Raw genomic sequence first — 72,089 nt, 5'->3', positions numbered from 1 at the left:
AGTGCTAACTTTACTGCGACACCTTGGTCTTTGTTTCGCGAATCGCCCTGTGTTCTCAAGTATCTGGAACAACCTGCTGAACACTTTTGGGGCATATAGCAGTAGTGGAGGCTCTTTTGGAGAAGATTCGCGCGTGTCGATTAACGCCGTTAGCTAAATCATAGCAATCCAGCAAGTCTGCGTCGAGTAATGGGACTCCATTTCAGTATTTAGGTTGTTCAGACTCCACGGAATCACAGGACTTGTTCCGATATCAGAACAACCTCTAATCGATACACAAGGAGTGGTTCATGTACAAAACGGTTGGTAGTAGCCATATGTAACAACATCATCACAGAGGACTATTTACAGAAACAAACCAAATCATTTGTGCAAGAAGACATCATACAACATTGAGTAATGACCTTTCTGAAAACAAGAAGATTTCTACATTACATATATTAGTTTCCGGATATTTACTTATGGACTTTACCTTTAATTTTGACCAATACTATCTTTGGAACATCTGATCAATTTTAAGCACTATTTATAAACGGAAGGGAATTCTGAAATAAAAAACTATGTAATGGTGGACACGATTACTTTTTCCGTATTTTCTCCATGAGTGTATCATGGCAGCAGATTGGTCAAGAGCCAGATTCCAGCCGGCCCCTGTGGCCGAGTGGTTCTAGGCGCTTCTGTCTGGACTCGCGATGCTGCTACGGTCACAGGTTCGAATCTTGCCTCGGGCGTGGCTGTGTGTGATGTCCTCAGGTTAGTCAGGTTTAAGTAGTTCTAAGTCTAGGGGACTGACGATCTCAGATGTTAAGTCCCATAGTGCTTAGAGCCATTTGAACCATCTGAACTAGATTACAAATCCAAAAGTCCACAGCTTAATGTTCAGTCTTCCACACACTGCCTCACAATTGCTAAGGAACAAAGACATTGTCGGACAAGAATGATCACAGTCAATAGTGCATGACATGTAATACGATATATCAACAATAGAGATGGAGTGGTTTATTTATAAAGAAACACATTTGACACAAGCTAGAGTACCAGCATGAAGGTCGACATCGGACTCCCACTAAGGAATATGCCCTCCTCGCGCACTTATACACGTGTTACACTCGTTATTCGTGGAGTCAAACTGTTGTGGAGTCCTTAGAACTACTTAAACCTAACTAATCTAAGGACATCACACACATCCATGCCCGGGGCAGGATTCGAACCTGCGACGATAGCAGCAATGCAGTTGCAGAGTGAAGCGCCTAGAACCACTTCTCCACAATGGCCGGCGGTATGTCTTGTCATAGACAAGTTAATGACGCTTGCAATTAATTAAGGAATGAAAACCGACACTTGATACATGAAAGTTACCTGATCAGTCTACTCTTATTTTAATAGTGCAACGGTAAATAGCAGACATAGTGATAGGAATTTAAATGTAACAGAGTCTGTAAAGTGAACAGGAACAGGGAATAAGTTTTAGTAAGTGAACCTATCCTCTCTTGTGTTTAGATTATTCTCCCGCCTGATTCTTCGTTCCTAGTATCCATCGTTTCCCGCCCTGGGCGTTTATCCTCGCTTTTCTAATTGATTTGTTTATTTCTGGTATTTGTCTGATTGTTGCCGTTCGGTCCTCCTGGATGTCTTTCCGTATTTCCTTTTTCGTTATTTTGTCTAGTTTGCATATTCTTTTTTATTTCTGTCTGAAATACCTCTAGTTTTTAACATTATCGATTTGTGGTCGATTACCTGTATGGTACTCTGACTTAATTTGCTTCAACTTTTCTTCATTTGCTCGTATTTGCTTGTGTCCTTGTGAGCTTGGTATGTGCATTTTTCTAGTCCGCTATACATTTCTTTAGTGCTTTGTTTTGCATTCATATTTGCTTGTCATAGTTGCTTCGGAAGGTCTTGTTTAAATTTGTCTGTGTTCCGTTTTTCTATTTCCGGTTTTCTTGCTTTTCCTCCCTTTCTTCGTTTCTTTGGAATTATTATTTTTGTCTTCACCATCGTTAGATTACTTGGATGTTCTTTATTATGTTTTGTTTGTCCGTTAGAATATAATTTGTATCGTTTTTCGTCTTGCCATTTGGCGAGCGCCAAGTCCACCTTAGGTTTTGATTTTTCCTGAAGAAGGTGTTAGCTATTTTCAGTTTGTGTTCTTGAGCAAATTGTACCGTTCTTTCTCCTCTCATGTTCTTTGTTCCAAAGCTGTGTAGTCCGACTGGGTCTTCTTCATCGTTACTGTGGGGACCGACTTTACTGTTGAAACCTTAAATTATTAGGTTTATTGGTGAACGATATCACTCTGTCATCTAGTTTTTTTCATAGAAATCTTCAAATCTTTTGTCGGTACTCATTTCTGTTGGGGCGTACATTTGTATGTTTGGTATTTGATGACTTACTTCACAGAGTCCGGGTATGTCGAATTTTATTTCCTTTAGAGCATTTTCGAGCTCTTCTTCTCTCTCCATGGTTCTCAGCGTTTGTACGTTCAGTATTCATACTATGATTTCGTTATTATTGTTCCTTGTTAGTCTGGTGCTCTTGACCGTAGTTTCTTCTATGTTGTCCGTTGTGATTATATTAGATTCTTACCCGGTGGTGTGTGTGTGTGTGTGTGTGTGTGTGTGTGAGTGAGTGTTTGTTTTTTTTAAATCTTCTGGGCTCCGTATCATCGTGTTCCTTTCTTGTTTTCTTCTTTGTATAGTGCAATTCTACAACATCTCTTGCTCCCCTTCTTGTGGATCGAAAGAAGCGAAATCGGCGTATTAATATATCCTCAGGCCATAAATCTGAATTTTTGTTTCCTAATGTGTGTAGTTTCTCGCATTCTAAAGGTTCCATTATTTCGTTCATTACCAGATATTTCATCGCTATTTCGTTTGTAGCGCTTTTATTCAGATTGCCGATGTATAACCATGCTCTTTTGTCTGCTGCGTGCATGTCCTGGTCTTTTTTCGTCTCTTTTGTGGTGTTCCTGTGGTTCATATCACTTCTTTCTCGTCTTCTTTTCCATGTGACTGTTTCCCATGCCTGTTCCACCTGTTCATTTCCAATGTTTTGGGTTTCTTCATGTTGGTACCCCCTCCCTCTGCTTCTTGTTGTTGTTGTTGATGTCCTTTTCTTCTCTACTGGAGATTCCATTTCCTCTCTATTTTCCTCTGATACTGTTTTTCTACCATCCCCCTTTTGTCTTTCGGTTCCTTGCTGTTGTGAGCGCTTTTACTTCTATGGTTTTCTTCACTTTTTCAGTTATTACACTTCCTAGTTTGTTTGTGAGAAAGTCAATTATGTCATCTACTTTTTGGGCCATCTTTTCGTCTTCCGCCGATTTCTCCTTTTTCGTTTTCGTTGCTTGATTCTTGTTAGTAGGTGCATCTGATTGTAAATCTGTTTCATTTTCAACCACCATGGATTCCTTTTTCCCGGTTTTAGTTTCGTGGTTTCTGTCGGTATGAGCAGCAGCCTGTAGTGCCGTTCCATATCGTTCATTCCTCTCTAGGACATAATCAAATCAGGAACGGAATTCTACAAAGCAATGTCCTCAAGTTCTCTACCAAACCAAGTCACAGAGCGCAACCCTGTCGATTCAGACCCAAACACCATTGAAACCATACCCTCTATAATACACAGCAAGATTAGAACAACCATCACTGAATTGAAAAATGGAAAGTCACATGGAAAAGGCAACATATACAATGAGCTCTTAGAAGAAGCCCAACATCTCCTAAAGCCAATCATCACCGAAGTGCTCAACAAAATCATACAAACCGAAGACATTGCCGATCGGTGTAAAAATAAGTTCGACTGTACTTTTGCGCAAAAGAAGGTACGAAAAATGACATGAACAATTATAAACCCGTAAGCCTCTTGTCTAACCTATTTAAGCACTAGACGAGAACCAACCCTCAGAACAATCAGGATTCCGCAAATGATTTAGCACAGTGGACCATATTCAAACAATTAAGCAGATAACAGAAATATCGGAAGATCGCCACCTCAAAATATACCTTGCTTTTGTGGATTACAGCAAAGCATTCGATACCACCAAACGCCCAGACATACTCCAAGCTCTAAGAAATCAAGGAATAGCAGCAAAATATATGCAATTACTGAGAAACAATCTAAAGCTAAAACCGAAGGAACAGGTAAACCTTTCAGATTGGAAAGAGGAGTTAGACAAGGGAAGTCCATCTCCCAAAAATATTTGCCTGCGTCCTTGAGGACATATTCAGGTAACTAAAATCGAATAAGAAAGACGGAGTATGCCTCAACGGCAACAGACTAACAAATTTGAGTTTCGCAAACGACATTGTTCAAATGGTTCAAATGGCTCTGAGCACTATGCGACTTAACTTCTGAGGTCATCAGTCCCCTAGAACTTAGAACTAATTACACCTAACTAACCTAAGGACATCACACGCATCCATGCCCGAGGCAGGATTCGAACCTGCGACCGTAGTGGTCGCTCGGTTCCAGACTGTAGCGCCTAGAACCGCACGGCCACTCCGGCCGGAAACGTAATTGTTCTCTACGCAAAAACTGCAATCAACTCTCCAGGAGCTTAACACACAAAGCAAGATGGCAGGACTCACAATGAACAAATATAAAACGCAAGTAATGACAAATGCATTAGAAACCCGAATATATCTTGAAAGTAAGGAACTAATGTATGCATCACAGTACATATAACTAGGCCAAACAATTTTCTTTAACAACAAAATGCAAAAGGAAATAAAAGGAAGAGTTTCCTTAGCTTGGAAGGCTTTCTGCGCCTTAAAGTTCATATTGCTTGACGGAACACTGAATAAGAGGCTCAAAATGGAGGCACTCGAAAGTTGCGTTATTCAATTGTTATTATATGGATGTCAGACATGGGCTCTCAAAGCCAAAGGAAAATGTAGAGGAACATTCTTGGCATCTCTCTCAAAGACAGAAGATCGAACACCTTGATACACCAGATGGTGTCAATAATAGACATAGCAAAATAGGCTACGAAGACCAAATGGAAATGGGTGGCCACGTGGCGAGGCTACAAGACGACAGCTGGACGGCATGAACTACCACATGGGTCCCCTACATCGGCAAGAGACTCCCAAGAAGACCAAGACGCAAATGGTCGGACTTATTTAGAAAACAAGCAGGAAGGCAGTGGACCAGCATGGCCAGAAACAGAAAGGAGTGGAAAGAACTAGAACTACAACTAAGTGAATAAGTGTAATTCAATGTGGCCGGCCGGTGTGGCCGAGCGGTTCTACGCGCTTCAGTCCGGAACCGCGCTGCTGCTACGGTCGCATGTTCGAATCCTGCCTCAGGCACGGATGTGTGTGATGACCTTAGTTTAGTTAGGTTAAAGTAGTTCTATGTCTAGGGGACTGATGACCTCAGATGTTAAGTCTCATAGTGCTTAGAGCCATTTGAACCATTTTAATTCAATGTGTAGTGTGCATTAAGTGCGGTATCCTCTTACGCAGAGTAGCTCATCGCGTGAGTCTTTGAAAGCAACTACTCCCACTTGTAGGAGCCCTTTGCCTTTAATGGGACAACACAGGCTGCAATCATACATTCATTCATTCAAGTCAACTTATACTCAGTGTACAATAGGGTTGCGAACCCCGATTTGTAATTAAAACAGTCAAAACGTAAGTACTAAGCTTATAACTTTTATTCATTTGTGTGGCCATAGTGTCCGTAGTTGCTTTTTAATTCTTGAGGATATTTTGGTTCCTGCATTGCAACTAAGTAAAAGGGTGATTTTTTTCACCAGATGCGTCTCGTTTTATTGAGGTAAAGCATCATCAGTAGTCAGTAATTAAGTTATTTTAATTTTGATTTGCTTTTAGATCGAAAAACTGTTCGTTAAGAATAGGATGACTTGTGCGTACGGTGATTTTTCTGCTTATTTCTCGCTTACATCGGGAATGTGCTAGCAAACGGAATTTCCCGATGAAAGCGAGAAATCAGTCGAAAATAGCCATAAGTACAAATCAACCTATTCTTAACGAACTGTTTTTCGATCTAATAGCAAATAAAAACATAAATAACTTAATTACATACCACTGATGATGATACTTCACCTCAATAAAGCGAAACGCGTCTGGTGAAAAAGTCACGCATTTTCGTAATTGCAACGACGGAACGTAAATACCCTCAAGAATTATACACTTTTGTCGAATCGAGTACGGCGTCTTCACAAGTTGCATCAGCACCACCCTGAGATATATGTTCAGTGAAAAGTGCATGCACAGATCGGGAAACGTAACGTTTAGAATAGCGAATGAGATCTCTGATGTCATGGACTACGTGATAATTGTAGCTTGAATCAATAGGTACAGTTAAAGGCTATGTATTGCATTGTGCTAACGTCAAATCGCCGCAAAGTATCAGTCTTGTTAATGAAATTGAGCAACTAATTAATGTGCAGGGCAATCGCTATAACAGAGAATGTTTAGATACCACTTCTTGTAATTAACTTGAGAAATCAAATGAAAAGAATAAGACATACACTCTGAGTCCAAAAACAACATTCATACTCATCATCTGCATAATGTTCCCATGCGCAACTAAGAGCACTGAATAAACTAAGCTGATGATAACAGTGACCGACTTGACGGTGCCACTCTTCACATCACTGGCTAAAGTGGATTCTGTTCAGAAATGGTTCAAATGGCTCTGAGCACTATGGGACTCAATTTCTGAGGTCATTAGTCCCCTAGAACTTAGAACTAGTTACATCTAACTAACCTAAGGACATCACAAACATCCATGCCCGAGGCAGGATTCGAACCTGCGACCGTAGCGGTCTTGCGGTTCCAGACTGCAGCGCCATTAACCGCTCGGCCACTTCGGCCGGCTCGGATTCTGTGCCAAACCTCACAGACACTGACCTCAAAAAGACAGAAAAATTTCGTAACGGCACGTGGAACGTCAGTCTACTCACGCTGTTCGTAACGATGACTTAGTGAAAATTTAACGCGAAACAGTGAAAATTTAACAATGACAAGTAAACACCTCACGAATAATAACGAATCAATTTTACAGATATGCATTGGCTACGAGTTAGCTGAATTACATAAACCATATATCAAAGCAGCAAACGAGCATTCAACACCAAACACATTCACTCCCTCGCTGCAATCCACGCCATAATAAAGTACACCAAACGTATATTTGAGCGTGCTTTATGTGCCTCTTTGGTTCGGACACCAGGAAGCGTGTGATCACGCCTTCTACAAACCACTAAGAGAAAACTCCCAAAGATAGCCACTGTCTCTAGTCGATACTGGGTACAGCATCATATTTGTAGTACTGCTGTGATAAATAGTTCGAGAAGTAATTAATATACAGAAAACGTAAAACTGATAACAGTGAGTGACGACGTAACAGCCAACTTTCAAGATATGCAAATAATTTGATTGCATGAAAAGTGTCCAGATCCTGCTTTGATTGCTGGTCCGCATTTGAATCTACCGTAAAAAAGTCACAAATAAAATGGGTTTACTCTTTCGTAAAAAGGTGCAGGTATTCCTGACAAATTCTGTTTTACATATTCTGCAAGATTCCCAGTCATCAGACGACTTTATAAACCATTAACTTGCTTGACGTGTTGTATGCCGTCCTATTAACATTGCATCTGACTGTACAATAATTCCAGATAACCTACTCCCGAGGTGCAGATATCGGTGCTATCATTCCCATAAACGTGTGTCTAGTGATAGTGTCGTCTCAATCTGTTGCTACCGCTCTTGCATATAACTGACTCAATGAAACCAGTATAATAATGAGGATCTTTAAGTTATTTTTGAAATCTCACTGCGTCAAATACAACCAGAGTTCGTGAAAAAGCTCCACACTTCGTTCTAAAGCCCACTCAGAGTACATGAGTACATGCATTATTCACATTTTTCACTTGATTTAGCAGTTGCTCCTTTTGCTTCCGTTAGATGGCCACAGAGAAAAACAGTTCCATATTGCATAGAGATATTCATATACTGTACAGTAATGTTACTATGACAAACTGTCAAAGCTTGTATAACCATCTGTTGCAGCATCGACCACTGCAAGACGTACGGGAGAGACAATGAGCTCCTGGGTTGCACCGACTGTGCCGCGGAACCATGGCAACTCCGATGCTGTGGCCATCTGCGCTAGGTTTGCCGAATAAGGATCGTGAACAGCCAGATCCAGATGATCCCATTGATTTTTGGTCGGGTCTAAATTCGTGAGGTTCGTCTCAAGGGAAGAACGATAAGCTCATCCCAGTGCACTTCGAACCACCCACGTACACTACGAGTTGTGTGACATTGCATTGTCCTGCTTGTAGATGCGGCTGTCCCGAGGAAAATCAATCTGTACGTACGAGTGGACATGGTCCCTAAGGATACATGTATTCTTGTGTCGGTCCATCGTGCCTTCCAGAACGACGGGGTCTAACAGGAAATGCTACTAAATAATTCATAGACCTAACAGCAGCCTGTGATACAGTTTGGAAACAGGGACTCACGTACAAATTAATCTGTGCCGTCCCCTGCAAGAAGACAACCAACCTCATTGACGATATGTTGTCAAATAGAACCTTCCAAGTAATAATGGGGAATCAGAGAAGTAAACAGATGAAACTCGATAATGGACTCCCACAAGGCTCTGTCCTTGCGCCCCTTCTTTTCAGCCTTTACATCTCTGACATGCCTGCAACCAGATCGCGCAAATTTGGTTATGCTAACGACTGGGCTGTGGCATCAGCTCAAAGAAATATACACTCCTGGAAATGGAAAAAAGAACTCATTGACACCGGTGTGTCAGACCCACCATACTTGCTCCGGACACTGCGAGAGGGCTGTACAAGCAATGATCACACGCACGGCACAGCGGACACACCAGGAACCGCGGTGTTGGCAGTCGAATAGCGCTAGCTGCGCAGCATTTGTGCACCGCCGCCGTCAGTGTCAGCCAGTTTGCTGTGGCATACGGAGCTCCATCGTAGTCTTTAACACTGGTAGCATCTCGCGACAGCGTGGACGTGAACCGTATGTGCAGTTGACGGACTTTGAACGAGGGCGTATAGTGGGCATGCGGGAGGCCGGGTGGACGTACCGCCGAATTGCTCAACACGTGGGGCGTGAGGTCTCCACAGTACATCGATGTTGTCGCCAGTGGTCGGCGGAAGGTGCACGTGCCCGTCGACCTGGGACCGGACCGCAGCGACGCACGGATGCACGCCAAGACCGTAGGATCCTACGCAGTGCCGTAGGGGACCGCACCGCCACTTCCCAGCAAATTAGGGACACTGTTGCTCCTGGGGTATCGGCGAGGACCATTCGCAACCGTCTCCATGAAGCTGGGCTACGGTCCCGCACACCGTTAGGCCGTCTTCCGCTCACGCCCCAACATCGTGCAGCCCGCCTCCAGTGGTGTCGCGACAGGCGTGAATGGAGGGACGAATGGAGACGTGTCGTCTTCAGCGATGAGAGTCGCTTCTGCCTTGGTGCCAATGATGGTCGTATGCGTGTTTGGCGCCGTGCAGGTGAGCGCCACAATCAGGACTGCATACGACCGAGGCACACAGGGCCAACACCCGGCATCATGGTGTGGGGAGCGATCTCCTACACTGGCCGTACACCACTGGTGATCGTCGAGGGGACACTGAATAGTGCACGGTACATCCAAACCGTCATCGAACCCATCGTTCTACCATTCCTAGACCGGCAAGGGAACTTGCTGTTCCAACAGGACAATGCACGTCCGCATGTATCCCGTGTCACCCAACGTGCTCTAGAAGGTGTAAGTCAACTACCCTGGCCAGCAGGTTCTCCGGATCTGTCCCCCATTGAGCATGTTTGGGACTGGATGAAGCGTCGTCTCACGCGGTCTGCACGTCCAGCACGAACGCTGGTTCAACTGAGGCGCCAGGTGGAAATGGCATGGCAAGCCGTTCCACAGGACTACATCCAGCATCTCTACGATCGTCTCCATGGGAGAATAGCAGCCTGCATTGCTGCGAAAGGTGGATATACACTGTACTAGTGCCGACATTTTGCATGCTCTGTTGCCTGTGTCTATGTGCCTGTGGTTCTGTCAGTGTGATCATGTGATGTATCTGACCCCAGGAATGTGTCAATAAAGTTTCCCCTTCCTGGGACAATGAATTCACGGTGTTCTTATTTCAATTTCCAGGAGTGTAGAAACTGCCGAAGATATCCTTATGAGTGACCTAAGAATTCACAGCGGGTACTTTAGAAAATGGAGGCTACAACCTAGTGCTACAAAGACGGAAGTATCTGCCTTCCATTTGAACAACAAAATGGCCAACAGAGAACTACATGTATATCTAGACGGGAAAATACTAAATCGAAACAAACACCTAAAGTACCTGGGGGTTACCCTAGATAGGACACTAACATTCAAAGAGCACCTGACGAAAACTGCAGCGAAACTTAAAACACGCAACAACATATTGCAGAAGCTCTGTGGCACCACTTGGGGCTCCACAGCATCTACCTTAAGAACATCCACACTTGGGTTGGTGTATTCAATGGCAGAATACTGTGCCCCAGTGTGGCTCAACAGCAAACACACACACATGGTAGATAGCCAACTTAGTGCAACATTGCGTATTATATCAGGCACAATCAGGCCAACTCCTACAGTGTGGCTGCCCGTTGTCAGTAACATAGCCCCTCCTAACCTGCGCCGAGAACACGCTCTGGTTAGAGAATTTCAAAAAATCATGACCAACTCTCAATTATAAATCCATGAAGATACTCACGACATCCAAGGAAACCGACTCCGGTCTTGGTATCCTCCAGTAAAGACCGCACAGGCGCTGCACCAAACCAACTTTAAAATAAATGACCGATGGAAAGAGGAATGGGAGAGCAGAACAGCAGTAAACTGCCACAGTATGCCATGCATCTTTAGTAAACCAAAAGGATTTGATTGCCCTCGAAAAATTTGGTCAACTCTTAATCGCTTCAGAACCAACTGTGGGAGATGCGCCGACTCCTTACACAGATGGGGTAGACTTCCTTTGACCGCTTGCAACTGTGGCGCTGAGAGACAGACGGTCAAACACATCGTGCAGGAATGCCTACTAAGGGCATATGAGGGTGACGCACAGGATTTCCTATTGACGACCCAAGAGGCAATCGACTATATATTATCTAAGCTGGACGTTTGCTTGTGATTTCTCGTCTGTGAGTGTAAATTTACAATTGGTGGTGTCCTTACATACAAACTGTTATTTATTGTTCTGTTTACACATATGTGATTTTTCTTTTTTTAAATCGTGTTGTTTCTGTAATTTTTACTGTGATTCTGGAGGTCATAAAGCTCTCTCCTCTGCCTTGGAGACTTCCCATAATTGTGGCAGGGTCTTTACTTTCAGACCTTCCACTCCGTAAGCGTCACCCGCCTATCTGTCCGATGGAGCATAGGACGTGATTCGCCTGGAAAGGCCACATGTCACCACTCAAGTTGACGTTTAGTTGCGGTATTAGCGTGCAATTTCCAGCCTGCATCGTCGATGAACAGCAGTCGGTGTCGGTGCAAGAACCAGGCACCTACTGCGGATTCTCTTAGGCAGCAACGTGTGCTGAATGGTAGCTGAGAAGACGCTTTAGGTAGCCTCTTGGTAGCCTCTTTGTTCGTCTGGGCGGTCATCTGATCAACAGTTTCACCCTTGGCGCGAAAGCCAATAATCATGCTCTTTTGGACCTCAGATAAATCGCTTACAACAACGACTGTACAGTTTTCCGAGTCACCACGACACGCTTTTATACTCTCTCCACTGCTAGTGCTGCCATCTGTGAATGGTTACTGAACGACGACGTCGAACATAAGCGGTGGTCATATCAACGTGACTGGATCACATAGAATAAATACTTCCCTCCCCTTTTTCGTGAACCACGACTCATACATATTCTTTTAATGTGTGGTGCCACAGACTAAACTAACTACATACCATTCCTTCAGGCGCCAAAATCTTCGCCTACTCCGTAGCTAACATCTGCTCCCCGCATCAACTGTGAACTCGGGTCCATTCAGAAATAATAACGATAATCGTAGCGGTATCGACATCTGTACCCTTACAAGCATTCAACACATTCGTCACACGCCTATCTAATACTCACTTCTTCATTACAATACATCTCAGTTTCCTTTATGTATGCCCTTAGAAATGACATCTTGTGCATCTTCATAGCTAGCAATCCATATGCTAACCAATTCTCGGATTTCATATGCTATGTAATTGTGGAAGATCCTTAAGGCCGAGAAACTTCAAGAGAAGTAGCGTTGTATTCGAATTTAACCTGTCACGTGAGACTTAAAGAGCAGGTTCATATTCTGATCAGACCTCTTCAGTAAGCCGTTTTAATGGTATTAGTTTAATACTTGGTGTCAATATTTGTTTTTACCGTTATTTATATTTGCAATTACTTGAAAATTCACAAAAAAAGCAAATGTGTGTGAAATCTTATGGGACTTAACTGCTAAGGTCATCAGTCCCTGAGCTTACACACTACTTAACCTAAATTATCCTATGTACAAACACACACACCCATGCCCGAGGGAGGATTCGAACTTCCGCCGGGACCAGCCGCACAGTCCAGGACTGCAGCGCCCTAGACCGCTCGGCTAGTCGTGCAAGGTAAAATTCACAGACAGGTTTGAATATGAGATGAGATTGAGACTGAAGTTATAACACTACTGGCTACTGTTAAAATAGTAATATGTCGATAGTGTTAATCCTGTGAACGAATTTTTATTTTGTGACTGTGATGGTGTGTAATGGTAAGGTATCGAACTTATTTTGGGTCCCTAAAGGTTTCTATTGAAAGAAAGAAGTATAAATGTAAACGGGAATAGAACCATGTTCTATTAGTAATCTAGTAAACTGAAATTACGTGAAAAGAAACAGTCACCAGCCTAATTATCATGGTTCGTAAAGAAAGTTAACCTTTGGGATTGACTTTACTTGATCCTGAACTCGTGTTCGCCTCATAACATGCAAGAGAGTAGCACATTTTAGCAACTAATGTACGGTACCAGGGATCTGACTTTAACTACACAAGACGAGCATCAATACGTTTAGGCGACAACTGGTTCTTAGTAACAGTTACTATCTCTACATTACAGTAGGATGTGTTGTTGTTGTGGTCTTCAGTCCTGAGACTGGTTTGATGCAGCTCTCCATGCTACTCTATCGTGTGCAAGCTTCTTCATCTCCCAGTACTTACTGCAACCTACATCCTTCTGAATCTGCTTAGTGTATTCATCTCTTGGTCTCCCTCTACGATTTTTACCCTCCACGCTGCCCTCCAATGCTAAATTTGTGTTTCCTTGATGCCTTAAAACATGTCCTACCAACCGATCCCTTCTTCTAGTCAAGTTGTGTCACAAACTTCTCTTCTCCCCAATCCTATTCAATACCTCCTCATTAGTTACGTGATCTACCCACCTTATCTTCAGCATTCTTCTGTAGCACCACATTTCGAAAGCTTCTATTCTCTTCTTGTCCAAACTAGTAATGATAAATGTAGGTAAATGATCACTAACCATGGAGCACTACTGACTTGGACAAGAGGCTCGCTCTTTTATCTGTTTAATTACAGAAAATTGAAATAGTTATGAAGTAATCGTTTCTTTTGTACTAATTATTATATGTATCCTCAAGGAACATTAACTTCCTTGTATTATTTAGCTCAAGTGGCACATGTGATACCTGGATCTTGTACAGTTTAAATATTTGTTGCCACTTGTTTATTCTTGATTTTTATTATTGTGTTATAACATTTGAATCTATCTCAACTATTAGCATGGGGACCATGAAACAAATCTACCGATAGGCTCAGAATGAGGCTGGACACTTCAATCACAACACAGTGCGTGAAACGGTGTTAAATAGAGAACACATGAAACAGTAAACACTATTATTTCAGTAAGAAAATGTCTTTGAACTAAGTACTTTAAATCTTCTCTTGGTAATTATACTTCGATGAAATTTTAATTGTTCATTTATGAAAACTACGTGGAGTATTTCACAACTTATACTCGCTGGATAAACATGTACTTTACAACTCCACGGAGTTTATAAGCTTTTGTTAAGGAAGACGATTGCATTTCAATTCACTAAAATCCGACACTCATATTCGTCGTAGTACTTGGGACAGGATCCTGTCTTGATAAATGTTTAATTATAAAATACGGTTGCTCAACACAAAGTTTACAGAAGACAAACTTGTTATTGAAAACGAAACCAGATCATCCGATAAATTGAGTTGAAGGTGGTGGCAACGTTGATCTCATGTGCTATTCAAGAAAGACCGCGAAAGCATCCATCCTTCTTCCTGTGACACAGGCTCCTAGAATTCTCTTCTTGGCATCGGACTTTCACTGTACAGAGTCAACGAAAGTATGCCCTGAATAATAATCCGTGTTACTTCAGCGTCCGAGGCTTTATCATATAATCTTGCAGTTCATCTCACTTCTTTCAGTTCACAAGATGCGTACGCTTTATCCGCTAGCCACCAACTGACTCATGATGCACAGGAGGCTCGCAGTTCGACCGCCAGATCCTTCTTTTCTATTCCCACCTAGCCAGTTCCGTTGAGGAGGGATTTCCCTCCAAGTTTCGCATTATTACAAGCCTACTTTTCCTTCACATGAACCAGTATTATTATATAAGTTTGGATTTTTACATCCTTTTATAAAACATTACTTTTGAAATTACGTCCATACATTAATTACAATTAAATAAATTATCATAAACAATGAATAAAACTTTGATATGGATGTTACAAAAAAGAGCATGGTTATACAGAAGTCACATTAAGTACAAAAACAGACAAAGAAATTAGATAAGACTATTATTGGTAATATCGATAATAGTGTTATACATACTCCGTGTTTCAGTGATTTTTTTTCTTTTAGGGATACATCACTGAAACGTCAGTCAGGGATACATCAGTGAAACATCCGTAACACCTGAAACAGCGTTGGCCAAACAAAAAAAAAAAGAAAATGAAAACACTATTCGAAACACATCGTAACAACATTCACTATTCATAAACGACGATACAAAGACAAAGAACATCATTTCACGTCATTCACACAAGAACAACGTTAGCTACATTTTCATAACATTTCACTTTGTAGAAGAAATTGTGTTGTACCACGACTACTGAATATTAGTGGTTATAATGACACATTTATAATAGAATACTTAATACATAAATACAAGGGATAAAATATGATACAAACTTTTACATAAACAATGTATAAATTTTGTTTACAGTGGTTTAAAAAATGGCTCTGAGCACTATGGGACTTAATTTCTGAGGTCATCAGTGCCCTAGAACTTAGAACTACTTAATCCTAACTAACCTAAGGACATCACACACATCCATGCCCGAGGCAGGATTCGAACCTGCGACCGTAGCGGTCTCGCGGTTCCAGACGGTAGCGTCTAGAACCGCACGGCCACTCCGGCCGGCTACAGTGGTTAAGTAGATACTTCAAGCAGTCCATTTAATTTGCTTTCAAGGCATTATGGGTAGCTACATTTCAAATTTTTATCCTTTACAAACAAACTACTGAAGATTTTACTTTACGTTTGTCTTCATGGAAAGCAGTTAGAAAAAATTAATTACTTTCACAAGATAGGTATTTTTGGCTATGTTAATTTTTTGTGCAGTTCAGCAAAATACTTCAATACTATTTACAACAAGCATAGACTTTCTCACTGCGTCATCGTCATTTCAGGCACTCCATTCCGACATCTTTATTTTACAAACCTTGTTTACCACTTGGCTGCTCACTGAGATTTTAGGCAGTGCATCTGATACACCGTTTCTTGCTTTATCCAGTTATCAAGTAACTATACTGCCAATTTTGCACATTGGCAGCCATTTTATTAAGCTACCGCTCATTTGGCAGCGCAGCCTTCTAGTATATCCTTTCACTGTTTTTTCTTAACGTCCGTTTCATTCTATATCGCTATAAATCGGAAATTCACAGACATATGTTAGCAAAACTGCAAGAGCATTTCTTAATAACATTATAACATCCGTAACAAAACACATTTCGTACGAAATAAAGATATCATAATAGAATGTATATTATTCATGACATGTTTTCTGACAGTGCTCGTTTTTATTCTGTTCTGCGGACCTAAGATTTCAAGCCCACTATGTTACGAGCACCTAAGGGCTTCTTTGATTTTGGGTACGACAGAGAGTATGTGTTAGTGCGAGGAGTTCCTTGCACTTCAAACGTTCAGTGTACCTGGTCATAGATTGGAAATAAACTTGCTTGATTTTAAAACGAACCTGCCCCACGCCCTCTAATTATGGTGGCAATATATGCTACTGAACACAGAATAATTTCATTTTTCTGATCTTACAACAGTCTCAAAGAGATCGAATTTTACCCCAAGGGGTGTAGTATATTTACCCTTTTACTGTATCTGGCGGTTTATTTGGTTTTGAGATTTCAGATTCTCTCGTGACTTGAATCCGTGTTCGATAGTACATGTCACCGTTCGGTGGTTTTTTCTTCCTTGGTTATGTGCTTCCTTCAGGGTTTTGTTTTGCCATTGCTTCATCTGGAGGTTGAAAATAACATTTCTTTCCGTCTTCGTCGATTTCTATTAGTTCAATATTATCTTCATCCGAACTATTTTCTGTATCTGATAATTCTGGATCACTGTTCGGTTCTAATAGAAACGTTTTTCTTAGACAGATGTTAATTTCCTCGTCCGGTCTTTTATCAGGTCATAAACACTCAGGACCAACGGTTTCCTCCTAATGTTGGTTCTTTTTCTGTCCCAGCACGCTCTTCGTCTGAACAGTCTTTTACATCGGCTCTGATAACGTCTATCTTTACATGGTATTATGTGTAGTCTTAGTAGATGTAAATGTCGTGTGACTAGGGCCTCCCGTCGGGTAGACCGTTCGCCTGGGGCAAGTATTTTGATTTGAGCCACTTCGGCGAATTGCGCGTCGATGGGGATGAAATGATGATGATTAGGACAACACAAAACCCAGTCCCTGAGGGGAGAAAATGTCCGACCCCGCCGCGAACCGATCCAGGGGCCTTAGGATTGACATTTTATCGCGCTGACCAGTCAGCTACCGCGGGCGGACTTGTAGTCTTAGTGAACTTTAGTAACTCATAAATAGTCGTCTGTATCTACTTCTTCCAACCTTCTGATAACAGTCTGTTCTGCTGGCGATTAGTTAGACAGGAATCCTTCGTGAGCAACACTGAAGATTTCATTATATTTCCATCCTCCTCATTGAGACCAAATTTCTTTTCTTATTATTAATCTGAATATTGTCAGCTAGACTGAAATGTGGTTTCGCAGGACAGAGCGGATCACGATTTGGAAAGGGGCCCAAATCAGTTGCTGCTAGTTGCACAAACATACAAACTTTATTTGCTAGAAACACTTAATCTCACATGCCCTTAAGAGAATTCACAAACAATAAGCCAGAAGGCCAGAACACAAGTTATTAAAATTGCGTTAAGGAATAAACACAGCTGAAGGCCTCAGTAACAAAATAGAGGACCTGAGGGCTTAAGGCCTGGATAACAAGTACTCCAGTGGATAACAAGTACTCCAGTAAGGATATTTTAAAAGGTTCTAGACAAAGACCGTTAAAATTTTAACTTAAGTAGACTGAAGGCCTAATCTTAAAATATTTTACATAAGGTTCGGCTGAAGGCCATATACTGAACATAGAACAACTAAAGGCTTAAGGCTTGGATAACAATTTAAGACAGAGAGGAAAACTTTGTAATTTCAAATGATTTTCTTTCTTTGGCAGCTGAAGGCCATATCTTAAAATACTTCACATAAATTTCGGCTGAAAGCCATATGCTGAACATAGAACAACTGAAGGCTTACGGCCTGCATAATAAATTAAGATAGAGAGAAAATTTTCTAATTATGATGTTTTTTAATTCAGACGGCTGAAGGCCGTATCTTAAAGTACTTCACGTAAGGTACGGCTGATGGCCACATACTGAAGATTAAATAAACTAGATTAATACACAGCTGAAGGCCTCACGCAGTATTTGAGACAAAGGAATATCACAATCCTAAAGAGCAGAACATTGGTACTCAGAAGTGTTGCAAGGGTCGGCCTGGAGTGAAAATTCTAACAACAGTTTAGGTGAGACAGGCAGCCAAGCGTAACACTAAATAATCGGGTGGCAACACGACCTAGGGACGGCTGAAGAACCAACCAACTACCTAAACAATTCTCTTCCATCTAACCAACAGCACAAGTGAAAATACCAGCGAGGACGATGATCGCAGCAGCACAACGTCTTGATAATTGGCATCTAAACAGAGTCAAGGCACAATAACCACTCAAGGAAAAAAAAAAAAAAGGAGAACAACATCAAGCTGTCGAACTACACGCCGAGCCAGACACCATCAACATAGCGAGAAAAACACACTGCCAGAAAACTACGCTAACGACCAGGGAAGGTAACAGGAACGTTAACGGCCACAAGGCACAAGATACCGCTGGTGCACTTTACTAGTAAGTTACAATCATTTCAATAGTTAAACACCATACAGGAAGACGGCTGCAAATTTGTCGACTCCAGCACACCATGCGTTGCTGCTTGTGGGAATGGCCCAGGAAGCAACAAACGCCAATGAACGAAGAGATGTCACGGCAGTTGAGATTTCGTAACAGGTTAAATGATTACTCAACTCCAGTTTCCAGGTTCGGTGCGCTCTGAACTTTGCAGCTCTCACAGCTAGTGCCTCACAACTCCGCCCACGCGTGCATGCCCCCAGGGGCCCCGCCCTAAACACACGCCGTGGAGACTTCCTCGCTGCTCTGTCGCAACCGAACGACTACCCACACACACACACCAAAGATGGTACAGCAGTACTAGTATCGATAAATGCTCTTGCTGCCACTGATGGAGGCAAGTGAGCAACACGTTCAGGTAGTAACTGAAGGAGCAATAAGGCGCCACTCAGTGGTCAGAAAATGCAAAAAGAAAAAAAGGCATCTGCGCGAGACGGCCACGCCTCAACCTCGCCCCCTCAAACACCAACTCTCGGAGGGGGAGGGGGGGGGGGCAACTCGACAATAGGACTAACCAAATTTAACTAGGCTAAGGGACCCAATACTGCTCACTGGTGCGGTTATCATTAACCAGCAGATTCACCTGGTCCAAAATACGCACAATGGTGCAAGGCCCCAAAAAACAGGGGGTGAATATACTAAGATTTCCGACACGCACCTGCCTCACGGGAAAATTATGGACATAGACCTGATCTACTGGCCTTCACTTAAAGGCTCGCCGATTACGATTATAACGCTGAGCTTGTTTATTATGGACCTTGAGTATATTATGTCTGGCACGGTTCCAGTTTTCCCTGACGACTTGAGAGGTGATATCCACTGAAATCAAATTTTGTATTCCCCATAAGTTCAAAAGAGGGGAATTAACAGTACAGGCAAGGATCAAGCAGGCGGTAGTAGCTCATCATTTGCGGTATTGGAAGCAAAACTAGAGTCACACTTACTAGGCGTCTTCTGATGGTAAACAATCAAAGCAGATTTAAGATTTTGATTGACCCTCTCTGCAAAAGATACCTGCGGATAATACGGCGTAGTAGTGATATGCTTAACAACTTTTGGAAAGCAGAAGGCCTTGAAGGGAGCCGAAAGAAAGGCTGACACATTATCACAAACTATTTGTTTAGGGGGTCCAAAAACACTGAAAACATTAGTTAAATGCGGAATAGTAGTGGTAGCAGTCACGTTACTGCTCGGAAGGAGCCACGTAAATCTCTAAAATACATCAATAATAACCAATACGTACCGATTACCTCTCTTAGTACGAGGTAAGGACCATACATAATCGATATAGAGTCTGCGCATAGGACAGGATTCGCGCTCAGACCTCAACAGACCCTGTTGAAGAGCATTTTTAGGTTTGGCTACATTACGCATGCGACACCGAAAACCATCTCTCTCACGTAAAGGTCACTTAACACGCTACAAGTGAGACTGCTTCTCTCTTCTCCCGGGTGTGTTCACTAGGTGTAGATTCAGTAAACATGCGGCTGAGGACATCCGCAAGCCCATTTTTAGTGTCTGTCACATGTTTAACTTAAAATTGAAATGCAGAAATGCGTACTGCCCACCTGGCAAATACGGCCAGTCTTATGTGGCCTGGCTAACACCCAGCTCAATGCCTAATTGTTAGTTTCCAACTGAAATACCCGATGCTCAAGGTAGGAGCGGTACTTCTCCAGTGCAAACAAAACGGCCGGCGCCTCGCACTCGTAGACCGAATATTTATGTTCCACACCACTTAACCGACGAGACGCGTAGACTAATGGCTGCCTCTGACCCTCGAACTCCTGGAGGAGGACAGCCGAAACACCGGCATTAGATATGTCAGTTTGGACAATAAGCTTTTTATTAAAGTCCGGTACTGCGAGAACTGGAGGGTTGGCTATAGCTGCCTTAATGTGCTCAAACGCGGCCCCTTGGGCAGGTCCCCATTGAAAATGCACTCCTTTTCAGCGCAATTCGTTTGAGGGGGCTATAAATAACCAAGTGGTCCAAATAATTATTCACACACACTAATTTCGAGTCCACAAGGATATTATCCAGCAAAAGAGTAAGAACTGCTGCACCAGTAGCCAAACCAAAGGGAACCCTGTTAAACCTAAAGCACTGACAACTGGCCTCAACACAACCTCATGTTTATGCACTTTGGGTAATCCATAAAGTCTAGGTGGGTCTACTTCTGTTTTACAAAGCAGCTTCTTATCGTCGGAGGAGAATGAAGACGCTTTCACCGGTCGATTGGTCATTTTTAAAATATTCACAGTCAGATCCTTCTGAAGTTTTTTGTAATTGTTGTAATTGGTGGGAACTGAAATATCATTGATCTTTCCATGATAGTCCTCACTGTTAAATATGACATGGCATTACCCTTATCTGCATTAAGAACAATAATGTTTCTATCTGCATTCACATCCCTCAGCGCCTTCCTTCGTGCCCGCGACAAATTACTGTTAGGTGGCTTCCATGTACGTAAAATCCTAGATGTTTCCATCCTAATTATATCCAGAATGGAACGTTGGACCGTAAGGTGTATAGAAAGGCCACACATACTGATCGTTACCTGCATAAAGATTCAGACCATCACCCTAGACAAAAAAAGGGGTATAATAAAAACTTTGATGGACAGGGTGAACAAAATTTGTTAACCTGTTTATTTCAAAGATGCGATTGAAAATCTACAGTCAGTTTTTGCCAAGGATGGATATTCTAGCAAGGATATATATCGAGCACTTTGCTCTAGGCAGAGAATTAGGAGTAACGACGAACAACAGTCGCCCAACGATAAGGCTTTTCTTCCATTTATTAGTAAGGTCTCAGATTGCATTGGGAAAGTGTTAAGCAAGCATTGGATGGAAACTATTTTCAGACTAACCAAGAAAATAAAAGAATATGTACGATCTGCAAAAGATGCGTGACACCCTTTGGCTACACCGGAGTGTAAAAAATTCGTTGTAGTTGTGGACAGGTGTATATCGGCACTACAAAGAGAAGCATGAGCACCCATCTTGTTGAACATAAGAGGAATTGCTGCCTGGGTCGCATGGACAAATCGGCTGTAGCAGAACCTGTTTACTGGGAAGGTAATCATGAAATAAAATTCAGCGAGACAGATTCTAATAAGTACTAAATGCAGTAACATGTATACATTCTTTGGCTAATGTAATCTGATAACAGGCTTGGTTAAATTCAAGAACAGTAAGCCAATTAGCACCGGCAAACCAAGTAAAGGAGTTATGAAGATCAGGTAGAGGAACAGACTCGAGGACAATCTTAGCGTTCAGGCTCCGGTAGTCCATCCCACCCCTGATCCTTAGGGACAAGAAGTGTGGGAGAACCATAGGCAGATGTCGAAGGCCTAATGACCCCTTGCTCAAGCATTTTGGATATTGTAGGTCTCAGTGCCTTGACCTTAGGTGGTGAGAGGCCATATCGGGATTGCCTAACTGGAATATCGTCAGATAGACGGATGTGGTAATTAAGAAGATTAGTAACCCACAACCCGTCACAAAGAAGCTCCGGGATCCTCTGTAGCAAGTTCTGTAAATGAGAGGCCTGATGTGGGGAGAGATGGGCGAGATCAAACTCATGAAGCAAAGCCTCAACAGCCAGGATGCCAGCATCTCGATGCACATTCACAAAAACCAAGCTGCTCCTCAGGAGCGAACTTAAAGAAGTTGTGCCCAGAATAATCCAAGACTAACCCAGTTTTATCGCTGAAATCACACCCCAAAAATTAAATCAACCGGCAACTTCTTGACCAGGGCGAATGATAAAGGCCAGGAAAAACCTCCAACCTATATACTCCTCCAGACCCAACCATGCGGAGGCAACACCTGGCCATTGGCCACCAGACATCTCTGCACTGGAGAAGGGACCGACCGAAGTTCTGTAAGACGCCCAAATTCAAGAAACCATTCCAAGCTTAATAGTGAAAGGGAGCTACCAGAATACAAAAGAGTTCAAATGGATTCCCCACCTACTCGAGAACAAATATAAGGCAAGGGTGGTGATGAGAGAGCGACAACATGAGTACACCAAGGTTTAAAGTTTCGATCCCTAGGTCGCCGGCCAGCCCAGCGTCATTTATTGGCTATAGGCGCGAGAGGATGAACGCAAGAGCGCACCGAATGAGCCGAGCTACCGCATCTGAAGCAACGCTGGGGTTTCCTCTTAACGACCTCAGCTGATGTAGTCAGTTTGGAATCGCCCTTGACAATGCCCGTGGCCTGACCCTCAACTTCACAACATACACTGTCTGCAAGCGGCAATGTAGATATCGGGTGTACAACAGCGGCACGGAGCTCTTGCCAGGTTGAAGGACGATCACGTAAAATAAAGTGCGACTTATCCGCCGCACGCAATCCCCTAAGAACAATAGACACCAATTCTCGTTCTGGCAAATCGATCAACAAGGCCAAGCAGGCCGTCTGAACTTTGTCGATATACTGATGTAACTGCTCTTTATCCTACTGCATCTTCCAAACGTAACGACACTCAAGCTGTTTCAGAACTCCGATGGTCCATCTCTGCCTAATGACAAGCTCCATCAATTGCTGTAAGGAGGACCCTTCCGCCATGGTTCGTGACAGGAGGTTCAGCAACTCACCTCTAGCTAACGGATACAACATTGGCAAAACTACTTGGTGCGGAACACGAAAGGTAGTAGCCTATTGTTCAAGACGAACCAACAATCACGGTAAGTTTTGGACCTGCTGAAGTCGATCTACCACTAATTCAGTAACATCTCGAAAGAAATACACCAGAGGATCAGGCAATTTGGCAAACGCTGCGTCTAACTCCACAGAGGATACAACAACAACACCCCCGGGCTGGCTCTCGGTTCCTCATTGAAATAGTGAGTCCCGCTCTTCAGACCTCCTGCTATCCAATTCTAGACATGTAAGCTTAAACTGCAATGCATTAACCGAAGACCGCAACTCGACGGTTAATTTTTTGTGATGGTATTCCAAACCTAACATGCCCAAATCCCTACCAGATGGTTGAAATGCACTAACTGTGCCCACACCCTATCCAATTGACTGTGACTAGTTTGAATGCCTTCCAGAATACCAATGGTGTCCTCAAGGCCGCTAACCGCCTTAAGCATATATTCCAGGGCTGCTTCTGTCTCACCCACCACCACCAGGATGACTTCAACCATGTGGAGAACGGTAGCACGCAAGGGGGCCACTAAGTCCGGAACTCTGCCCTCTATAGGCTGGCGCCTTATCGCCAACTCATAAACAAGGTGGTCCTTCCTCTACAGGCCGATCCCCGACCGCCTTTTAAACAAGACATCTGAAACAATCATCAACCAAAACGATATGGTGTAACACTAACAGAAATAAAATTCAAACTAACAGCAACTACCAGAACGTAACCATGCTCTGCTACCAGTTGAAATATGGTTTCGCATGAAAGAGCAGATCTGGTTGTGGAGAGGGGCCCAAATTAGTTGCTACTAGTTGCACAAACGTACATACTTTATTCGCTGAAAACACTTAATCTCACATGCCCTTAAAAGAATTCAGGAACAATACGACTGAAGGCCAGAATACAAGTTCTTAAAATTGCGTTTAGTAATAGACATGGCTGAAGGCTTCAGAAACAATACGACTGAAGGCCAGAATACAAGTTATTAAAATTGCGTTTAGTAATAGACATGGCTGAAGGCCTGAGTTACAAAATAGAAGAACTGAGGTCCTAAGGCCTGGTTAACAATAACTCCAGTAAGGAAAGTTTAAAAGGGTTTAGACAAAGACCTTTCCAATTTTAATTTAAGTACGCTGAAGGCCTAATCTTAAAATATTTCTCATAAGGTTCGACTGAAGGCCACATACTGAACATAAAAACAAACATTCCTATTGTTATTATGGCGATAGTCACGATCACTTCGCCAATGATCGTCATCCTATATTCTTTCTAAAAACGCAGAAAAGCCTTTATGACTGCTTCATAAGTATCTCTTCGAATCGCCTGGCAGATTTTCCAAAGCTCCCTTGCAATCTTGAATTCAGATTGTCTGTCTCATAATTATATCAGTTTTCGGTACCTGGATTCACAGAAATCTTTCATGGAGTCTCTGTCCCTACTGTCATACAATCTAGCTACTGCAAAATCTCGCCATAAACGATCTTGGTTTTGTTCTGACCCGTATTCCTCGCAAAACTTTTGTATGAATTCGTTAAACGACATGTGACTAATGCTCAAATTTAGTCACATCGTTTAGCATCACCTGCTAAATCACTGATAACTGGGATAAATTTGTTCTGGTCTATCAACTATTCATTGAAAATACTTGCGCCATTTTTGAGAGAATCCAGGGGCTACCAACCAGTATATGTTCTGGCAAGATCAAAGAGTTCTTCACTCTCTGATAGTCTGTTATGAGATATCCTATAATTGCCAACTGGAATTGTCTTTTATTATCTTTTCAGGGTCGCAGATCTTGCCTTGAATTTGTAAATTGTTTTTGTTGTAATCCTGTTCACAAATATTTACCTGTTTGCTAATTTCTTTCTCTTTCGTTACTACGAAAGATTCTACCGTTCCTTGGATCTTTATGATTTCCAAACGGAACCTCTCGTTGATAACATTGATCTTCATTGATCTGCCCAGGATAGTGGCCACATCGGCATTTATTTCAAGTTTCATGTCTCTGACTGCGTTACTCAAAACACCTACTTTTTCGTCGACCTTTTCGATCGGTTTACTGTTTTTAACGCTCTGTGTTTTCATGAAGTCAGCTTCCGATTTCGACTGATTCTCGAGACCACTAATTTGTGTTTTCAATTTGTTACGAAGACCACTAGCTTGTGCTATAATTTGACTGTTAATACTACTAATTTGTATTCAATTTGTATTCAAATTGTGTAGACAAAAGCTGGAATAGGTCGTTCATGCTTCATTGTATTTCGGTATTCCTGATCTACTGTATCCTCATGCCCTGATTCTACATCATTTGATTCTATCCGTTCCTTTTCTGTTTGCCAATTACTGAACATATCAGTCGATTCACTAACGTAATCACTATCTTCCTTTTAAGCATCCTCATTCATTCCCTCCTTTGATTCTTGTTTTACTTGTGATTCGCTCATCATCTGAAACTGATCATTTGCGTACGTCTGTTACGCTACGTAAGCCAACTACTGTTCTGAGGCACTACCTGTGTACCCATTTCGACAACAGCTATCGGCCTCCATGATGTTTCACGGTACACCCTGTACTATCTCGTTCTGTCTGCTTTAGTACTACTGCATCTGAGTTACAGTTTACTTTCTAAACTCCCGTAATAGTTACTATTATTTGTTGTAGTGAATTTGTGGCAAGTTCGTGACGCTGGATATTCAGTGCTCGAAATACACTTTTCTCCCGCATAGTACATATGCTATAGTCTGTGTTTATAGTGTAAGAATCTAACAAATGTCCTCACCCCCCCCCCTCCCCCGCCGTCGCCAACCGTCCCGTCTGCCGCCGTGCCGCCTCTATAGTCTGTATTAAGTGAGTTCAGTGTTGTAGCCACCATATGGGGCTAGTTGTGTTTTTATCTCTTGCGAACAGAAACCAGACTGTCGCCGTGTTTTTCAGTTGGGCCTGTCTATTTACTATGTGTTTTAAACAGAATCATAGACCGTTTATTTTTATATTTTCTTCGCATCTTCTTCTCCACGTCTCAGTTTTTAACAGTCACCGTTTTTTCGCCTGTTTTTATTCTTCTCATATTTCCTCACTCTTATTTTTTAAGTTTTCTGTAGGCTGTAGAGCGGCATATTGTGCTGCTGCGAGCCCTCTCGCCCTCGGGGGGGGGGGGGGGGGGGGGGGGGAATCGAAATCCAATAAAAATAAAGAAAAAGATACAAACGTCCTCTCACGTAGTGCCACGTATAACAGTTTCCATTAACAGCACTACTAGTCCTGTCACGTGGAAAGCCAAGTATAACACTATCGGCTATTATTAAAACAGTAATATGCCGATATTATTACTCCTGTGAAAGGATTCTTGTTTTGTGACCGTGACGTTGTGTATTGGCAAGGTATTGGACTAATTTTATTTCCTTAAAGGTTTTTATTTAAAGAAAGCAGTATCAAGGCAAACGGGAATCGAACCAAGGTTCCATTAGTAATGTAGTAAACTGTAATGAAGTGGAAAGAAACGGCACCCAGGCTATGTTTTGCGAGAATTGTAAGGGAGTAACACAGTTTTGCAAGTAAAGTACCAGTCAATTGACGTTAACTGCACAGGAGAATTAGTAACACGTGTAGGAAACAACTAGCTCCAAGTTACAATTACTATCTGTACATTACAGCAGGAAGGTAACGACAATTATATATGAATAATTATTAGTGGTGGAGCACTACTGACTTGGACAAGGGGCTCTTTTGTCAATTTAAGTATAGGCAATTGAAATAGTTATCAAATAATTGTTTCTTTTGTACTGATTATTATTTGCATGCTCAAGGGACATTCACTTCCTTCTGTTCTTTAGCTCAAGTGTCACATGTGATACTGGATCTTGGACAGTTTGATTATTTCTGGCCTGTTGTTTATTCTTGATTGCTGCAACTGTATTACTTCATTTAAACCTGGCTCAACTATTAGCATGGGGACCCACACACTAAGCTACCGATAGGCTCAGATCGAGGCTGAACACTTTAATCACAGCACAATATGGGAAAAACTGATAACTACAGAACACATGAAGTTATATAAACTTTTATTTCAATAACGAAATATCTTTGAACTCAATCTTCTCTTAGTAATTGTACTTTGATGAAATGTCAACTGTCCACTTACGAAAACTACGTGGAGTATTTCAATACTTATGCTTACTAAATAAACAGGTACTTTACAACACTACGAAGTTTATTAACTTTTGTTAAGGAAGATGATTGCTTTTCAGTTCAGAAAAATAGGATACTCGGATTCGTTGTAGTACTTGGGATCGACCCATGTCTAGATAAATGACTAAGGGTAAAGTACGGTGGCTCAACACAAAGTTTACATAACACAAACCTATTATTGAAACTGAAACCACATAACTGGTTCGTGCAGTTATACAGTACTCATCTGATACATTGAGGTGAAGGTGGTGACAGCTTAGATCTACTGTGCTATTCAAAAAAGGCGGCAAAAGTATCCATGCCTCTTCCTGTGCAACAATCTCTGAGAATTCTCTTCTTAGCGTCGGATTTTCATATTACAGATTTAACCAAAGTATGTCATGACTCACAAGCTACTTCTTCTCGCCTCTATCAGTTCACACTAGGTCTGCTAGCAACCAACTGACTCACTGTCATGCCTCGCCATCGCTGGTAATGAATACATATGAAACGTACGCGTTTGATAACCCTCCACTGGGGGGGGGGGGGGGGGGGCAAAAATTTGGCAGCGATGGTGAGTCATTTGGACTTGCCATGAGAAACAAATTGTTTCTTAACTAATTAACTTTACAATCACAGAATATACAGATATATAGGTGTAGAACATGAAGTAAATATAGTGCACATGCACTGAGTACACAACATATCAGACAACGACAAAAAATATATATACAATGAGTACAGAACATACCAGCAAATCACAAAAAATGTATATACAAAATGAATACAAATCATATTGATAAATGACAAAAGTGCAGACGCACTGAAGTAGTGAACATATCAGGAAATCACAAATGTATAGGCAACGAGTACAAATCATATTGAGAAATGACAAAAGTGCACACGCACTGAAGTTCAGTACAAAACATATTAACAAATGGCAAAAGTGCACACGCACTGTAGTTCAGAACATATCAGCAAATCACAAAACAAAATGACAAAAGTGCACATGCACTCGAGCTCAGAACATATTTGCAAAATCACAAAATGTATAGACCGTAAAGGCAACTCATGATACTATGTCACAACAATTAGGATAGGAAAGGGAAGGATTGCATCATGGTTGTAGCACTTTAGGTTGCACGCAGCTGCACTGAAAGTCCATATCTCTCTACAGAAGCACAACACCAAGTGAGGCAATCTAAAGTTCTTTTCCCAGAAGTATTAATCAGCATAGCCAAGACACTGAAATGTCGTAATAATATTCCATGCTATCATTTTGGTAGTACATTAGGTACACCAAACAGTCGGACCATAATAACATCTTCATCGCTCATGGTGGTGGACAGCATGTCGTGTCAACACCACGTTCTTGTACAGTAGACCAACGTCGAATTAGTGCAAAAATCAAATATAGTGCTCCATGATCATGAGGATAGACAGGACAAATGGATATTGCAGTAATTTCTGGTAATTAGGTCAGAAGGTGAAGGACATTAAGTCACATAGTAGTCTTGATTGAGAATTACACTAGTAATGGGTGGCAGTCATCGCCTAGTCATTTAACATTTCTGTACCATGTACGTAGTATTACAGAATAATGTTCATGAGTACCTTTACAGAGAACATTAGGATTCATTGCCTAATTACAATCATCAGAAGTCCTTTACACAGAACATAGGCACTCATTGCCTAATTACCATCAGAAATCATTTACAGAGAACATAGGCATTCATTGCCCAATTACCATCATCAGAAGTCATTTACACAGAACATAGGCACTCATTGCCTAATTACCATCAGAAATCATTTACAGAGAACATTGGCATTCATTGCCCAATTACAATTATCAGAAGTCATTTACACAGAACATAGGCACTCATTGCCTAATTACCATCATAAATCATTTACAGAGAACATTGGCATTCATTGCCCAATTACAATCATCAGAAGTCATTTACACAGAACATAGGCACTCATTGCCTAATTACCATCAGAAATCATTTACAGAGAACATTGGCATTCATTGCCCAATTACAATCATCAGAAGTCATTTACACAGAACATTGGAATTCATTGCCTAATTACCATCATAAATCATTTACAAAGAACATTAGCATTCATAGACTAATTACAAATCTTCAAAAGTCATACATTGGCATTCATAGAGTAATTACAAATTATCAAAAGTCATTAACAGAGAACATGAGTTAATAAATGGCATAATTAATCTAATTATAGTAAACATTGTCTTCATAGTTCATCTTATTACATTAATCAGTGGCATTCATTTGCCATTTACAAAGCATTTTTTTGTGCTGGCAATGCATTGCGTTGGGTTCGATAATTAATAACAATTGTTGCTTTTGAGTTATTACTGCAAATGAAGATGTGTAACGTCATTCGTCATGATTCAGCTGTAGCAAGGTTATGAAACAAGGCAGTATATGTGATCACATTTATAAATGATAGACACAACTGGGTAAAAAAAAATGCAAGTACTAGAACAGGTTTAATAAGTAACAGGTTTAGTAAGTATCATAAGAGGCTTCTCCTGGAAAAAATACAAAATGGATTATTGAGCTGAATGAAGAAACGAATTTTATGCTGAAAAGTAGTGAACTTCGAATTAACAGGAAGTGAAATGTGTATAAAAAGTGTTTCCTAGCTGTCCTTTCCAAAACCTTCAGTCATCATACTATGCAATACAACACATACTGTCAAAACGAACTGCAACATATACTTAAATAGCTACAGGGCATAAATACATAAACTTCAACATCATCCTCATCTGTAAAGGAAAAACTTCATTATCCATCACTTCATTATCATAACTCCATTATTATCATCACCTGTAAAGAAAAACTTCATTATTCATAGCTGCATATTCTTCATCATTATTCATCACCATTCATTATCATCTGCAAAAAAAAAACCCTTCATTATTCATTACACAACTATTCGTTATTTCTAGCATATTTCCTCACTAAAGCTAAGATGTGAAGTTCTGTCTGACAGCCTGCATCAATCGCTTCGTATTCTGAAAGAAAAAATTAGTTAAGACTGCTATTCTACGACGTGTATAGTATATTCTTGTTAATGCTTGTAAATTCTGATCCATTTACTCTTCCTCATAAGGTTTTTGCATCTTCTTTCGTTTATTCCGTAGGTGAAATTCCCATTTCTGCTTAATTTATTTCCTTTACACGTTATTTCTTTCTGAAAATGATGAACAAAGATTAATGTCTTGCATTTAATTCATATACCCATTAGAAAAAAACTGGTTTATACTGATATAATTAAGCATACAGCATAGCATGACAGAAAACGTATTATGTCAAAAAATATAGACAGTGTTCAGATGCAAAAATGTACACAGAATATCATAATGCAGCAGCAAAAAAAATGAAAAAATAGTCACGATGTAGAGATATCATAAGGCAAAAATGTCAAAGTCAACTGATGTTTGTTATATCTTAAATATTTCATAGTACATACAAACAAAACAGGAAAACAATCATACATACATAAAAATGGAAAATACGCACGGTCTAGGGTGTATAACGACAAGAAAAGCGACCTGCTAACATTACCTTGCCAGGCACTTGCCAAGAAAAAATACGATAATCATCAGTATGTAGTCACATAAAAATATTTGCATAAGTGGTCATAAAAAGTGTAAGTTTATTTGGAAAAATGTGCACGGTCTGATGTGTAACGACAAGAAGAGCGACCTGCTAACCTTACCTTGCCGGGCACTTGCCAAGAAAAAAATACGATAATCATCAGTAAGCGTTCATGTGAATGTAATTGCATAAGTGGTCATAAAAAAATTAGGAAATGGCATTTCAGTGTGATAAATCATAAAGTATTTTCATTCAATAAAAGGTTTGACGTTCGACACGTGATGGTTTCCTTTCGATATTCTGGTTCTCAAAGTTTCGACGTGTACAACATTGGGGTGAGGAATGCTGCGAATCCGATATGGACCTGCTTATAGAAGTTCAAATTTACTGCACCTACCTTTTATTTTGTTGGATAAATAGTGTGTACGTACTAATATCTTCTGTCCAACGTGAAGGTCACGGCGTGTACAAACCTGTTTTTGCTGTCTTCTCCGGCGCTCTGCGGCACGTTTGATGTTGTTCAGCGCAATGTCAATTATTTCATGGTGTCGTAGTCGACGAGATGTAGGAAATGTTACTAATTCTTTAATTTTTGTTAGGTGTTTCAACGTTTTTCAGTATAACAGACGGAGATAGCATAGTAGATTCATTCGGTATGGAATTAATTACATCTTGGAATGAGAGTATGTGTGTATCCCAATCAATATGTCTTTTATGGCAGTAAATTCTACACAGTTTACCAATTTCTTTCATTATTCGTTTACAAGTGTTCGAAGAAGCATGCTACCAGGATATATACGAGTATATTGGAGAAATGTTTCTAGTTCGTAACATACGTGTCCATGTAGCAGATCGAAACTGTGATCCATTGTCGGAAATTACTTTCAACACATGCCCTACATGAAACAGAAAATGTTTTACGAATTCTTTCGAAACAGTTTTAGCAGTAGCTTTGCGTAACGGAGTGAAGGTAACAAATTTTGAAGTGAGTTCAACAGCGACAAAGATGTAGCAAAAACCTCTATTAGTTCTGGGAATCGGACCAAAAATGTCTACAGCGGCCATATGTCTTAATTTAACAGGTACAATGGGATATAATGGAGGAATATGAGAAGTAGTGTCTGACTTAGCTATCTGGCAGATTTTACATGACGCTAAAACTCGTCGTATACGTTTCTCCATGTTGGTAAAATAACAGTTATGTCTCAGTATAAGAAAACATTTTCTAGCTCCGTAATGTGCGTAACTTAAATGAGTATACCAGATTAATTTGTTAACAAGCTCATCAGGAATGCATAATAACCAATTCTTGCTGTCAGGATGAGAGCGGCGAAACAGAATGTCATTGCGTACAGTGTAATGGTTTCTAATCGTAATATTTTTCCTATCTTGCCAAAGGTGTTAAATCTCTTTCCACATGTTGTCTTTATTCTGCTCTTGTGCTATGTCCTGTAATGACGACGAAATAAAATTTTCAAATGCAACTTGTTGAATGTACATGATGCTGAAATTTGCTTTGCAGAAGTTGGTTGCAATGTCTTGCTGATTGTTGCTGAGAGAACGAGATAGTGCGTCTGCTACAATATTTTGTGTGCCGGGAATGTGAACTATTGTAAAATTGAATTCCTGTAGATAAAGTTTCCATCTGCTTAATCTGTCGTGAGTAAATTTAGCCGAAAGTAAAAATTGTATCGCTCTGTGGTCTGTGTAAACGGTGGTATGTCTTCCATAAAGAAAATGCCGAAATCTCGTAAATGTCCAAACAACACATAATGTTTCAAGTTCTGTAACAGAATAATTTCGCTCAGCAGGTGATAGAATACGACTTGCAAATGCGATGTTTTTAATTGCAGTACAACCATCTTCTTCAATTTCCTGAAATATGTGTACGCCTAAAGCGGTGTTAGAACTGTCGGTAGCAATGGAAAAATTTCTGGTAAGATCTGGGTGCGATAAAAGTGGTGCATTCAACAAGGCTTCTTTCACGTTCACAAATTCAGAATGTGCTTGCTTATCCCAGGACCAAATAGTGTTTTTACCTGTCAATTGACATAATCTAGGCGTGTCTAAAGCAGAGTAATGAATAAATTTACGAAAAAAGTTAATTAAACCCAAAAAGCTGCGTAGTTGTTTTTTCGTCGTAGGAACAGTAATGTCACGTAAAGCTTGAAGTTTTTCCGGGTCAGGCGTAATGCCCTCTGCTGAAATTACATGTCCAAGAAATTTTATAGAAGTTTTATCGAAGTGCGATTTACTGAGATTAACTGTGAGTCCTTGTGCACGAAAAGTTTGCAACAGTTGTTCTAGAATCAGATTGTGTTCAGACCAATTAGCTTCTGCAATGAGAATGTCGTCTACGTACGTTGTGATTCTCTCTTTAAGTTCTGTCGGAAGTATTGTGTTCAAACCGCGAATAAAAGCTGCTGAAGAAATAGTTAAATCGAATGGTAATTTACAAAATTGATAACAGTCACCAAAACAGAGAAATGCTGTGTACTTTCTGCAGTTCGGATGGCGCTGAATTTGCCAAAATCCCGATTTCAGATCTAATGTAGAATATAGAGCAGTACCGTGAAATTTCTGTAGTAGTTCCTCTAGTGTCTGTGGTCGATCTATTTCATTAATAATTATGTCATTGACGTGACGTGAATCTAGCACGAGGCGAAGTGACTCATCCTATTTCTTAACAATATGAAGCGGGTTTATGTACGGACTAACTGCCGGTTCAATAATTTCTTGGTCAAGCATATCTTGCAATTCTTTCTTAACTTGCTCTCTATGAATATACGGAATAGGATAATGTTTGGCTTTAAATGTGTCGTGCTGTTTAACTTGAAATTCGTACATAAAGCCGGACATAGTACCAGGAATGTTGTCGAAAACTGGAGCTTGCTGTAAAAGAATTTTGTGTAGTTGCGTGTATTCGTCGTCTGTATTTGCACTGCTTTGTTTAACTTTATCAGAAATCATCTGTATTACGTCATAGTCAGCTTCATCTGGAGTATTATAGTTATGTACGTACGTATCCGTGAACAATGTGGAATTACAGTCTATGCTACGTGATACGGAAATGACCTCAGTACAATTAATTGTTTGTTCTTCCGCAGATAAAGAGTGCTGATATTCTAAAGCCAATTGTACATTTTCATCCTTCAACATTAAATAGGAATTTGGAAAATCAATAACTGCGTCGTGTTGTACCAGAAAATTAGTACCTAAAATAACGTCTGTTGTCAATAAAGGAACAATCCAAAAATTGGAGTGAAATGTGTGACCTGCAATGCAAAATGATAAATGTGTCTGTAATTTAACGTCTACTCCTTTACTCGATACTGCTCCTTTCACTTTCGTTTTGCCCAATGTTAATGTAGGATAGGTATTCTCTTTGTTACACTCGTTGAAAGTTTCTTCATTTATTACTGACATAGGTGATCCGGAACCGATTACTGCTGAAAATTTCGATGATACAATTTTAATTTCGATGACAGGATGTGAAATGGTTCTCTGAACAATTGGTCTTTCCTGCAAAAGAGTGTCTCTGATGTCGTCAAAAGTTTTTACATTTTCGTGAACAACATTCTGCGTGTCTAAAGTAGTGCTTGTGTTACTGGAAGATGCGACCTGTACTGTATCTAGTCAAATTCTATCTGACGTATTATTATTTTCGGGACGATTCTGTGGCATTTCGACTATTTGAACTGTTCTGTTATTTCGTCCAGACGTATTACGCTCTGGATGATACCTACTGTCTGCTTCATTCATGAGAATATGTTGTTGCTGATCATTTTGCCGCTCGTAAGACCGACTGTTATTAAACATATGTTGATAATTGTGCTCATTGTTTTTACGTCTGTCCTGATAGTCATTCCTATACGGTGCATTGCGATAGGAACTGAAGTACTGTGTTTTCTGCACGTAGTTATTTCCTTGCTGGCGTGCGTTACTATTTACTGTAGCTGGGTCTATACGTGCACGCGGCGAAACATTAAAGCCTAGTTGATCTTGTGCATTACATAGGTATGCTAACCGGCTGGCTTTGATGCTGTTGCGGAGAAAAACGTCTATTGTTACTAAAATGTGGTACTTCTTGCTGATAATTTTGTCGATGCTGATAATTAAAATTTTGCCAGTTATTAGAATTCTGGTGGTTGTCGTTCCTAAAGCGTCTGTTACATTTACTATTGAAATTACGTGCCTGGTCGTAATTACTGTAAGTTTGTTGGCCTTGGTTATTATTTGAAAAATTTTTGTTTATAAAGGAATAATCTGACTGCTGTACTTCCAAAAGCTGTAACAGATCTTTAAATGCCGAAATATTTTCCTTCTGCTGACCTGTTAAATGTGACACTCTTAATGACCGTGGTAATTTAGAGATACATAATTGAATAAGTGCAGATTCACTATATGGTTCACTTAAGTACTGATTTTGTTGGAGCATGTGCTCAAAAAATTGCGTGACACTCGGAAAATTTGAGTTCTCTTAATTCGGTAAACTAATTAGTTGATCTTTAATTCCGCGCTGTGTCGTCTTCGACCAATACGCTGATGGAAAAGCATTCTGAAATTCTTCTACCGAGTAATATTGTCTTGAGATCGGTCTCATACGAGTTGCCGGTTAGCCTTCCAAAAAACTGCAAATGAATTCAAGTTTATCTGTTACGGGCCAAGTCGTGGAAAAGCAAAGCTAAATTGTTGTATCCAATCCAGGGGGTGAATCTGTGCTCTGTCATTTTTAAATACTTTAAATTTTCTTACTGATAGAAAATGTTTGTAATCAGATTTATCGTCTCTGTATGACTGAACAGGTTCACGATTGTATGGGAATCTATTTGACTGTGACTGTTCGGAATCTAACTCACGTACTCTCTGTGGATTACCTAAATTATACTGGCTGTAAGAGTGTGAGAAATGTTCGGAATTCGCCGTATGCTGTGATGTGTTATTAACTGAAATATTTTTTATCTCTGTTACTTCTTGCTGTAAACTTGACAATTTTCTACGTAATGTATTATTAGACGAATCGATCTCATTGATTGTCTGCTGTAGATTTTGAAATTCAGGTGTTTGGTTAAACAAAATGGGTGCAGTACCGTCTGATTTGCTGTCATTATTATTTTCTATAACGTCAATACGACTGGCCAGTTCATCATACTTTTCAGTCAGTATTTTTACCTGATCATCGGTTTTAGTGTCAGAGGCATTAATCTGTTTTTGTATTTTACGTGTGGTTTCGTTCAATTTTTTAACGTCTGCTTTGATGACGTCGGAATCCTGTGTTAGTTCTAATTGTTCGAGTCTGTCGATCACTGTTTGAAAATCTACTGTGTGTGTATCTGTTTTTGATTTAAGATCGGAAATTTCATCACGCAATTCGGTGTTCAACTGTTCGATGGTATTAATTTTGTCGGACACTGTAGCAATATTGTTGTCTACGTGTGTTTTTGCTTTCGCAAACAATTTACGTTTGTCTTCTTGTCTCTGTGCAGTAATTGTTTCCATGACTTGTCCTTTTACTTTATTTTGTTCCTGTATGAATTTACGGAAACGCGTTTCACTGTTTTGTATCACGACACTGCGCGGTAACGGCTCTAATCTGTTCACTAAGCTGTCTCGAATTGTTGTCTAATTTTTCATTTAACTGTCTGGAATTGTTGTCTAATTTTTCATTAAGTTGTTTGTGATTGTCGTCTTGTCTTTCATTCTGTTGCTTGGAATTTTCATTAAGTTGTTGTTTGAAATCTTCTTTAAGGTCGTCTTGTGTTTAATTAAGTTGTTTCAAACTTTCCCTAAGTTGTTTGTTATCTTCACTCTGTTGCTTGGAATTGTTATCTAGTTTTTCAATACGTTCATTAATATGTAGCAACACTGCCATAATTTGATCCGAGCCGAAATTAGCAACTCTATTCTCTGTGCTGTGTGTTGGTATATTTGCAAGTGTCACGTTTTCTGTAACCACTTGGTTATTCCGTGATTCTTGGAAATGTTTGCCAATCGGATGAGCACTGTTAGTCACTACACCGGAATTAAATAAATCTGTCGTACTCTGATTACTCTGTTCATTTTCAATAGAAAAAATTGTCCCTTCGTCACGTGAATTTTGCAAACCGGTTGTGTTGAGCTGGGCAGCGCTCATTGCAACAGAACGCCCCGCGTCATCAATTGTCGTCAAATTAATAGAGGACACAATTGAATTCGTTTGTTCAATGTCAGGATCAAAATCTACATTAGTGGTCGGTACACACTGATTGTCTGCAAATGGAGGATTGTCATCATTATTATACTGCATGTCGCAAGTACTATCGGTCAAGTTGTTTAAGTCGGCTATTTCACTCATTATACTTCGCGATGTACTGTTAACAGTCTTTCGCGGCATTTTTACACAAATCACAATTATTCACAAATAGAACAAAGACAATGCAAAATCCAACAAACACTATACAACAAAGAGCAACAAATTGCCGATGATCTGTGAAAGAAAGTGAAAAAATTAGCAAATGCGTTGCGCCAAGTGCTAATTATAATAAGTAAATAAGAGCAGATATTTGACTACTTATCAGAAGATTCTCAAAGAAATACGATCCTGGTCCGGATGTCGCCAAGTGTAACCTCCCCACAATAAAGTTTATAAGTCAATAATAGTGAAATGGTAACCTCCCAGCAAGAGTATGAAAGTCAATGTTAAGTGAAATGTTGTCTTCCCACAAAACTGAATAATAAAAATGAGTCAAGCGTAACCTCCTGGCAAAATTAAAGAATAATAATGGCCCAAATGTAAAGTCCTCACAAAATTAACGTTAAGATGATTGCTCATTAAACCCACAATAATGTTAATTAAATACAGAGCCAATAACTGTATGTAACATCTTAACTAAAATAATTAAACCTGATAAATTTTATAAGGGCAGCAACGCTGACCTTCAGCCCTGTGAAATAATTAAACCTGATAAATTCTTACCTCAGTAAAACTGCGTCTATATCTGCTCTTATTTTTCGTCACAGCTCCGTGCAATGCTGGCCTACATTTAATTTTAATTCTTGGAGGGAATGCATAGGAAATATTCTTTAAATTGAAATGAATCCTTTTCTTCAAAGGAGTGGAAAAATTCTTTAAATTGAAATGATTACTTTTCTTTAAGATTTACTTTATAAAAATTATTATTGGGGCATTTCTTGAACAAATTAATTACAATTACCATACATTATTAGCTGAGCGCAATGCTGCTTCATTACCTTCTACAATAATGTACATATCGTCCACCACATTCCTGACCAGACTCGTGGGCAGAGCACACCGCGTACGCATGCCGACTCGCCACACACAACTGTACCAGACTGCTACTACTCTCCAACTGGTCCTGCCGACTCGCTACACGCTACTGAACTCGCGCGCGGTCAAGCGCAGACTAGCAACGATAAATAACCCTCTGGTCAGAGATTCTGTCATGCCTCGCCATCGCTGGTAATGAATACATATGAAACGTACGCGTTTCAACATTAAGTAGAAGAAACAACCAAAGAAGTTAGATAAGACCATTATAGGAAATATGGATAATAGTGTTACAAAATGTGTGCATGGAAGCAAGTTTGGCATGCTTAAAGTCACAGCTTCAGTGAAATGGCGGAGATCTTATTAGTGTGAAACCTCCGGAAACAAAGAGAGCATTCAAATGCGATATGACGAATGAAACAGCCGACTATCCGACCATTCAAGAAAATGCTTTTATATTTGGGCAATAAGAATGATGAGGAACCGCCTTCTCACTTTGTCAGGTTACCGTTCGTTTATGGGGTCACTGACCGCATAAGCAGAATTTTAAGGAAACATGGTATTCAGATATCTTTCTTTAGTCAAAACAAAATAAAAGACTTTTTCAGACGGAAAACGGATGCACCTGATTACCTCCACAATGCAGGCGTCTATCATGTGTCATGAGGCTGCGGCAAAGTGTTTATAGGCGAAACAGGAAGAACCGTTAAAGAACGCATTAAGGAGCACGAACGGCACATGCGGCTAAATCAAAGTGCAAAATCGGCACATCACGAAAAGTGTGGCTCTGATATCGATTTTAATAACGTACGTGCACTGGCTAAAGAAACAAACATTTATAGAAGAAAGGTCCGAGAACATATTTCTAAGAATTCATCTAATTTCAATAGAGAGGACGGCTATAGGCTTCCGGCATCGCGGCTCCCCGCCATCAAGGAAGTAAATATGCGGCCGCGGTGTGTGAGCGGCATAAACAACACGCTGCAAGTCACCTAGGCGGACAATAATATTTAGTATAAACATTCCCCCTCTCTTGCTCTGTCCGTTTCGAATCTAGCCACTGATGACGACCAACCAATAGCGGTAGCAGGCATTTCAACCGATAACCCTTCTGCAGCATAAGTGTGGAACAGCGCCTTTCTATCCAATGACGATGACCGCCAATAGTATCCATAGGAGATGAGCTACCAACGCCCCTTCTTCTGTATTAGCCTATGACTATGGCCCACCAATGATAGACACATGAATTTTAACCAATACTATTACTTCTCCAGCACGAACGCCTGAAAATTTCCCCCTTTATAAGTGGACGCGACACTAGTCTCTGACAGTGTTCTAGCAGTAATGGACACCAAAAGATCCTGAGGAAGATCCCAGCAGAGGGGTCGAAACGTCGAACATTTTAGAAGAAACATGACGCGGCCTAATAACCCATAAGATTTTAACTTCAGTGACAACGGCCACGAAAGCCTGCAGACTGGCATGGAACTTGATGACCATTAGAGGTCTCTGCAGCAGTCGCACCATAAGCCGTGGCTGCACGTGGTCCTGGCTCGGAGTGAGTCTACCGTGAGGGCGCCACTGTGGAGCAGGTGGTCCCATCGGCCGATAGCGACGTACCCTCTATTTACGCTGCTGCCTCTCACTCAGCGAGGCGGTCTGGTATTCGGGTTGAGTTGGTTGATATCTCTCTTACAGACATCGCGTTCACGTTGCGTGTGCTTACTTCCCCTTTACGAATGGACGTTGTTTTGATTTCGTGATGTTATCTCTTGTGACCCCATTGCTTAATAGTTTGGTGTTGATCTTGGTGTCTTGCTCGGTTGTTGTTGTCATGCTTGTCCTCCCTTTCACGTTCGTCCGTTTTGTTTGTTCGCGGGCCGCTCCCATTCGGTCCCGCCACATTTTCGTAAGTGACTACCCCGCGACCGTTCCTGTCATGGCTACAACATTTTGGCGACGAGGTAAACTGTATTTTGTTAGTATCGAGGCTAAGTTGGTCTGTCTTGTGGAACAACAGCAGTAGCTCATGCAGCAGCAGCAGCTCCAGTTAGACATCTTACAAAAGTCGATGCGGTTGCTAACGGACAAAGTCGATGCCCGGGACGCATTACCACATCAGCTTCCGAGTCCTCAGGTGTCCGATGCTTTCCCACGTCCGCTGTCTTTCCCACCATACAATGACACTAAAGAAGAGTCGGAAACATACTTAAATCGGCTGAAACAACGTTTTACGGCTTTTCAAGTCATGGATGACCCCTTACAGAGGTCGTTGATTTTGTCTTGGGCCTCCCCAGACACATTCTTTCTTCTCCGCAAGTTGGCACCCTTGTCTGATCCTGTGGCTCTCTCTTTCCAGGAGATATGCCTTTTTCTGACAAACTATTATTCACAGTGCTACCATGTAGTCGCCTCACGGCTGGAGTTCCACCAGTGCCATAAACAGCCAGGCCAATCATACCGTTCCTGGGTCATGTACTTGCAGGGTCTCAGCCGTCGATGCGATTTTACATGCACCAATCAGCAGTGTAAGGCTTCGTATGTGGACTCCCTGATCCGGGATGTGGTGGTTCAGCTGGCTCCCGATCCTGAGGTCCACACTGCTTTGTTGAAACACGATAATCCCTCATTGGAAGAGATTCTCCGCATTGCCCACTCATCTGAAATTGCTCAGATGGCTAACGAGCGTCTTACGACCTAGCTGCAAGTAGCGCCAATCGATGCGTCTCTGCGGGTTCCGCCCTCACGGCATAGACGTGGCCTGGCCATCAGATGTCAGTGCCATCGGAACTCCTCTTTGTCCGACGTCTCTAGGGCATGAGATCCTCTGGGCGCCACTTGTCGCCAGTCGCGGTGCCCGCTTCCAACTTGCTCACAGTGCTTTACCGAACACTCTCTAGCTGATTGCCCCCACCACTGGAAGATGTGCACGCTGTGTGAGAAGGAGGGCGACATCCGATGTGTTTGTCGCAGTCGGTCAACTAGTTCCCTTCCTACCCCTACTAGGCCTCAGGATACAGTACATGCTCTGCAGTCTGTCGTCCCACTGGAGGGCCCATCAGCATGTAAACTGTTCCTCAAACTCTGCATTTTTACTGAGGATGTCAGATTTCAGGTCAACACTGGGGCCTTTGTCTCCCTGATTAATATTGCGATATATAGCTGCCTGGGCTCCCCTGCGTTGTCACCTCCCTTTAGGATTTGGTCGCCTAAGGCAACGGTTCCATTCCCCTTCGTGGGCAGTTCGTCATCCACGCGACATACAAACATGTTCCTCAGATCCTTAGCCTGTTTGTCGTCGACCATCCGTCGGCTTCGAATATTTTTGGCCTGGATGCGTTTCCACGGCTGTTCCTTTTCAGGACTTGGACGATCTGTGCTCGGCTTTTGTATCGTTGTTTGCAACGGATCTCGGGTGTGCTTCACGGTTTCAGGCGCACGTCACACTTCGGCCGAATACGCAGCCTCGCTTTTTCCAGGCCAGACCCATTTCCGGTGGCCTTACGGCCAGCAGTCAAGCAGGAAATTGATCGGCTCCAGCTGCTGGCATCTAGAGCCTGTGACATACAGTGCTTGGGCCACACCATTGGTGGTTGTATGGAAACTCAATGGGTCCCTTCAGCTGTGTGGGGTCTTCGGCGCTAATGTCAAATGCTCAGTCCTTAGTAGACACTTACCCTGTTCCATGACAGGAAGACCTTCTCTCCAAGCTTGCAGAGGGCGAGTACTTTTCTAAGATCGACTTGGCTGAGGCATACCACCAGTTACCCTTGGATACCGATTCCCAGAACATCATGGTTATCAACACACCTTTCGGATTATACAACTACAAGTGCCTTCCATTTGGTGTCTCTTCGGCGCCGGCCGTTTTCCAGCAGTTCCTGGAGCAGCTTACGCAGCCTATTCCAGCCTGTGTGAATTATTTGGCTAACATCTCGATCACTGGGCGTTCCCGCCAGGAACATTTGCACAACCTCAGTGCCTTATTTCATGCTTTGGAATCTGCGGGTTTACACTGTCGGCTGGACAAGTGTTTTTTTTTTTTCCCACCAGAAGTGGATTACTTAGGCCACTGTCTTAGCAAAGATGGCATTTGCCCTTCCGATCGTAGTGTTGCGGCCATTGAGGCCCTTCCTCGTCCCAAGGACGTAGTGTTTTTGGGCTAGGTTACTTATTAATGAAACTTCTTACCCTATGTTGCCTCCGTTGCTCAACCCCTCAATCACTTGCGTCACAAAAGGGGGCCTTTTGATTGGACTCCTGCCTGTGACCAGGCTTTTCTCCGTTTAAAGACGATGCTGAAGCCCGCCACTTGCCTTACTCCCTTCTCTCCGGACTGGCCCTTGCTTGTGGCAGCTGATGCGTTGGCATATGGCATAGCGGCAGTCCCCACACATCGGAATACCCATAGCTCAGAACAGCCCATCGCTTATGCATCTAAGACGTTGAAAGGTGGCTACACTGAGCCACAGCGCCAGAGATCGCGCTAGAGAGTATTGTTCCGCCGCCTCCACTGGCAGTGATTATTGAGAACTCGTAGTGGGCAGTGCTTGGGGAGAGCTCGTGGTAGTCAGTGCTTGTTAAGAACTCGTAGCAGAGAGTGTTTGTTGAGATGTGCTAGTAGGGAGTGCTTGCTGAGATGTGATACTGAAAAGTTCTTGTTGAGATGTGGTAATAGCGAGTCGGTGTGGAGATATATTGTAATGATTAGAGTGATTTTGGTCAATATATGAAGGTAACGAAACTTGATTTATTTTTCATTATTTAATGTTTTAAGTAATGCTTCATTACAGGTTCAGTCAACAAAGCATCTGGCTTGTGTTCTTGTATTAGAGTGTAATTCTGGTTTTCTTGAGTAATTATAGTATTTCTATTTTTTAGTTACTTCAGTATAAATGATATTTAAAATTTCTTGTGTTGTTGAAGAAGAACCGTGCCAGATGCGTACGTTGAGTCATACTTCCACACACAGAACAGTTACACTTGTGCTTTGGTTTCGTAGGTTTTATAGTTGCTGGGGACTTAATTAATTAATTGTGTTAATGAAAATTTCCATTTCATTCTTTGTTGTTGTTCTATGCAGTCAGATTGCGTAATAATACTAGTCAGGGCCAACCGTTACGAGACTTCGTAATCGAACAGTCAGCTACTAAAGCAAAAAGTTAAAATTATTTTCATTATATATTAATTGAGCCCCCATGCACGTGGCGACCCTGCCAGGATCGTCCCTTGGAAATCTTCTGATTGTAAAAATAGTAGACAGTAGGATTGTTGTAGTAATTTGTAGTTTAGTAATTGTAGTCTATATTGCATGTGTAGATTTGGTAATTGGCATTCTTCTAATGGTATTTTGCAAAATTTTTTTGTTGTTGTTGTTGTCTTGTCTACGGGTTTGACAATTAGTGCAATTATTTCAATTGTTCGATTAATCGTGTTTGAGGGAAACATTTCGTGTGAATGGTATTGTTGGAGATATAGTGTCATTGTGTGTAATTTTCGTACAGTGACGAGTTTTGTATGTTTTGTAAATGATTACGCGATCAATGAAAAAGGCGAAAATGATGGATAGTGAGAATGACGAAATTGTTAACGTGGCGAACTCGCCAACAGAGGAAAACAGTATGATGGATAATGAAGTGGAAAACAATGTAATAAGTCGGGAAAATAGTCCGGAACCATTTCAAAATTTTTCTCAGTCAGAAAATTCACAGAATCCGAGATTAACGACAGAAGATTCTGAAATAGTATCGAACACAGATAGCTTTACAGCCATGACGAAAGAAGTTGGTTTCGCGGGAAATGTTGGGGGCGAAACGAATTTCGAACCGACTATTACGGAACAGTTGATGAGTGCTATATTAAATTTGGGAGCACGAATGGAAACAATTAAAACAGAGATAGGAACTTTAGCAACACGGTTAGACTCACAGGGATCACAAATAGGAATAATTACAACTGGTATGGGAACAATGGAGCAGTTTCGATCTGAATTTAAAACAGATATAGGAACAATTAGAACCACGATGAAAGCAATGACAACACGGTTAGACTCACGAATAGGGACATGTTTCAAAAATACGAATGATGAATCAAACAAAGAAATTAGAGAAGAAGTACAACCGGTTTTGAATGCTCACAATAATAGCTTAATTTCAACAGAAATCAGACAAGAGGAACAGGACAGAGAACGGGAAGAAAAAGATTGCGTGATAGTTCAAAAATTTTCAGAGTTAAATTTACAACTTGCACATGATAAGGAAGAAATATTTGAGAGAATCGAGGAATCCGTAACAAATGACTTAACGCAACAGTGTGAACAGTCAACTACTAAATGTGACAATACCGAAACCCGAGTTGCGACTCTGACGGAAGACGTAAACTTATCGGAAAGAGTTGAGTAGATTCCAGATAAATTGACAAGTCTTAACTTAAATGGGGACAGAGATTCAGATGATACAGCACCATTGCCATTTGCAGAAACCGAAGAGTACCAGAACATAAATAAGCATGTTGAAAATCAGGGAAAAGTTAATGAACGCGTCAAAAGGGAATCTGAGGCATTACAAAAGCAAGACAAATATATTGAAAGCGAAATCGCAGGAAAAGACAGCAGACGAAATATTGTATCACAGATAGCAGAGGGCTTTGAAGAAAGTAATTTGTTTCATTTACGGGATGTAACAAGAGAGCGCCAGGCGCGGGAACTTGACAATAATCGACATTGGGACTGGGACAGAGGCGGTAGGTCTTTGTCGCTGCGAGGCGGAAGCTTTGACTGTAAACACTTCTTGACTGTTCGGAAATTTAAGATCTTTTGCAATTCTAGAAATGACATACGTCCATGTTCATGGTTGGATCGATTTACGTGCGCACTTCCGCCAAATTTGCCATTAAGTCACAAACTGAAATTTATGTGCAGCTATTAAAGTCCTCAGGGGATTCACTACACCAAGTGAATATGTGCAGTAGCGTTCACAGGGCCCCGAGCTGTAGTGGTGCTATTTCCCTTTTAGTTTTCAGCACCGCTGCCTACTCTTTCACTATTCTTTGCATCTAAAAAAAACAACTCTTCTACTATCAATCTATCTAGACAGTAGGTAAACAATAACCGGATTTGACTGTTTTACCCAAAAGTGACTTCGGAAATTACCGTTTGGACTTACTGTATCTTCAGCAGCATTCATTCGTAGCTTAAATGAAATTTTACCTGTTTATCTTCGTGACAATATTACTTCATATGTTGACGATATTCTTATTGCTAAACGTTCTTGGAGTGAGCATAACAAAATTTTGGATTCATTATTAAGTATATTTGCACGAGTTGGCATGACAGTGAACTTGGAAAAATCTGAATTTGGTCGTTCTCAGGTGAAATTTCTCGGTCACATTATTTCTACAGAAGGTATTCTTCCTGATCCAGAGAAACTAGACGCTATTCGTAATTATGCTGTTCCTACCACAAAACGTGATGTTCGTATTTTCCTTGGTGTCTGTAATTTTCTTAGACGCTTTGTTAGATTGGATGATTTGGCCACACCTCGTTTACACATTTCAGTTATGCACACGTTGGTCCCAGAAAATGCTTTCATAAATTACGAGAAAATTGTTACTTCAGTAATATGGAAAAACGTATTCGATCTGTTCTTGCCAAATGCAAATTATGTCAAAAGGCTAAGCCTCCAATGATTTCTCACAGAGCACCGTTGTTTCCTATCATTCCAGCGAAATTAAAGGAGATGGCTGCAGTTGATTTGTTCGGTCCAGTGGTTCGTTCTACTAATGGTTTTGCGTACATTTTCGTAGCAGTGGAATTGACATCAAAATATGTGTGTTTTACACCTTTACGCAAAGCAACAGCTCGTTCAGTATCTAATGCTTTCATCAAACATTTTCTTAAAGAAGTTGGTCATGTTGATAAGGTTATATTAGATAATGGATCACAGTTTCGTTCTAAAATTTGGCTTCGTACTCTACGGCGTCGTAAAATTAAACCAATCTTCATTTCACTTTTCACCCTCAATCTAACGCTTCAGAAAGATGGATGAAGGAAATCAATAAATTGTGCCGTCTTTATTGTCATCAGAATCACAGAACTTGGGATCAGTATCTTCATATTTTTCAAAACATTCTGAATGAACTTCCTAATGAATCAACCTCTTTACCGCCTCTATTGATATTAAAAAATAAAGTACCAACAAATCGCATTTCTGAAATCGTTCCTTTTCCGCCTTCACGGAAACTGCGGCATTCTGAAGTTGTCAACCTGGCTCTACAAAATATTGCATCTGCGGCTGCTAGAAGAGAGAAATCAGCTAAACATCCTGGTCGTTTAAAAATTTTGTCAGTTGGTCAAAAGGTGTTAATTAAGTCTCATCGTTTGTCTCATAAAGGAAAAGGCTTATGTCGCAAATTTTTTCTGCTTTATAACGGTCCATACAGAATTCGCAAAATTATCCATGATAACACTGTTGAAGTAGAAACTCTTAAATCTCGACGCTCTAAGGGAATACATCACATATCTAACGTTAAAATTTTTGTGGAATGACATACTTTAGAGAAACTAACAGCTACATGTAAACATGCGGAGAATACAAGGATACCGCACGTGTTCCGGCGGCGGCGCGTACTCAAAGCAACAGTGAAGTCTGTGCGCCGCACAAGGCTGTCGTTGACCGCAAACAATTGCTTCCTACGTCATGCGCCTACAGCTGATCGAGCGCTCAGTGCGAATGCACTGACAGACGTAAACAAATACACAGTCTAATTTCTCGGATTAAATTCAGTGTAAAGCTATGGTGACTTTATAAATTATGTTATTAACGTTCAGTATTTTTCAGGATACGGTTGTATAAAATATTTAAGAACTTCAGGTAAATTCTGTGTGTGTCCGACGTTAAGAGGACTTGCTATCGAGAAAGTTTCAGGAAGAATGTAATTTCAAAAAAAAAAAAAAAAAAAGAAGTAAAAAACCAAAAAGGTAACGATTAATTAAGTTTATTTTTCAGGTAACATATTTCCACTTAGGTACGTACTTTAGACGTAATTTGCTGCTTGCGATTACGTGATTCATACTTTGCGCTAAATCTCATGTTCTATGAATTTACTTGTGAAGCGACGTGCTTGTGTACATTTACTGATTATGACAATTGATTAATGAACAGTGTTATTACTTGTGTATATTATGCATCGCTTGGCTGCTATGCTTTTTCACTGATGTCATATTTTTTAATTATGTGCCTGCTGTGCTTATTTATTTAAATTATAATTGCCACCTGATTAGTTGTGCTGTTATGTATGTAGGTTACACTTTGTGATTTATCTGCTTGCGCCTTCATGTTTACTTATTAAGGTTACATATAAACATTTATTTGCTTATGCTGATATGATGCTAATGACTTGTTTATCAGGTAAGATATATGTTTGCTGCTTTTTGTATGGATTGCATATTTACACATTTCTGTTTTATTGTCATAACTACTCTTCAATTTAGAATATAGCAATGATGATGTACAGTGTACGAACATAGAGTTTAGGTTACACTGAGGTGTTAATTATAGATTGTTCGCTTGGCAGAGCCTCGTTGTAAGAATTGTGCTGCATCCACTTGTTGACATTCTGTTCTCTACTGGTATATTTACTCGCTATTGCATGTTTTGCTTATGCTCAGTGCCTTATATTTTTAAGATAAGAAAATGAACTGCTATAATTCGACGAACGACATTAGTACAAGAAAGTCATAGAAGTCACATGAGCTGAGGTTTTATGGAAGCTGTATAAATTTATGCTAATAGGAAGGAAGCTAACGACATGACATACCAAAACCAGGTTTAGACCATTGACAGCATTACACTGCATTTTTCGTGAGCAATTGAAATAGGAAGTGACACTTGACACAAAAAATACTCCACATGTTTGCTTCTGCTATGATTCTTGAAGTGGTGTACACACTGTGTAATATTATGATCATTCACACTCCGTAATCGTACTTAATTACTGAGAGTTATTCGAACTAAGTCTGTTAGAGCTCATGTATGCATTTCTTTTATTTAATGATGGACAAGGAACCAAAATGTATCTTATAATTTATAATGAGTAGCAGATTTGGATCAGATGGATTACACGAGAGGTTGTGTGTTGACATTGTGTCTTCGGATTGTATGAGATGATGAACTGAAGTTTGCACTAGAATTTTGTCTGTACTTGTTCGAGGAGACTGACTAGAGGAAAGAGTTGTTATGGAGGTAAAATGATATTGGTGCTAAGGTTTATATGTATCGACGTATTGAAGAGGTATTAGTGAAGTATTGAGATTATGCTGATGATTATTGGAGTTTTGGTGGATAAGAGGTAAAGTAAGTGAGGAGCATATTTTTTTTGTTGGTCCATATGGAACAAGGAGGATGAAGATGGCAGACTAGAACACTCAAGTAGAAGGAAGATTGTCTACACACACACTTTGTCAAATCACAAAGCAGTATATACTTTTTTTTGAGAGAGGAAGCATGTGCATATCTTGGCTCACTGACAGTTGTTCAGCAACCGTACGTTTTGATCTGGCTTGGCAAACATTGGTCTTGACATGATGACTATGACGTTGACTTAACTATTATTGACTGTTATACATTGCTGCCACTACTACTTGGTACACATGATGAACATCAAATCTTGGACAGAGTTACAGCCGGCCGAAGTGGCCGTGCGGTTAAAGGCGCTGCAGTCTGGAACCGCAAGACAGCTACGGTCGCAGGTTCGAATCCTGCCTCGGGCATGGATGTTTGTGATGTCCTTAGGTTAGTTAGGTTTAACTAGTTCTAAGTTCTAGGGGACTAATGACCTCAGCAGTTGAGTCCCATAGTGCTCAGAGCCATTTGAACCATTTTGAACAGAGTTACATTTACACAGTTAACACTATTCAATTACAAGTAGTACTTAATGTGGATGAAAGATGAGTGAGTGTGTTTTGTGTGTTTTCCTTTCCTAATCCTACCCACCTATCTCGTAAATATTATTTTATTTGTTGGTAGTGGCTTGCACTGACACCCATAAATGTTATAGGTTTACTGGTATTTGTGTATTGTAATAGTTAATAGGACAATTATCTGATATCATTTGTGTGTTTGTTATGATTTGTATGTTTAGTGTAAAAGCATTGTATGTGTATTCAAACTATTGTTCATGCCTGAACTGTCTGATTAGTGATGGTGCTGCACTTTTCAACATGATATGTGACATTTAGTCATGTTTAATTTCTGCTGATGAACTGTGTGATCAGTGATTGTAAAAATTATGGACTGTTACTTGTACCTTTTCTACATGATTGGTGCCACTAGGACATGTTTAATTTCTGCTTATAAACTCTGATGAACAGTGTGATCAGTGATACTGAATTTTATGGAACTGCTCCCGCTGAGAAATGTGACTTGTTGCTGTGTGTACCTGCTCAACTTTGCTGGGTACCACTGATGGACTGCTTCTACTGAAATGATGTTGCTTCTTGCTGTCTGCACCTGGTCAACATTACTGGGTGCCACTGATGGACTGCTTCTACTGAAATGGTGTTACTTGTTGGTGTCTGCACCTGCTCAACATTGCTGGGTGCCACTGATGGACTGCTTCTACTGAAATGGTGTTACTTGTTGGTGTCTGCACCTGCTCAACATTGCTGGGTGCCACTGATGGACTGCTTCTACTGAAAAGATGTCACCTGTTGCTGTGTGCATCTGCTCAACATTGCTGGTGCCACTAATGGAACTGCTTATACTGAAATGGTGTTACTTGTTGATGTCTGCACCTGCTCAACATTGCTGGGTGCCACTGATGGACTGCTTCTACTGAAAAGATGTCACCTGTTGATGTCTGCCCCTGGTCAACATTGCTGGGTGCCACTGATTGACTGCTTCTACTGAAAAGATGTCACCTGTTGCTGTGTGCACCTGCTCAACATTGCTGGTGCCACTAATGGAACTGCTTATACTGAAATGGTGTTACTTGTTGGTGTCTGCACCTATTCAACATTACTGGGTGCCACTGATGGACTGTTTCTATTGAAATAATGTCACTTGTTGGTTTTTGCACCTGTTGACCATTGCTGGGTGCTACTGCTGGAACTGTCAATTACTTGTTTCTTGAGCTATGGAAAGCGTTTATGTGAATATTTGTATAAACTGATTTTTTGTGTATTACTGTTTGTGAAAAGTTATGAGACTCTTACCTGCACATATTCGTCATTGCTGACGCTATTGATTGATCTGTTTAACCACATAATACTTGTGTAAACTGTTATGTAAAGTCACATGTATGAAAGAATTGTATTGCTTTCTGTATTTTATATATTAGGTTATTGAAAGGTCAGTGCAAAGCAAAAATTTTATCTAGTTATATGATATTTACGCATGAATATTATCTTTTATTTTTGTCTGTATTTTTTTTGACGAATTTGGTGGTATTTTCACCACCAATGCTGGCAAAAATACCATCAAATTCTAGCCTGTGGAGGAAGGGCATATGAAAGGTGGCTACACTGAGCCACAGCGCCAGAGATCGCGCTAGAGAGTATTGTTCTGCCGCCTCCACTGGCAGTGATTATTGAGAACTCGTAGTGGGCAGTGCTTGGGGAGAGCTCGTGGTAGTCAGTGCTTGTTAAGAACTCGTAGCAGAGAGTGTTTGTTGAGATGTGCTAGTAGGGAGTGCTTGCTGAGATGTGATACTGAAAAGTTCTTGTTGAGATGTGGTAATAGCGAGTCGGTGTGGAGATATATTGTAATGATTAGAGTGATTTTGGTCAATATATGAAGGTAACGAAACTTGATTTGTTTTTCATTATTTAATGTTTTAAGTAATGCTTCATTACAGGTTCAGTCAACAAAGCATCTGGCTTGTGTTCTTGTATTAGAGTGTAATTCTGGTTTTCTTGAGTAATTATAGTATTTCTATTTTTTAGTTACTTCAGTATAAATGATATTTAAAATTTCTTGTGTTGTTGAAGAAGAACCGTGCCAGATGCGTACGTTGAGTCATACTTCCACACACAGAACACACTAGTGCTTTGGTTTCGTAGGTTTTATAGTTGCTGGGGACTTAATTAATTAATTGTGTTAATGAAAATTTCCATTTCATTCTTTGTTGTTGTTCTATGCAGTCAGATTGCGTAATAATACTAGTCAGGGCCAACCGTTACGAGACTTCGTAATCGAAGAGTCAGCTACTAAAGCAAAAAATTAAAATTATTTTCATTATATATTAATTGAGCCCCCATGCAACGTTAACCCCAGCACAACGGAACTACTCCGACATTGAAGAGAAGGCCTCGGCGATAGTGTTCGCCATCCAAAAGCTTCACATCTGTCTCTCTGGTTCAAGTTCACCCTCCTGATGGACCATAAAGCCTTAGTTACACTTTTTGCACCCCACTCTCACCTTAAAGAGTGGACAGCTCAATGTTTCCAGCACTGGGCGTTATTTTTACGGAATTACACATACACCACCCGGTATAAGCCCACTGCCCACCATGCTAATGGGAACGCTTTGTCACATCTCCCAGCAGGCCCCGATCCTGCGTTTGACCAGCAGAAAGTCCTTTGCTTTCGTATTGATTCCGCCCACTGGGATGCGCCGGACAGTCTGCTTCTTATGGCTGCTCACATTGCCACGGCTACGTGCCAAGACCCTATCGTGCGGCAGGTTCTCCACTATGTGGTCCACGATTGGCCTTCCTATATTACTTGTCGGGTGCTGACCGACTTCAGCCCCTGACGCCATCTGTCCCAAAGGCTCTCTATGGTCGATGATGTCCTTGTGTTGGCCACGGAGTCGGATGCCCATGCGGGGTCATCCCTCCAGAATTTCGACATCACGTGCTCAGTTTGTTACACTGCGGGCACTTGGGTATGTCCTGCATGAAAGATTTTGGCTCGCCGGCACAGGAAGGTGGGTTGGACACCCGTCACGGTCGTCGCAGCCCATGGGCGCCATGCAACGTCAGTACAGACGTCGTAAGGGTTGGAGCGCCGCCATCATAACCAGCTAAACCCGCGTACCCCCGCAAGACTCCCGCCGCCGCCTCCTCCTACACTACTTTCTTCAGGTACAGGCCTCCCCGCGACCCTGCCGCCAGCCCTCCCTGCCCCCAGGTGGATCGGAGGCTCCCTCCGACGCCCTGGCCTCTGGGTCGGCCATCATGCACACCTCGGACATCCCTTCCTCCCCGACATCGGCAGCTGACGAGCCTGGGTCCTCCCATCCCTGCAGCAGTCTTGCCGTAAGCCGTGACTGCGCTCGCTCCTGGCCCTGGGTCTAACGTGAGGACGCCACTGTGGAGCACGTGGTTTGAGCGGCCAACAGCGACATACCCTGTGGTGTATTTAGGCGGTTGCCTCTCACTCATCGAAACAGTCTGGTAATCGCATTGAGTCGGTTGATATCTCGCTTACAGACATCGTGTTTATGTTGCGTGTCCTTACTTCCCGTTTATGAGTGGACGTTGTTTTAATTTTGTGAGGTTATCTCTTGTGACCCCATTGCTAAATACACTGCTGGCCACCGTAGATGCAACACCAAGAAAGACAAGAGGTAGCACAACAAAATTTATGTTGTAGAAAACATGTTGACCAAGTATCAAATGATTACGTTTACAGACGTCTGTGACGTGTGGTTCCTGCCAGAATCAGTAGCCAGAGTAGCCGCCATTGTTGGAGATCACCGCTGCCACACGTCTCGGCATTGAGTCAAAGAGACGTTGGATGTGTTCCTGGGGTACAGCAGCCCAAACAGCTTCCACACGTTGCCAAAGATCATCTGGTGTGGCAGCTGGGGATGTAATCTGGGTCACTCGTTGAGCAACCATGGATCACATGTTTTCTATCGGCGAAAGATCCGGAGAGCGAGCCGGCCAGGGAAGCAATTCAATCTGGTTATTGACGAAGAACCTTTGGACAATTCGTGCCACTTGTGGTCGCGCATTATCCTGTTGAAATATGGTTGTGGCCGAGCCCTGAAGGTAAGGAAGGACAACTGGCTCCAGCATCTCGGATATGTAGCGCCGGCTATTTAAAGTACCGGCAATGCGTACTAGAGGCGTGCGAGAGTAATATCCAATACCGCCCCATACCATAATACCCGGTGCAAGACCAGTGTGGCGGTGCATAACGCAGCTGTCCAGCATCCTCTCTCCACGGTGTCTCCACACTCGAATCCGACCATCGTGGTGCTGCAGACAGAAGCGTGCCTCGTCAGTAAAGACAACATCATTCCATTCTGCCGTCCACATCCGTCTGTCATCACACCATTGGCGACGGAGCCGTCTGTGGTTCTCCGTCAATGGTAGACGAAGCAATGGACATCTTGCGGACAGACCACTCTGCTGTAAACGGCGTCGAATGGTACGCGCAGACACTGGATGATGCGTTAGAGACGCAATGTGCTGTGCTATGGTTCTGGATGTCACTGAGCGACCCGTCACTGCCATGCGCACAATTTGCCTATCAGCACGTGCAGTGGTGCACCGAGGTGAATGCGATCGACCACGTCGGTCCGTCGTACCCTCCTGCATCCAACGGTCACATATCCACATTACGTTGTTTGGTTTCGTCCAACACGACTAGCGATTTCTCTGTATGATAATCCACAATCTCGGTAAGCCACTATCCTTCCTCTGTCGAACTCGGATACTTGATCAAACGATGTTCGCTGTTGTCTACGAGGCATAACTGATCGTCTTGTGAAACAACCACAAGGTAAACACACGTCCGAACGTACACTCGTCGAAATCGCCAAGCCTTAAATGGCGCTATGAGGTGGCGCCACAGGCGCGCGTGATGTGCGTCTGCGCTGAAATTCTAATCAGTTGCATATCTCATCGCTGCAAACCCATGGTGTAAATTTCACTTGATTCGGATGCTTCCTTCAGGGTGTTGCATTTACGGTGGCCAGCAGTGTAGTTGGTTGTTGATCTTGGTGTCTTGCTCGGTTGTCTGTCGTCATTCTTGTCCTTCCATTCCCGGTTTTCCGGTTTCTTTGTTCGTGGGCCACTCCCATTCGTTCCCGCCGCGTTTTCGTTATCAGCAGCCCTGCGACCGTTCCTGTCGCGGTTACAACACTCTGCATTCTCACTGCATGTGTTTTCTTCTCAGTGTTTCCATACATTTACTTGTTGCTTCTCAATTCCCATTTTCATATTTTGGAGCCAGTTTGTCAGGCGTTATTACCCTCTCTTTCTCTTTCAAAATTTGAACTATTTTGCTGTGTTTATGGGAAGGCGTTCTGAGCCATAAAGACACCCTTTTTCAATCGTTAATGCCATCTCAGTTTTTCTGGCTTTTTTGACGTTACTTGCTTTGTCCACAGCACGTAGCTGTATTATTTCTTCCGAGTATTTAAATTCTTAAATTTTCTTTACCTTTCTGTATTTTGAGGCCATATATTTTGATTCACCTTTAAATTTGGTCACACATAAAATGCAAAGAAAACTCCGCGTTCTGGCCCTTATATGCCAACCAGGACCAACCGAACGCCGTGTCATCATCTGACGTGTCATCACTTGATGCCGTGTCGAGTGACGTGGAGCTATCACACCGCTGTCCTGGACGTTGGCAACTTTCTTGACCTTGGAGCCCTACTTATCATTCAAGTGGCTCCTCCGTTGGCCTCACGGTGCTGAGTTCACCTCCTACCAGTCCTCCTACTAAGGAAGAGTACCTGACAATACTGGGTCTTCCGCACAGTAGCCAGACACAGTTAACACTGAACTACAGAGCTGGACGGTGGTCATTCATACGGATGCTTTCGGATGAAATTTGTGATTCAGTTTTTTCTGTTACATTTTGTAGTATGGTTCTTTGTTTCATCTTGTAGGTTTTCTGCTACGACAGTTAAATCATCTGCAATAGCTAAGCAATCAGTTACAAGACTCTTTCTCTTTCTTCAAAGTTTCGTTTTATGTGTTCCTTCTTTGTCTGTGCTTTTTCTCCATTTACTTACGACTTTCTCCAAACGCAGTCCAATGATAATCGAGACGGTCCACGCCCTGCGTCATGTCGTTTTTAAATTCGAAGGATTTAGATACTTTAACTAAAATTTTAACTTTGGAAATTGTGTACGTCATGACCTACTTACCGATTACCACTCTTTTGTTGCCCTCTCCAGATTCTTCTATAACGCTTAATAATGTATCTCTTTCGAGGAAATCACCGGTTTTATTTAAACCAACTGTGGATATTAATGCTTTTGTGTTCGAAGTTTGTTATACCTAATTATGAGCTTTAGCTTCAATACGTGATCGACACATAATTTTCCGCTCCTAACCCGATATATTCTCCTAATTTTATGAACTGTTTTGGAAAGCTTTCGAAAGGATTTTGTATATTATTAGGAAGAGATGCCCCTCGGTAGTTGTTTACATCTGTTTTATTCCCATTTTTGCTTAATGGTGACTAAGAGGTATTTTAAAAACTTCTGGTATTTAAAATATTGTATTTATGGGGATCCATAAACGTATACACGGTCAGTAGCAGGCTGTAATGCGATGTTCATTGAATCGCGCGATTACCAAGTTTCGACTAAGTGTCATCGTCAAGCACATTTGTAACATCTGTATTTCATATCATTTTCAAATACTTCTTAATTACAAGTAAAAATTTGCCATACTCTGTCATCTTACGAAAGATCCGCACAACAGTGACTACTTATACGATCATATTCTGAACTCTGTTGTGTGTAAGACAACATGGTATCAAGGTCATCCTCACTGTATCCCCAAGTTTAACACAAAATTTGATTCCTTAACGTTGCTCTAAATTCCGCTGTTCCAGTTTCGTAACATACAGCAGAAGCACTCATCTTCACTAATGACGGTGTCAAATACCACGTCATAGGTGTACGGAGCTGAAACTTGGACTGAGTTGTAGAAGGGATGAAGACACCGCGTATGACCTTGTATGCGATAATTTTCGTGGAGTATGAATATACTGGAAAAAATCATAGTTCATATTAATACGAGTCACTTCTGAGTTATTAAACAGACTTTGATAAAATTTCAAACTATGCTTTTATTCATTTGCAAATATTTCACAGCTTATCTTCACCACAGTGGTTTACTACGGGTGGTCCTGTTGGACGTGGTATGTCCATGCCTTCCTCCAACTTTTGAACTGACTTACCCATCCCGTCATAGAGGAAACTACGGCCTAACGTTCGTTAATTACGAAATACGATGTAACTCGGCACTTTCCACATCAACAAACAGTGTCGGGAAAGGAGTAGTAGATGAGAGATAAAAATTCTAGGATTGATCAGGGATAGAAACCAAGACTTCTAAATTTGTGGTTTACCGCTGGGCCGTCTACATTAGCTAGCAAAGGAATGAGAATATCTGGCCAGATCAGCAGTCTGAGAAACAGACCGAGAGATAGAAGGTACACTGCAGTAATTTTAAGCCTAGTATGCTTTGCTGAGACACAAAGCTGCGACTCACTGTCACAATCTGCCTCTGGACAGCAGTTCATACAGGTTCGTATCTTTGTGTCTCAAATCCGGTGCTTGTAGAACAGTATTTCCCAAGCATTTTGAATTCTACCTGAAATGGGAGTCTCATAAGCAGTATTGCGGAAGATTGCCGGTGCGGAAATGTGTCAGAAAAAAGCTACAAGTACCACATCTTGCTTAAATGACTTAATGTCCGCAGGTGCAGTGAACCAGTGAATGTTTATATTCCCATTGTGGCAGTTTCTTCTCACTAAGTACGGAGTGTAACCGCAAAGAAACTGAACAAAAAAAAGCTCTCTGTAGAGAATATCGTGAATTGTGGGATTCTGAGGGCAACAAATATCACGTAAAAACGAAACTTAACAACGACTGTCAGTGGGTATCGCTAGTGATGTCGAATGCGAAACCCATCGAGCGCAGAAAAATATTCATACCTCGTGGACAATAGCTAATATACTTTGGTACATGAAACCAATAAAGGAATCCGCCGTTGCCCAAAAATTTTGCTTGATATTGCAGTTTTCAGTCTGTGTCCATTGTTCGTGGTTCATATAGAACAGATGTTAAGCCCGTGAACGACATTTCATGAAAAAATACAAAGTGTTCAGCCTTGCCAACAAGTAATTCAATGATAAGATAATGTCCACCGCTTATTGCCCTACTTTTTAACACTGGTGTTAACCACTGACAACAGCGTCTGTTAGACGACGATACAGCACAGTAAATTCGGCACTTCCAATCCTAACTTGCTCCAGCTGCGAAACTGCGGCGCCCCTGCTTTTTAAACACTATGCATGGCGCGGCGCAGCTGTGCCCAAACTGAATGGGCGTGAACCCTCATATTCCTTTGACGTACCGACAACGTGCGGAATGTGTTCAACGCGGAGCGCACATTATCGATGTACTTTAACGTATTCAGACGATTTTTTGAACACTTTGAAATTATGTATAAGACTGGTAAACGAATCTCCAGTGACGCGAAATAGATGAAGCAACAATCTCCTCTGACGCTTTAACGCCTGGCAGAGGCTTGACAGTGCAGTTAACCCTTTGCCTTACGATTTAAGTTCTGTTAGCGTGAGCCGTAAGTGGCTGCAAGGTACGGATGCACCTTACGATTCCCGGCGCTTACACACACTAAGGCTGCGGTGCACCACGCCTGGTGGCGTCCGAAGTCGTGCAGACCTCCCTCGGGATATGTTCAAATGTTCAGATGTGTGTGATATCTTATGGGACTTAACTGCTAAGGTCATCAGTCCCTAATCTTACACACTTCTTAACCTAAATTATCCTAAGGACGAACACACACACCCATGCCCGAGGGAGGATTCGAACCTCCGCCGGGACCAGCCGCACAGTCCATGACTGCAGCGCCTTAGAGCGCTCGGCTAATCCCGCGCGGCTCGGGATTTGTAAGTATGTGTGTGAGATACCAGTAACGTGACATTTCTACAGGTATCATAAATAATGAAGATTAGTAGCCCATTGGAAACGAAACATCTATTGTCTGAAACGAAACGATATATTCACAAACGTTGTATTTCCCTTTATAAGCAAACATACATTGATGAAATACAGGGACCTGTTACGTTAGTACGTTGGCAAATATATTTTCAAACGCAACGTCTTCACAATGACATGTACACGAATTTAATAGTCTTCGACTGTATGATATAGTTCAAAACAATCTGGTACATGTAATGTAACCCTGCACTTTTTGCATTCCCATGTTGTTTCGCAGCGTCGTTTATGCTTTCTGCACACTACACAAGCTCTCGCAGGATTTGCTTTTGATAGTGTCGGATCAATATGTTTGGGAAAATGTGCCCAATGTTGCGCGTGCAGTCTTTGTGGTACATCGCCGGATGCTAATCGTCCCTTCCGATTATATTCCGGTAAAGGTGAAGTTTTCAACAATGATTCTGCGATGTGAATCCTATATCCTGTGTAGCTCTGTCGTTTGCCTCAATGTATTTTGTAATACAAAATTTACGTGTTGAATAAAGCAACATCAAATAGGTAAAAGAATATCTTGCGGTATCCTTTCATACATTTTCTCATCACAGGGGAGCATGCGAGCATCTGATCTTGGCGATCAATTCCAATAATGCCCCTATTGTATTCGACAACATATTTCGGTTTCAACTACGCATTGCGGAAAGGTGTGTCTGTGGCAATCATTTCTGCTGCTGAAAGCATGTAAACGTCTCGTTTATCTTTTCATTTTGGTGCCAATATTCCATTACAGCTCCTCACTGTATATTTTCCCTTCTTTAATTTTGCCTTCAGGAAGTCTGTGCGCATATTTTTTTCTGTTTGAGCGCACTGTTCCAATAACATTAGTTTTATTGGTGAGGAGAGTATTGAAAAGTTTCGCCAAACCAGTTATCTAAATATAGATTATGCCCTTTGTGTAATACCGACTGTGATAGTTCTAGAACTACACTTTCAGAGGCAGCACCACTAGCATAACGTTTGTTACTACCTGTGTATATCTTAAAATCTTAGCAGTAGCCTGAACTTCACTCACACGATTTATAAACTTTTAATACCAAATCTCACTCTTTTTGATGGATTAAATTGTTTGTAGGATAAGCGCCCCTTAAATTTCATTAATGATTCATCAATGGCAATATTCTCTTGCATTGTGTACACTTCCTTAAATTTTTGATTGAACATATCTATGACTGGCCTTAGTTTGTACAGCTTATCTTGTTGGCTAAACTGTTATTCGCTAGATGCAGAAATCTACTTATGTGCAGAAATCTCCTGAATGGCATCGTCTTCCTAAATACTGGCGTTTCTATAACGGCCCTCCTAGACCAATACGCCATGATTATACATAGCGCAATTTATATTTTTATTTCATTACAGCCGATAGGAGACTACTTTTGGTCTATTTTTGTGTCTTCTGTTCACTGTTGAGTACGTCTTGTGCATATCTATTCGTCTGAGTTAAGATGTTTTCCCCAAATGTACTGTTAAATATTACATAGAAAACGTCTAATTCTCTTATGCTTGTATTCACGTGCTGTAAAGCTGCTTCCTTTATTCCGGGAACTTCCGTATACGTCCAGATTGGTGGTCAATTGTCTTCCTTTTGCCACATCCACGACTCTGATTGTTGCTGGTGGGTTTGCTCTTCTTCGTCAGCATCATCTTCAGTCACCATCCGCTTACATCGTTTTCGTACAGGAGGTAAAACGTCGCTACCACTATCACTGCCGCTGTCAAAATATCCTGCAAAATCATTGTTGGCTATGCCACCACATGTCTCCCTTTCCTCGTGAACACGTTTTGATACACGTCTGGAACATTGTGAAAGTATTTTTGTAGTGTCAGCAGGTACGAATGCAGTGAAGAACACTTCGTGTATGCCGCATGTACTCGATCAGCTCCGCAACATGTCAGAGACGTTCTGTTTACATTTGGCGCGACTGACCGACGACGTCTCTCACACGACTTGCGCTTGTTCGGCGCGGTAAGCGTACCACGTCTCTGATACGTCTAGGTAATGTTTGGCCAGGTCGGCACGTTACGTCTCTCACACGACACTGTAGCTCAGGGTTTAAAAATCTGTAAGAATCTGGTTTTAAAAACCTGCGGAACGAGGACTGCTGTCCACTAGCAAGGACCAGGGCACTACCGGTCACAACGAACAGAGCTTCACGTCATTGCCTCCTACCCGTCTCCATAAATACCGCAGTTCTATAGCTCTGAAATCACTTGGTCGTTAAGGTGATAGTGATAGTATCGACACTGATTCAGTTGGTATTAGAGTTTAGTGGCATCCATGTATTAGATGTTCCAGCGCTGCTCGTCAACACACAGCTTGCCGTTACCGAAATGACAACATGGAAGTCCCCACGACTTTCCACTTGTGGCACTTTGACATTGACCGTGAACCACGTCGCTGATAGGGAGACTGAAGGTCTTCCAATACCAGTATATCTCGCGATACTTATCGCACTAATGTCATCGTCTCTCCTGGGTTGCAGGGCCATACAAAGGCCGTCTTCCTGATCATCGCTGCGGGCAATTCCGGATGCCAGGCCCTACGTATCCGGTGGTGCCAGGATCAACAGAGATCCGACAGCGTCGTACGTCTTGATGGCTCACCATGGGTCATTGTCAGCTTCTGGAGTGTGGGGACATAATCTCACACTACGGTTTCGCCTGTCAGACGGCAGCACGCAGGACTGCAGCCAAACTGCTGGGGTAGACAGACGTCTTAGCTATCAGCACAGCCGAGCCGGCAATAGGAGTAAGCGGAATTCCTTTCTGTCACTGGCACGAAGTTTCCGCAGAGGCTCACGAGAAGACACAGAACTATAAATGTGAATGAATAAATATGAACTTATTAGCAATGTTTTATTGGTGCCGCAAGTCGCTCTATGGTTTCTGCAACGCCGTCCATACAACGTAGAGGTGTCTCCAGTCGGGAGTTCTACAGTATTAACTGATTATATCATTTAACGCAAGCATGCAATGCAAGCCTTTCATGCCATTCTGTACATCACCTGACGTATCGTTCGACTCTTATCAGTCAATAACGTTTGCAGCAGTGTGTAATGAGGATCATCTTGTAAATACAGCTGGATTCTAAATAGCTACGTAGAGATAAACTGCAGCTAGAACGAAAGCGTCCCGTAGTTCTATACGACATCCTGAATTCAGAAATGCTGCACAGAGAACTGTTCTTGCCAGATGAATGTTCTGTGGCAGTAACGCGCAGTGCGCCGATCGAAGCCGAAAAGGCGGAAGAAGAGGAGTTTAGCGGATTTACGTCGCAATTTCTCTCGCCAAGAACTCGGCGGAGCGTTCCCCCTGAAAGTCGTTTTAGAATTAATGGTCTTAACTGGAATTTTTATTTCGATTAATGATCGTTTTGTACCGGAAATACCTTAGCACTCTTTGTTATGACGTGAGAGGCCGAGATGGGCGAACTATGCAAAGCAGATCTTATCCTCGGGAGCCACTCGATTTGCATCGAAATTTCCTGGCAGTGTCAGATAATTTGGTGGCATTGATTTTTCACCATCCTCCATCCTGCGCGCCTCTATCTCTACATTTGAGCATTTTGGGGTAAGCCACCGCGTCGAATGAGGTTGGAGGACGCTGTGGGAATGAACGGACGGAGCAAACCAAAGGCATCGCGGGGGGCATGCCGATTCCAATACGCGGTGCTGTGCACCCCGAAAACTGGACGATAACGAGAACCGAAGTCGTTAGGGAAATTCACACAGCTTACGCAACGCTCTCCGCTTGGGATACGAGGGTAAAGCTGACGAGAAGCAAAACACTAGGCACTTCATTAACAGAGTAGCTCCGCTTTAATATTTATAGTCTTCCTCTGTCATACAGATGCAAAGACAGCATCATTAACATAGTGCGAATTGCGCAGTTTGTTTCTTTGTTTCGTATTTTTCTTTCTGAACACTATGAGAACGATGGCATTATTAATCAGAGAACACAAAATCGGTGCTTGCAAAACAGCTGAATACACAAGTTATAGTATACTACTTTAGCGTCCGCTGCTTCCGTGGCGAAGATTATCTTGTGCAAGAAATCTGCTCTCTGTATTTAATTCCAAATAACGAGTTAAAAAAAAGAAAGAGACAAATCGGATAAGTGGTTCTATAGCGTCAGTCTTTCACCCAGTACTGATTCCTTTCATCTCAAAACGAATTCCTGTACATGGAATAGCATTTAAACGTTGTATCTATTTTGTCATCTTTAACGATTAGTTTGATAGTAATTACAAAAAATAATTTTATAATCAAATATAAGGCCTACAAAAAAATCAGAGCATTAAAGATCAGATTTTTTTTTTCTATGTGGTTCTGATAAATCCAGTTTGTTTTGGTGACAGTTACATAGCATATTTTGATTTAATTTACCTAATATTTTCACTATTAAGGCCACAGAAGCATGATAGGCTATTATCCGACTGCACTTACGACGAAGAAGTGATTCTGGTAGCTAGAATCAGAGGATTTTGTTATTGTCTTTCGAGTTAAGTAACTGAGAAGTTTAGTATCAGCTGCCATACAGTTTGCTTTAAATATATTTCAATGTAATGAAATATTTTCATAAAATATTTATCCCCTATTGTACCTTCTTAGGAGTTGAACTTCCAAAAATTTTGAAACATATATGTACTTATTTGTACCCGAGAAGCCAAATACAAATTTTCATGGACTTAGCTTCAAAAAAGCTTTCATAATGAAATTATTCTTAAACTTTTCATCCACTATTGTAACCAATTTGGGATTAAGTTTCCAAAATATCATTCTCGTAGTTCTAGCTTCAAAACTGCCGTAATAGCGACATATTTTCAAGAAACCTTTCATCTCGTATTTCACTTCTTTGGGGACTAAACCTATTCTTAAACGATCCTACAGTACAAGATCAACAGCCCCTCCATATTTTAAGTTTCTGTGCAAAGCAGTTTGGTGTTGGGCGATAATGAGCCAGTGAATCACTCAGCACATTTCTTTCTATATACATAGAGCTACAGAATTTTTCGGTCAAATTTTACATTTCTTCATTGTATTCTTCACCTAATTAATATGCAACAACGAATCATACTAGATGTTCAAAGAATCATGTCGTTACGTGTAGAATGAAAAACTGGTTAATTGAATTGCATTTTGATGAAGGAAAAAAGACATCTGAAGTATAGTGCAACTAGTGGCGTATAACTTTCAGCGTTTCAGCATTGTTTAATAACTGCTAAATTTTTGCATTTGTATAAACATTTGCATTAAAAGTAATAAAGGCGGCAAAATATGGGTTTGCAATTGCAGGCATAACTCATGCTGACTACATATGAGAGAACAGCTAGTCACATTGTGGTACTTTTATCAGAATTGCCAACACCTTAACTCTTAAAACCTAAAAATGAAGAAAAAACAAGAAGTAACGAGATAAGTATTAACTGAGTTCTATTAATATTGTAGTATAGACAACATGCTAAACAAATACCTTAAGTAAATTCCCTGAGACAGCAATAAGTTGTTGTAGCACGCAATAAGCGAGTATAATTTCAAACTTTTATTGAAATACCACGGAATGTTCTTAAATACCTCCAATACGATCTGGAAAAATACTATGAAATGAGATAAACATTGAGAAACGACTTTAAGTCTCTAGGTTTATAAGTATATTAAATTAAACGAGCCTACAAATATAGTGAATGACACGTTTTTCTTCGTAAGTTCTTGCTTCGTTGGTGCGATACATAATGCATGCAACTGCTGTACGAAAAAAAAAACTGCTTACACAGGGATATTAAAATAGTTGCACACAGTCTTCAGTAGGATCTGAAATACAACAACTTGGTTTTGAAAGTAACCCTGAACCAGTGAAATCTCAGGAATGTCAGAAATAACAAAGATAATCAACGCGCATGCTGCTTTAGTTCGTAACAGACAGTGTATTCCTTACTCAAGAGCGTTGTCCGTTAAAAAAGGCAATCCAAATGGTGACCAACACTCCATACGCTCACAAAATTTCAGTAGAAAATTCTGGCGCTTTCTACTAGCTATACCAAGCACTGCACGAACCTCATCAGAAGCTGTAGGCTGGCGAGAAGTTTTTCTTCGTTGGGAACTCAACTCATGTACATGAGGCTTCTAATATATCTCGTGAAGTAATTTGCACGTATATAGCAACGGTATATTATCTTTGCTGAACTTAATGGTGCATGTGCTTTGGCTTCCTTTGTCGTTTCTGACATGTACAGGTTTTTAATGGCTCAGAATTCAGAGGGTAAATTCCTGTTCTAAAGTTGTACCTCAAATCCCTCGTCGGCTACTTCACTTTATGTGCACCGTTTTGTTACTGACACGTGTAATGGTCCGCCTAAGTCGTAGATATTTTGCTAATTGCTGTAAACGCACTATTTCACTCCAATTTACGGAGCTTGTTAGCACTTGATGTTAGGTTGGCGCCATTACAATGTATTGTATTGTAGTAATCGCTGCTGCTTGCTGGATTTCTGCTGTGTCTCGATGCTGATGCTGGCTCTAAATCTGGTTGTCTAGGGTTAAAAAACACATGAGGTCCCGTGTTTTTCATGTGCTTTTGATGATAAAGAACGAGCGAAACCAACACATATGTAAATATCAAATATTTATTACTTTAGTGGCCATATTAATTCCACTGTCCACCAAAGACCATAACACAACACAAAGTAGTACTTCCTTTACATGTTCTTTGCATTGTTTTGCCAAACAATAACACAGAAACACACTTCACCAAAGTGACATTCCGACTGCCCTACTGCCTCCGACTGCCTTCTCGACCCTTCTCGCTGCTTGTATTTATAACATTGTCAAAGAACTACTAAAAAGAGATATAGTTTATAAGTCACATATACATCTGTTGTTATAATTTGTGCAGAAAAGTTATTAATTTGCATCGAGTGACATAATTTAACATGTTATTAAAATGACAGACAGATTTGTTGACTTGACAGAATAATTCTTTGTTACAAAAAGGCTGTTTTTTAGAAGTTTGTCAATCGACTTCTCTAATTTGCGTAAATAAGTAAGTAACATGAATTATGAAGAATTACATTGGTTTTCGTCTAAAATAGGATTGATTACGTGAATACTGAGTGAAAACGCTCCTAGTGAACAAATAGGTTTCACTGGGTGATTTTTATTTAAGGAGATCCAAAATACCTAAGTTGGCCACTATTTTTCGTACTTCATATTAATTATTTAAGATAAACTTAGTGTTTTTACATGATGACATTTGCTGTATCAGTGATCAGGTGATATTAACTTTTGTGTGGGTCAGTTATTCAGTATAATTTAATGGGTTGACTGTTTATGGAGACATGTTGTGCAATCATTGTTAACATACACAATAACTTTTCTATAATCATAAATACTCGTTAAACTGGTTGAATTTGGAAGGGATCGCATACTTCATTAAAGTAAAGCCTTTAATATGTTCCGTTACAATACCCCCCTCGGGTAATATCATTTACAGAATGTTAATGATATTAGCCGACTAGGACAAATGTGTCAATTACTATGCATAATGTGTATGTATACAACAACCGTTACACTGTTTCAAAATGACTTTTTCCTGAAAATATTTTAGTTGTGTTGTTTCAAATGCACTTTGTGTTATGTCAATCAGTATGACAGCATAATAAAAATATTTAGTAATACATGAAAATAAAAAAAATGTTAATCTTTGCTCCCAGTGAGCCACATGGAAAATGATCAAAAACAGACACAAATATATCACATGCGATTTTAAGATATATAAAAAAATATATGTAAATTATTTCAAAGTCAGTTCTCATTGAGTCACAGATTAATCAAGATAATAGAAGGAACATAAATATATTACATAGATGGACAGGACAGATGTCCATAGCAAAATTTTGCAACTGTCTGCTCGTTTTGAGCCACATAAAGGAAATGAAAACAAAGAACATAATTATAAGTATGGACATGATATATAAACACAAACACTAGAGAAGTCACATGTATGAATATAATATGCATTTAAAAAAAAGAAAATATTTAAAAAGCTTGTCTCCCATTGAGACACATAGTCAAGATAGTACAAGAACATATTAATACCAAAATTGCACACTTAATTTGGTCACAAAATAACACAAACATCAAACTTGGTAAACATCTGATTGGTTGTAGAAAATTGTACACAAATCTTATGCCTAAGAAAAGAATAGTAACAAAATGATGGGTCTTGCACAACAATTTTGCATTGTCTTTTATATTTGGTGCAAGTATGTCCCATATTCAACAATACAAAAAGAAAGTAATAAATGTTTGTCACCTCTTTGGGTGCATGGTTAAACTTGCCCCTTGCAAGTAAAGAAGATGTCTCCAAATTTAATATTCAATGCTGACAATAAAAATATAAAAACATTCTCTCAGAAATCTGGAACTTTTCCAGGGTCTGTAGTATGAGTGGTAGTTGCTACTTGACACATCCAGTAAAAATCTTTGCTGATCACATGCTTTATGGAAAATGGGTAAGTAACTGTATTTAAACAGGGAAATGTGCTTAATCATGTTTATATGGTTTCAATTCAGTGATGTTTCTTAATCCAAATAACCTTCTTGATCTGGGAAAGATAAAGTCTATACACATTAGGATGTGGGCTTTCTTTTATTTCAAATGGACAACCTAGCTCAACATCTTTGTCTATTTCAGTATTCTCAAACAATAGATCATTTTCAATTTCTTTAGTCCCTAAGTCTAATGTCTCTTTCCTACACTTAGACACATCCCTCTCTGTTTGCAAAGCATTGACATTTAAACATAAACCTTTGTTTTCATCTGTTCCTCTTAACACTGTGTTGCCACTCAACAAATTATTGTTTTCACCCCATTTTTTATAAAGTCCACTACGGATTCTTATCCACCATATAGGATACAAGGTTGCACTTACCTTTGCTAATTCTTTCCAAAAGGCATCTTTGTTTATACAGTTCCCATAGTTGTTCCACAAAACTTCTAAAAACTTTTCCCCTTTTTCTTGAAAACACACATTTACATTCCATCCGTTTATATTTTCTTTAATATTATTATTATTACCATTCTCATAGATTAGCGTTTCATAGTTCCCAATAGGCAATAGCTTGTCCTCAGATACACATTCCCTAGTCTGCATTTCACTTAAATTAACCTCATTATTACCCATGTTTGTCACATCACTTACCTTTACCACATCACTTTTCAATTCTACAAATACTCTTATTTCTTCCTCCACACTCTCATCAATAACATCACTTGATTTAGGATCATTATTTAAATGTCCCTCTATTACTTCTTCCTCCTCCTCAACAACAACAACCCCATCTGCAGTTTCCCCCCTATGTATCTGAATCTCAACAATTGAGTCTTTGGCTCCATTAAACACTTCGTCATCCCCCTTCTTATCAAATAAACCCCCCAAAATAGATTCTATTTGTGGTGTGTCTGACTTGTTATTAACACCAGTATCTTTTTCAGCCCGACTATGGAACTCTGCAATACCTTCAACTTCTGCACTTTCACTAACTACCTGTGCTTGAACACAGTTTTTATTAACTGTATCACTTTTACTCATAGTATCCCAAAACCTTTTATTAAGTTCTAATTTATTCATTCTAACAACTTCAGTATTTTCATGGTAATTACTCTTTACATTGTATCCTCTCCTTTTCCAGTTTCGGTTATGTGTTGTCCTGTCATAATATTGTCTAGCCCCAAAACTACGGACATCTAGTGGGACTGTCCACCGTTTCCCGGCTGGTTTCCTCGGTCTGTCCGTTTGTAGCTGTCGTTTTGTTCACTAGTTTCAACAAACCCCCTTCTATCTTGTTCTCTTCCCCAATACCTATTTCTATCATTCCTGTTATCTCTCCTCCATCCTCCCTCCTGCGTATTGTTTCTGAAATCATTTTCATATCTCCTATCTCCCCTATTTGGAGCATTATTTCAAGAATTTTCAAAGTCTCTCCTCCAATAATAATCTCTATTTACATTCCTGTTCCACCCCCCATACTGGTTGTTGCCAGAGCCAAAACTTTGGTTACTTTCTCTTTCCAAGGCCCTATCTAATCTATCTACAAATTTCAGGAACTCTTCCATTGAATCGTCTGGTCCATGGACCAATTCCCACTGCAGTCTCTCTGGTAATCTTCTTTTTAAAACATCAATTTGTGTCATAATATCAAAAGAGTTATTTAAATGAGCAAGTTTTTTCAGTTGATCTCTGCAAAATTTTTGCATTCCCCCTACTTTCCCTCTATACACTGGTCCATTTAGAAATTCTGACTTTAATCTGGCTTGTATGGATTGTGAGCAAAATTTGCAAATAAATTTAGCTTCAAACTCTTCAAAAGTATTCCAAGAATCATTTTTCTCATTTGCCCAGGATAGGGCCTCCCCTTCTAGAAACCGTTTTACTAACTTAATTTTTAGGTTATCTGACATTCCTACAACAAACATATCCTTACATTGGTGAATAAAGTCAATAGGGTGCAGATTTTCACCAGGAAAGCATTTCACTTGGATGTGCCCATACATTGTATTTTGATTGTAAATCGTTTGTTTGGACATCAATGCATCTTCCAATTGTGAATATTTAGTGTGCATATTTTCTACTTTTGTATCTACATTAGTGGTGTACAGGTTGTATTCTTGTTTAAGGTCTTCTGATGTTTTGTCTATTCTTTGATCTAATCTTTTAGCTTCAGCATCTACTCTGTTGTAGATGACAGCAATGCTGTCTGTGTTAGCTTGTATGTTTTCATTTAAACTTTCAACTTTAACTTGAAATTCTTTTCTGAAGTGTATCAACTGTTCTCTAGTCTCCTTACTGAGGGTAGTTTTAATTTCCTCACACTTCTCATTGAGATGAGTATTTAATAGATCAAAATTCAAACTTAACTTATCCAGTCTATCTGTGTTTTCCTTAAGTTTCAAACTTACTTGTTCACTCGATTGTTTAAGTTGCGAGCTTATTTGAGTTGCAAACTCTGCTAGCCACTCTGTTAAGTTTAATTGTTCACCATCCCCTGGTTCAATTTTTACATTTCCTACGATCTCATCCCTCTCAGGTAGAGACATGTTAACAATTAATTATTTTAAATGACAACAACAACAAAATACCTTGCTTTATGTATATGCTATGATGTCGTGGTCAGTGTTCTTGTTGGCTTTCTTCACTTATATTCGGTTTTATTGAAGCTGAAGTCTTGATTGATGAAATCCATTGACATAATCCAGGCGTTAATCTTCCGAGCGGTGTGATGATACATTTTCGTAGTCGCACAAACACACTTTATTTATTTATTTTTGACATATTTTCACTGTTGCCACAATGCACAAATAAAAATTTTTTGGAATGCTAAGCACTTACGAAATTTATCGCTGCACTATTTTCATCGATGCACTTAAAGATCCCGGACGAGCCCCCACTTTTGTAATGGTCCACCTGGTCGTTGGTATTTTGCTAATTGCTGTAAACGCACTATTTCACTCCAATTTACGGAGCTTGTTAGCACTTGATGTTAGGTTGGCGCCATTACAATGTATTGTATTGTAGTAATCGCTGCTGCTTGCTGGATCGCTGCTGTGTCTCGATGCTGATGCTGGCTCTAAATCTGGTTGTCTAGGGTTAAAAAACACATGAGGTCCCGTGTTTTTCATGTGCTTTTGATGATAAAGAACGAGCGAAACCAACACATGTGTAAATATCAAATATTTATTACTTTAGTGGCCATATTAATTCCACTGTCCACCAAAGACCATAACACAACACAAAGTAGTACTTCCTTTACATGTTCTTTGCATTGTTTTGCCAAACAATAACACAGAAACACACTTCACCAAAGTGACATTCCGACTGCCCTACTGCCTCCGACTGCCTTCTCGACCCTTCTCGCTGCTTGTATTTATAACATTGTCAAAGAACTACTAAAAAGAGATATAGTTTATAAGTCACATATACATCTGTTGTTATAATTTGTGCAGAAAAGTTATTAATTTGCATCGAGTGACATAATTTAACATGTTATTAAAATGACTGACAGATTTGTTGACTTGACAGAATAATTCTTTGTTACAAAAAGGCTGTTTTTTAGAAGTTTGTCAATTGACTTCTCTAATTTGCATAAATAAGTAAGTAACATGAATTATGAAGAATTACATTGGTTTTCGTCTAAAATAGGATTGATTACGTGAATACTGAGTGAAAACGCTCCTAGTGAACAAATAGGTTTCACTGGGTGATTTTTATTTAAGGAGATCCAAAATACCTAAGTTGGCCACTATTTTTCGTACTTCATATTAATTATTTAAGATAAACTTAGTGTTTTTACATGATGACATTTGCTGTATCAGTGATCAAGTGATATTAACTTTTGTGTGGGTCAGTTATTCAGTATAATTTAATGGGTTGACTGTTTATGGAGACATGTTGTGCAATCATTGTTAACATACACAATAACTTTTCTATAATCATAAATACTCGTTAAACTGGTTGAATTTGGAAGGGATCGCATACTTCATTAAAGTAAAGCCTTTAATATGTTCCGTTACACACGGAAGAGTAAATATCGGATCAAGCGTAGTGTTTTACAGTACACGTTATGTGATGTTTCAGTAGAGTGGTTTCGACTGAAGCGTTCTTCCGATGTTCTTCTTCACAGGCAATAAATCCGCTACAAACGAGAATTAAAGCCAAGTCACTGAGGGATAGACGGTAATGAAGAGATCCATGGATAGGTTTTATCTGGGGCACTGCCACAACATCAAAACACTCACCCTGCCATCTCTTCCAGCAGCGTTAACTACGTGTCGTAATCGGTTGGTTGACACCGAAATAAGGTTACAATATTACTGCCCTCTCAGTTACCGGATACTGTTGTCGCCGTTGCAATCTGAGACGCGAACAAAGAAAAGACAAAGCTTGTGCCATCAGAACAAGTAGCAATGTGAGAAAAAGGTCCGAAAGCAAGTGCTTTGTGTCGTAATAATTTTGTAATACATGTTGTGGGACACGTAAGACTAATGGTGACTACATTTTAGACGTTGCAGCCATACAGATGTTGGACAAAAACATGGAAACACCACGAAAAATACCTGCTTGAACATAAAATGCGGATGCCAGCCAAGCGTCAGGTCGCGCTGTTGTATTTAAACTCGAACGGTGTCCGTGCAGTGCCCTCAATTCTTTGCAAGGGTCAGGCATGCTCAAAACGGTGTTGTTGTGTAGTTGTGTGTGTATTATATCGTGTGCAAATTGTTTGGGTTCTTCTGGTAGTTGTTTCCGTAAGCCAGGGAGCTCCAGAAATAGGGAATTGTAGCGAGAGGTGGGATTTCAAAATGACTCATCAGTGATGAAAATGCCTGTAACAGGGAAACTGAAACCTGGTAGTCAATGAAAGGCTGGATCTGCTTACAAGTATGGACGGGGCCGTAATCAGTTAGTACTGGTTGCCTTTTACAGTTACAATTTACTTTAAGCCAGTAATTCCTGCCGGCCGGAGTGGCCGAGCGGTTCTAGGCCCTACAGTCTGGAACCGCGCGACGGCTACGGTCGCAGGTTCGAGTCTGGCCTCGGGCATGGATGTGTGTGATGTCCTTAGGTTAGTTAGGTTTAAGTAGTTCTAAGTTCTGTGGGACTGCTGAACTCAGCAGTTAGGTCCCATAGTGCTCAGAGCCATTTGAACCAGTAATTCCACACTCAGCAATAAATAAAAATACCACACTTTATTAATGAAGGAATAAACAACTTTGTAAATTATAGTGTTTTCA

The sequence above is a fragment of the Schistocerca nitens genome, unplaced genomic scaffold (genome assembly GCF_023898315.1).
Source record: "Schistocerca nitens isolate TAMUIC-IGC-003100 unplaced genomic scaffold, iqSchNite1.1 HiC_scaffold_376, whole genome shotgun sequence".
NCBI classification, from domain to species: Eukaryota; Metazoa; Arthropoda; class Insecta; order Orthoptera; family Acrididae; genus Schistocerca; species Schistocerca nitens.
Note: the sequence above shows the minus strand (reverse complement) of the source record.